The sequence below is a fragment of the Rhinoderma darwinii genome, chromosome 2 (genome assembly GCF_050947455.1).
Source record: "Rhinoderma darwinii isolate aRhiDar2 chromosome 2, aRhiDar2.hap1, whole genome shotgun sequence".
NCBI classification, from domain to species: Eukaryota; Metazoa; Chordata; class Amphibia; order Anura; family Rhinodermatidae; genus Rhinoderma; species Rhinoderma darwinii.
Genome location: NC_134688.1, coordinates 228,336,044 through 228,408,132, shown reverse-complemented (window position 1 = coordinate 228,408,132; position 72,089 = coordinate 228,336,044).

The window sequence follows — 72,089 nt, the reverse complement described above, 5'->3', positions numbered from 1 at the left end:
ACAGGGCAGATCCGGCGGACATCCCATACCAGAGACATCTACAATCATCGACAGTGACAAAGGCCGTGGGTCGGTCGAAACGTCCTATCAAGTCGCTTACTACTACAATACCAACATTTTTTTGCACTAAAACGTAAATATAGTTTGCATCTTGATCTCTTTTGTACTTTTGTGTGTGCTGGGGTTATATTTCTTTGTATAGATGAAATAATCATAAATCTCTACACAAACATTTTATTGGGAAAGACATGTTAGAAAACTGAAAGTCTTTCAAAGTCTTTCATAATTATTGACCATGTTCCACCACTGTGATTGCTATTGTGGCATATTGACTAAATATATGAAAAAAAAAAACTGTACCACAGTACAGATATCATATGTTATTCTTTTTTTAATTCTGCATCTGTTCTTATTACCATGGAGGCCCCACCTCACAATTTACAGGACTTAAAAGTTCTGAATTCTTTTGTGCCAGATACCACGGGACATCTTCAGAGGTCTTGGGGAGTCGATGCCTTGATGGGTTATTGCTGTTTTGGCAGCACGAGGGGAACCTACACAATATTAGGAAGGTAATTTTAATGTTATGGCTGATTAATGTATATTTTCCAGCACATCTCATAGATGCTCGATCGGATTGAGATCCTTCGAATTTTGAGGCTAAGTTAACACCTAGACCTCTTTGTTATGTTCCTCAAACCATTCCTGAACAATTGTGGACGGGCCCATTAAATCTCTAGAAAGTCTTCAAATGAGTAATGGTTTTGCAACTAGGAGAGGCTTAGGCTTTGTTACTAGGTATATATGATTACACTCCAGTTAAGCATCCTACCTGAAGTATTTTATATTTTTTAATATATTTGTTTATTGATATTTCTCTTAACAAAAGAAAAGTAATATCCCCGAGAGAACTCTTATTTTCCTCTTGACAAACAGTAGATTTATACAGCTTATTTGGTATTTGGTAAAGGCAGTAAAAAATAAATACTGCTACAATGCTTCTACCATGGGTCTCTAGAGAGGAAACGAAAAAGATTTTGCAAAGCTGTGTGTTTTTATGTTTATTTTAAAATTCTTTTTGAAGAAAAATGATATATAAATAAGTGAACGGCATAAAAATGGTCAGTGATGGAATTTTGAGATAACCTATAATCCTATATTGTCTCCTTCACACAAGTAATACCTGCTGGGAATTTTAATGTACACAACAAAGTAAATTATTTTTATCTACTTGTTTATCTCACATAGATTAATGAAAAAATGTAGTGGTATCTTATCCTTATCACTTTGAAATACTCCCCACTATAAGTAACTAACAAATGAGCAGTGTCTGGAACTGCCATAACTGTAACCTGATGTGTACAGTATGCCTACTTTCTAGAAGACCCTTTCTCACTTCTTATATTATATTGAGCAATCTCCTACACTGATGTGCTGGTATCCACTTTATAAACCTGTAAACAGCAGTGGCATTTGTGAGGGAGAAAATGGGCACTACTATCTAGCTATTGCACACAATGTTTTTTGTGCTGTTTGACATATTAGCTCAGTGAAGTTGACAGATCCGTTTTAAGGGAATTTAACCGTATAATGTTAAAATTTAACATCGATTCAAAACAGCTGATTTTGCCAGGGAAAGCTTTAGCCAGCCAGACATTAGAAATGTAATAATACATGGCAGCTATTCATGTAATACCTGTATGGCTCGTGTCCACCAGAGCATCTTTCCGTTATAGCTCATAGAGGGGATTCAGAGCAGGGGATCCCCTCTATGATGTCCGTATGTCCTAACAAGGCATATGGACAAGAGTTGTGTTCATGAGACGACATCTTTAATAATAAGCTTACAGAGCTGCAGAAAAATCTAATTTCCCATCACTTACCTGCAGGCACCTTAAGCAGAATATAGACACCATTTATGGCAGCTTGTATTCTGTGAATGAAGTTCTCACAGTGGAGGGTGTAGTAATGTGCTTATTGGCATTATGACAGTCATTCTTATATGTTTAATGCGCATAGAGCTATTCCAAAAGGCTACTCAACGGCTTTAGCATATTAAAGGGGTTTTCCGGTTTCAACAAATTAGTGTTATTAGCCATTTTTCAGCTTTTCATTTTCGTTTTTTTCCTCCCCACTTTCCAAAAGCCATAACTTTTTTAATTGTCCGTCAATACAACCATATAAGGGCTTGTTTTTTTGCGAGATAAGTTGTAGCTTTTCACGTCACCATTTATCATACCATATAATGTACTGGGAAACGTGAAAATAATTATTTGTAGAGCAGAATCGAAAAAACAGTGATTCCTTCATTGTTTTTTTGGGTTTAATTTTTACCATGTGGTAAAAATGTCATGTTAACTTTATTCTGTGGGTCAATACGATTACAGTGATATCAAATTTAAATAGTTTATTTTATGTTTTACTACTTAAAATAAAAAAAACTTGTGTCGCCATATTCTGAGAGCCGTAACTTTGAGGGTATGTTTACTCGGCAGCGTCCAATAGGCCTGAAATCATGGAGCTGCTTTCAGGCGAAAACAGCTCCTGAATTTCAGACCTAATTGCTCGTACTCGCGTTTTTCGCGGCATCAATTACGGGCGTAATTGGAGCTGTTTTTCAATGGAGTCAATGAAAAACTGCTCCAATTATGTGTCAAGAAGTGACATGCACTTCTTTGATGCGGGCGTCTTTTTACGCGCCGTCTTTTGACAGCGGCGCATTAAAAAAAAAGCCTGTGTGCACAGAACATCGTAACCCCATTGATTTCAATGGGCAGATGTTTGCCGGCGGTTTGGAGCCGTATTTTTGGACGTAATTCGAGGCGTAAAACTCCCGAATTTCGTCCGTAAATTGGGCGTGTGAACATACCCTTACATTTTTCCATCGGTTGAGCTGTGTGAGGGCTTTTTTTTTGTGGGGGAAGGTCTAGTTTTTATTGGTACCATTTTGGGGTACATAAGACTTTCTTATCACTTTTTAATCCGTTTTTGTCTGAGATGGGGTGACCAAAAAAACAGAACTCTGGCGTATAAACTCTAGTGGAGTGCTGCCTCTACTTTTTTGCTCTTTACATTTATGGTCTCATAGCCTGAGTCCAGGAATATTTAGTTTCCACCCACACACTGGAGCAATGCTGCTTTCTTTTTGTCTTAGGGTATGTTCACACGGCCTATTTACGGACGTAAATCAGGCGTTTTTGACCCGAATTACGCCCAAAAATAGCGCCTCCATAGCGCTGACAAACATCTGCCCATTGAAAGCAATGGGCAGACGTTTGTCTGTTCACACGAGGCGTATATTTACGCGCCGCTGTCAAATGACGGCGCGTAACTAGACGCCCGCGTCAAAGAAGTGACCTGTCACTTCTTTGGCCGTAATTGGAGCCGCTATTCATTGACTCCAATGAATAGCAGCGCTAAATACGGCCGTAATTGACGCGGCGTTCAAGCGCCTGCACATGCCGGTACGGCTGAAATTACGGGGATTTTTTTTTCAGGCTGAAACATGCCCGTAATTTCAGCCGTTACGGACCCCCGCCGTGTGAACATACCCTTATATTTATATTTATTTATTTATGATATTTATGTATATAAAACTTTATTTAACTGTATTTTTCTTTTTTTATTAGTCCCCCTAGGGATCGCTTGCACGATATACTGCACTACTAATATAGTGCAGTATATTGTGTTTTTTACGGGAACCTATTAGGCCTGGGCTATGAAGGAGCACAAAAATGGCGGACTTGGGGGCCTTCATTGGGCCCCAGGCTGCCAGAAAAACCATCAACACCCAGTGATCACATCACGGTGGGGCGATGGGCCATCAGAGGGGACCACCCTCCACTTTCTAACGGTTTAGATACCGCGGTCGCTATTGACCGCAGCATCTAAGGGGTTAAATGAGCGGGAACATACAGCCAACACCCGCAACTTTTGGCCTCTCCATCCCTCCCTGCCTTCGCCGTATATATATGGCGGATGACAGGAAAGGATTAAAAGTTTTATCATTTTCCAATAAACTTTCTGTATTAATTTCTTATTGTTTTTCAAGATCTCTGCTTGTTGTCAGTCAGTAGGAACATTCATTGATTTCTTCCAGTGGATATAATTCTATCCAAAGTTTTGTTTTATTTTTAGAGTTGCAATTTTTGTGGCGGAATTGCAACTTTTCTGCACCAAAAATAGCAACATTTGCTATTTGTTGCGTGTTTTACCTCCTCATTGAAGTTAATAGAGAAATCCTGTAACAGAAAAGCAGCGATTCAGAAACATATTTGACATTGGATTAAAAAACCGCACTACAGGTCAATTTATGGGCAGTTTTTCAGCAGTTTTTTTTTCATAGCGTGTGAATGAGATATGTTCAAATCTCATCCATTCTGCTGCTACTGTAATACTCTGCAGATTTTCTGCAATTAAATCCTTTGCAGAAAATCTGCAGTGTTTATGCTACATGTGAACTTACCCTATAGGCCCAAATCAGGTTGGCTGCTTCCTCTTTTCTTTTGAATGGTGAGAACCTGCACACGCAATGCAACATTAGCAAATGAAGTTTTAGAGCAAGGCATGGAAATGATTTGGGACAAACAGGGCATAAGCCACGTCAAAAGGGGGCTCCATTTTTATCTTTGTTTTGAGGGTAACCTTTAAGTATGCCCCTGGCTGCCAACTGGCTGCCAACTTCTTATTTGGAGTCCAATTCAAACTTCAAACAGGAGAAATGCAGATAAGTACAAAAAGAAGTACAGCATTGCCTAGGGAGGGGAGATCAAACCTTCACCCTATATATGCCTCTGATCCAGCATTTCTGTTTTCTGTGCAATCGATACAATTTGCTATATTGTAATAAACTGTCAGCAGAAGTTAAACAAATGTTTTTCTTTAAAAATACCTTATAAAGTTTTTGCGGGAGAAAGTGTTGCTGGCACAAAGACATATTTTCATGTTATGTTCTTGTTGCACTGGTAAAGAAACTCTGACCCCGTCAGTCGGTATGAGGAAGATGTATGTTGCTTATTATAAGAAGTCTCAGCATGAATTGTGCCCTACAGTGGTTGCATTGTTGTTCGTACATCTCCTGCAGTCACTCAGAGTGACTTCTCTTGTAAATCCCATTCTGCAACGCAGCACGTCACTTCTTTGTAATGCTCTGCTATTTCTCTCTTATTCCTTTGTTTGTGCAGCTCTATACTTTATGTTGGCAAGAGGGTAAACAACCTCAGATTGATCACTGCGTTACAAAATTCCATTCGGATTAAAGGGGTTGTCCACTTTTTATTTTTCTATTAATTAATTTATAGAATAGGAAATCATACAGATTTCTAATATACATATATTTCAAATTCCGCTCACATACCTTTCTTATATCAGTGTGGTTGTCTCTGCCTAAAAATAAAATATGTATAGCCCACAGATTTGCCTATAAAAAAGCACCCATAGGATAACTGAATGGACAGTCATGTGACCCACATCATGTGACTACTGGCATTCAGATAACACTGTGAATAATAGATTACTAGCTTTTATACCCGGCGTTGCTCGGGAGGTTGACTTGCGGTATAGATAAAGTAAAAGCTCACCATTTAAATACCTCTCAGTATGAATTTAATTGCTACCTCTCGATATGAATTTAATTGCTAGAGAGTGTAAATAATGTTATTGGAAGCATAAAAGAAATGAAATGAAGCAATATACAGATTTAGGACTGCATTTTTCTATTCCAATGCTTTCTTGTAAACAATGTTTTTTGTCTTTTGATCTGGTTCCAAGATGTAGAGATTCTTTCCAGTGCCAACTCTGGAACAAGCAACATATAGTTGCCCGTGGGAAAAACAAGGATTTTGAAGGTGTATTCCTGACACTTTCAGGGATTGACCTTGTGCCTTGTTAATTGTCATTGCAAAGGCTAGGCGTACTGGGAACTGTTGCCGCTTGAACTCGAAAGGAACATCATTTGGAGCAACGGGAATGCGAGGAATAAAGACAACATCCCCCTTGGCACATCCTGTTAGTATGGTGGCCTCGATGACGTGATCCATCAAATTTTTGACACACAGCCTCGTCCCGTTGCAAAGTTTCGGAGTGTCAATGTTTCTCAACAGCATGATAGGTGAGCCAACCTTAAACATCAATCGATGGGCAGGTAAGCCAGGCGGCTCGAGTTGAGAAATTATGTCGGATAGCACACCGCCTGATCGGGGTCAGTAACTGTGTCGGTGGACTTGTACAGCTTTTCTTGACCTGGCAGAGTCATTTGAATTTGCTGATTGATGGTGTTGGCAGAATCATTCTTTGGAGCCAGTATTGCCTGTTGACATAACCATTCATGATCTCTGTAGTTGAATGCGATGTTAGGAAAGACACTGTTTGTAAGCTCTTCCAAATTTGAAAATCATCATGTTAGCTAATCAGATCCGTCCCATTGTCAACTTGAACATCTCCATTCGCCAGATTGAGTAATCTGCTGGCAAACTCACCAGCTATGGTATCTCCATGCAGATGAACTCGCATATTGGTAGTCAGACTCATCTTCCTCAAATGCCTCCACAACACCCACTGCTTCAAGCAAGCTTTCAATTCGTCTGCTGGTATTCCCTTCGGAACAATAGGCAATGTCTGATGGAAATCACTTGCCAACACCAAGACGACACCTCCCATGACTGTATTGTTTCCACGCAAGTCCTGCAGAGTTCGATCCAGAGCTTCAAGCACCAACTTGTGTGCCATTGTGCATTCATCCCAGACAGTCATCAAACATTCTTGCAGGACATTTGCCACACTAGTACCTTTGCTGATGTTACAAACAGGAGACGGATCTAGAGTCAAGTTGAGCGGTAATTTGAATGATGAATGGGCAGTTCTGCCACCATCAAGCAATGTTGCTGCAATGCCTGAGGAAGGGACATCTAATATTAACTCACCAGCAATATTCTAGCAATGTCATTTATTTCTTCCCAGCTCAGTTGCATCTATATATTTTGAAGCCTTTCATTATGGGTAGCTGTGTCATGTAATCCCAGTCTAACCACCGGAGTTTGTGTGAACGGCTTCCTGTGAACTACAGAATTACATCAGCATCTATCAAATTAACCCTGGAAGCACTCAGACAACACCTCTACCTACCCAGATCCACCCTCCTAGTTCTGCTTTAGCCCCCCCACATGTATATATAGTTCTGCTGAAGAGATTATTTCTGCCCTATCTAAGGGACCAGGTGTGCAGTGATAAAATAAATCCATACAATGATTAGTTGCAAAGTTATAAAACTCCCTTGACTAACACTGTAAAAACTATCTGTTCTGTTTGCAGAGAAGCCAGTGTTTTTATATGAGATGCTGCTTCTCACTGCTCTCCCCTGCCTCATGCTTGTAAGAGCTGACAGGAAGAAACCTATTACAAATAGGAGACAGGCTGAAGCTGCATCTCATAGGATAGAAGACCCTGTAGTGTGAAGGTGTATTTCATAGAATACACAAGAGTGCAGTTAGGGGAGTTTTATTACTAAAGGGTAACAGTTTTATTTCACTGAGCTCTATCACTTGCTGAACTTAGATAAGACTCAGAGCAGAAAACATGCAGGGACTCCGCCCCCTCTGCTTTTAAATAGCCAAAGGCCTAATGGAAAATATAGACTGCACATGAGGCATTAGGAAAACCACATTAGAGGGGAAGAAGGAGCCAAGATGGTGGACAGCTCATATATGGCACATTAACTAAAGTAGTTATACAAAAGGCATGCACCAGAGCCTCTACATTATTATTTAAGAATAGCCCATGCTGCACTATATATGCAAATAATTAAATTCACTGGAGTGTTACTATAAGCAGACATATGCACATACCTGTCACGATGCGGGGTGTGTACCCACTGGGCCGTACCGCGTAGCAGAATGGCAGCTGGCCAAACAGGTATGGTACAGAGTCTATAGTCCAGAAAGGTTACCTGAGGCAATGCAGCACAGCACGACAACAGCTCAGCACGGCAGTAGATCAGGATTGTACTGGAAAGCACGGGATACAGGATACAGGTACGGGGAAAACTGGGAAGCTGGAATACACTTAGGAGACCATTTGCAAGACAGACTTTGGAAACAAAAACAATGCTCAGGCGAGGATCAGAAGGGCGGTGGCCTTCTTATAGTCCAGGAAATCATGTGAGTTGATAATGATGATTTTCGGGAGACAGTCTCGATACCCGGAAGTGAGTGCCGGCGCCTTACAGGGGGACGACGCAGCACAGCATCAGGATGTCCATGGCCGCGCTCGTCGAGGGGTAAGTTAGAACGACGGACTGCGGCCATAGATGTTACAGTATCTCCCCTCTTACGCCCCCAGAGCGGGAGAGAAACTTCCTCATGAGGACAGGGGCATCGATGTTCTCCTCTATTCTCCTCTGGCTCCCAAGACCACTCTTCTGGACCGAATCCCCTCCATTCCACCAAATAAAACGTCCTTCCTCCCACCTTCTTGGTGGCTAGAATCTCCCTTACCTCGAAAGTCCCTGACGAGCTGCCAGGAGCCACTGCGGAACTAGAAGTCCTAGAGTAGCGGTTCAGGACCACGGGTTTCAGCAAGGAGACATGGAAGGAGTTAGGGATCTTGAGGGTAGGAGGCAGCCACAAGTTTGTAAGAGACCGGGTTAATTTGTAGCAGGGTCTCCAAGGGTCCGAGGAACCTGGAAGCAAATTTGTAGGACAGCACCCTCAGCCAGATATTCTTTGAGGACAACCAGACCTTTGTACCTGGAAGAAACTGAGGAGGATCCTGTCATCTAGTATCTACTTTTTCTTCATGAGGTCAACTGCCAGCAGAATAGAAGATCGGGTCTGTTGCCATATTTGCAGAAAGTCCCTGAAGGTCCAGTCAGCTGCAGGCACCTGGGACATAGTAGAGACGGGAAGAAGTATTCGAGGATGTTGAACGTAGACTATGAAGAATGGGCTGGAGGTGGTGGACTCACAACTATGGTTATTATAGGAGAATTCTGCCCAAGGGAGCAGCTGCACCCAGTCATCATGTCACCTGGAAACAAAGTGATGTAGATAGTTCTCCATAATTTGGTTAATCCTCTCGATATGCCCATTGGACTGGGGATGATAAGCCAAAGAGAAGTCCAAATTGACACCGAGGAGGCCGCAGAGTGCTCTCCAAAAATTAGAGGCGAACTGGACCCCTCGATCTGAGACATTATGCAGAGGCAAGCCGTGCAAACAGAAGATGTGTTCTATGAAGAGGTCAGCCTGTCGAGCAGCAGAAGGCAGGCCAGTCAGGGGAACAAAATGAACCATTTTAGAGAATCGATCCACCACCACCCAAATCACACTACATCCCGCAGAGAGAGGCAGATCTGTGACAAAGTCCATATCAACATGCCACCAGGGGGCATCGGGCACAGGCAGTGGTTGGAGCAGACCGGCTGGTCTGGAGTGGGCAACTTTGTTTGCTGCACACACACCGTACAGGAGGAGACAAAGTCCATGACGTCTTTGGGCAGCGTGGGCCACCAGAACTGACGGGTGATTAGGTCTCGGGTCTTACGGGCACCCGCGTGACCTGCCAGCTTGGAACTGTGACCCCAGCGAAGGATTCTTCCTCTATCTGCCAGGCGTACAAAAGTTCATCCTGGAGGAATGTCACTACCCTGCAGAGGGAGAAGATGCAGGAAGGATCAATAATATTCTGTGGAGACTCCACAGTGTCCTCAGTTTCAAACGACCTAGACAAGGCATCGGCCCTCACATTCTTGTCAGTAGTGGAGTTCAAACCGGAACCGAGCAAAGAACAATGACCACCTGGCTTGACGAGGGTTCAACCGTTGAGCCGTCTATAAATAGGACAGATTCTTTTGATCTGTGAAGACCTGGATATGATGGACTTTGCCTTCCAGTAGATGTCTCCACTCCTGCAGGGCCAGCTTTATGGCCAGTAACTCCCGATCCCCAAACGAGTAGTTGCGCTCTGCGGATGAAAACAGTTTGGAATAGTAGCCACATACCACAGTCTTGCCTTTAGAACCTCTCTGGAACAACAGTGCACCTGCACCAACAGAGGTAGCGTCCACCTCTAAAGAAAACTGTAGGGACACATCAGGATGGAGAAGAATAGTGCCTGAAGTAAAGGCTTTTTTTAAGATATCAAATGCGGCTTCTGTCTCCAGAGTCCACATTTTGGCATTCATACCCTTTTTGTGAGGGTAGAGATGGGGGCTGTCAATGACGAGAAGTTGGGAATGAACAGCAGGTAGAAGTTGGCGAATCCAAGGAAGCGTTGTATGGCCCTTAATCCTTGGGGGCGTGGCCACTCCAGGACAGCCTTTACCTTCTCAGGGTCCATGTTGAGGCCCTGATCGGAGATGATATAGCCCAGGAAGGGGCTTGGCATAAAGATGATTCTCCCTTAAATGAAGCAACACCTGGCGGACATGACTCTGATGAGTTACCGGATCTGGTGAAAAAAATCAAAATGTAATCGAGATACACCGCAACACAGATGTAGAGGAGGATCACAAAAAATGTCAATGACAAATTATTGAAACACCGCGGGGGCGTTACACAGGCCGAAGGGCATAACTAGGCATTCATAGTGCCCATCACGTGTATTAAATGTAGTCTTCCCCTCATCACACTGACAAATCCGAATCAAGTTGTAGGCCCCTCGCAAGTCCAGTTTAGAAAAAATGTTGCCCCCCGTATGCGATCAAACAGTTCTGAAATCAAAGGCAATTGGTACCTGTTCTTCACCATGATCCAATTGAGGCCCCTGTAGTCAATGCAGTATTGGAGGGATCCATCCTTCTTCTTGACAAAGAAGAACCCAGCTCTGGTCGGGGATAACGACTTACGAATGAAGCCCCTCTCCAGATTCTCCTTGATGTAGGTCGACATAGACTGAGTCTCTGGCAGGGAGAGAGGGTATACTCTACCGCGAGGAGGAGATGAATCAAGAACCAAGTCGATCGGACAATCATATGCTCGATGTGGCGGCAAGGTCTCCGCTTCCCTTTTATTGAAGACATCAGAGAACATAGAGAAACAAGAAGGCAACCCTGCCAAAGACTGCGGTGGATGGATATGACCCAGACAGCGGTCGAGACACTTGGGACCCCACTGGAGAACCTCTCCAGAGTTCCAATCCAGGACTGGGGCATGTAAACGGAGCCAAGGCAAACCCAGCAGCACGGGGTGGATGCCCTTGGGCAGGACAAACAGGGAGATGAGCTCAGTGTGAAGAGCTCCCACTCAATGGCTTGGTCACAGACAAAACTGGGTCAAGCATCTATCGAAGCGACAATCAACGGCCTTTCAAGACGGGCAGTGGGCAACTGGAGAAGATCTACAGGGTCTTGACAGATGAAATTAGCTGCAGAACCAGAGTCCAGGTAGGCAGAGACCAGATGGGGTTTCTCGCCAACAATGATGGTCACGGGAATAAACAGTTTGGAGGAGAGGTCACGATTAAATGCAGTGGTGCCCAGGGTTGTCTCTCCAACCAAACCTAGGTTTTATTTGGCTTTTGTGGACACAGACGCACGACATGGCCAGCAAGGCCACAATATAGACAGGGTCCAGAGGTGTGCCTGCACTGTTTCTCTTGTACAGAGAATTTTAGGCAATCCACCTACATTGGAACCTCGACCAAGACAGTAGAGGACGGCAAGAGGGGTTGCTGGAAGTTGGGCACCAATCTAGGAAGCCGTATCTCCTGTCGAACCTCATGAGATCTCTACCTCAGAATCAGGTCGTCCAAGGCAGGTGGTAGATCTCGGGCAGCAAGTTCGTCCTTGATCTCGGGGCGATAGGCCATGCCAGAAGGATGCTACCAAGCCCTCATTGTTCCAGAACAGCTCTTCTGCCAGGATTCGCAACTGGATGGTGTCGCGGGTTGAAGATAGCAGTGGCTGCTGACGAGACTCGACCTGGCTCCTCATAAACAGTACGGAACAACTGCACAAACTCCTGGATGTCTTGAGTCTCAGGTCCCTGACGTTCCAAGATTGGGTTCGCCCATGCCAGGGCCTTGCCAGCAAGTAGAGACACGATGAAGGCAATCTTGGTTCTGTCCGACTGAAATGCTCGGGCGTTCAGGGTAAAATGGATTTAGCATTGGATCAGAAATCCCCTGCACGTACTTACGTCTCCATGGAACCGAGAAGGTAATGTCAGCGAGAACCGAGGATCCGAACTGGAACCGCCAGGAGGTGTAGCAGGAGGGTCGGTCGGAGGAGCTTGCATAGAACCAGGAAGGGAAGCAGCTAGCGCCCCTAGCTGCTGCGCCATGGAGTCCACTGCCACAAGAAGTTGATCCTGTCTTGCTTGGAGATCCTGCAGATCCGCTTGCATGGCTTGGGAGGGTGATATGCCCTTAAATTGACCAGCGGGGTCCGGGGCCTGAGCGTACTGTCAAGATGCGGGGTGTGGACCTACTAGGCTGTACCGCGTAGCGGGATGGCAGCTGGCCAAACAGGTATGGTACAGGGTCTATAGTCCAGAAAGGTTACCTGAGGCAATGTAGACAGTAGCAAGGCAGGCTCGGCTGGGACCAGGCGGCAGGTAGACGTCAGGCGTGGAGTAGCAGAACAGGTGTGGAAATTCAGCACAGCACGACAACAGCTCAGCACGGCAGTAGATCAGGATAGTACTGGATAGCACAGTATACAGGATACAGGTACAGGGAACATTGGGAAGCTGGAAGACGCTTAGGAGACCATTTGCAAGATAGATTTTGGGAAACAACAACAACACTCAGGCGAGAATCAGAAGGGCGGTGGCCTTCTTATAGTCCAGGAAATCATGTGAGTTGATGATGATGATTTTCATGCGCACGCGCTAGCCCTTTAAGAGTGGGCACAAGCGTGCGCACGGACCACGGCCATGGACGTTACAATAGCAAACCTCATTCCGAAAACAATCTATTGACTTCTTTGAATATTTTAAGACTTTTTCACAATAACTTATTTTCAGTGTTTTAACCCTTTCCCGCACCTTGACGTAACCGTACGTCAAGGTAAGCAGTAAATTTGCGCACCATGACGTGCAGTTACATCTGTAGTTTGACAGTTAACCACAGCGCGGCGCTACTCCGCAGCGGCGGTTAACTGTGCAGGGTGTCTGCCCTGCATTTCCTGTTGCCGATCAGCGACCCATCGCCGCTGATTTCGGCAGTTAACCCCTTAGATGCGGCGGTCGCCTCATTTAAAGAGTTCAGAGCCGATCGCCAGCACATTGGCCTCCGGGCTGCCATGTATAAAAGCCTATGAGGACCAGCCGGAGGCTTCCTGTCAGAGTAACTGCCACGTCGCAATGACAGTTAGAATACATTACACTACGTACAGTGGCGTAGCTATGCCCTTGCGACAGGGACCCTAAGCCACACTAATGCTGACTGGGCTGCTACTAAGGAGGAGGAGCCAGGATAATTACACTGCCACACTCCGCGCTGTGTTAGGGTATGTTCACACGCAGTGGTTTCAGACGTAATTCGGTCTGTTTTTGTCTCGAATTATGGCTGAAACACGGCACCATTACGCCTCCAAACATCTGCCCATTGCTTGCAATGGGATTTACGGTGTTCTGTTCCCACGAGGCTTAATTTTACACGTCACTGTCGCTGCATAAAAAGACGCCCGCGAAAAAGAAGTGCATGTCACTTTTTGGGACGTTTTTGGAGGAGTTTTTCATTGACTCCATTGAAAAACAGCTCTAATAACAGTCGTAAAATACGCCGCAAAAAACGCAAGTTGTTAAAAAACGTCTGAAAATTAGGAGCTGTTTTTGCTTGAAAACAGATCCGTATTTTCAGACGTTTTTTGCTAAGCGTGTGAACATACCCTAAGGCAGCAGTGATGAACTTGCATGCGCTGCTGTGCTCTTACTTCCCCGTCATTAGGATACATTTTCTGTGTGCACTGGTCTCTGTGCCTGCGTGATTCTCCGACTTCCCTCCTGCATAGATTCTCAGGACACTGTAATCTGAGAGCTGAGCTGGTAATTAGCATCAGATAAGACTAGGACTGCTCCGTCTTCCGTCTTCCGCAAGCACCCTGCCTTCCCGTCTTATCTTCTCTGCAACTGCCAGGGAAGGCGAAAATAAAAACTCTGATTTCTTTCTTCTGGAGTGTGCAGAGATATTTAGATCTCTCTATATAATGTGTTCTGCTGTGCATAGTACAGTGCATGCTCACAGTATTGTAGTTATCACTTCAGGGTTCACTGCCCATGAAAGATACAAACAGACAAATCGTAAAATAGTGCCTGTTAAAGGGGCACAGGATATGCCATAAAAGCCCGATAGATGCGGGTCCCACCTCTGAGTAAGTTCTAGCTTACTCGGCTCCGCTGACTCCCGGCCACATCCTGGTTAGGTGGTCGGGAGTTACGGAAACAGCCCAGTGCTCGCTGAACTACGCTGTTTCCGTAACTTCCATAGAAGTAAATGGGAGTTACTGAAACAACGTAGCACGGCGATCTTTGCTATTTTTCGAGAACTCGGTGGCTACGGAAACAGCATAGTTCGCTGTGCAACGCTGTTTCTGTAACTCCCATTCACTTCTATGGAAGTTACAGAAACGCTCTGTGAGCTCGGCTGTTTCCGTAACTCCTGACCACCTAACCAGGATGTGGCCAGGAGAGTTGTGTAAGCTGGAACAGGTGTTTAGGGGGCATCGTTCTAGAGATAGGTGCAGGTCCCAGAGGTAAATATGCCATAATTGTCCAAGATGAGAAAACCTCTTTAAGCTGGTGTAGAAGTACAAACTGTGTTTGCTGTACTGGCCTACAAGGATTGCCTGCCAACCAACTGGGAACAGACAAGGAACTGGAGGAGAAAGCCATAAAAGGGGTCACTGAGTTATTTAAAAAAAAAAATAATCTGCAAATACTTTATATTTAGATATAAATGCAATATAGACACTGCCAATAAAGACTTGTCATGATAAAAGGCAGGCGGCAGCAGACCACTCGGTCTGTCTCAGCAGACTGCAGGGGGTATAATTACTTTATGGCGCATAGAGGGGATTATTACTTTGGGGGCACAAAAAGGAATAATATAAGGGTAAATTCACACGTAGCGTAGATGCTGCAGATTTTCCGTATCTCATCCACACGCTCCGTAAATGACGAGCGGAAAATCTGCTCAGAAATTGACCTGCAGTGCGATTTTTAATCCGCAGCATGTCAATTGTATTTTATTTTTTTTTGCGTGTTTTCCCCCATTAAATTCAATGGGGATGTAAAGCCGCAACAAATAGCAGATGTTGTGTTTTTTTTGCACCGGAAAAGCAGCGATTCAACTCAAAATAGTCTTAAACTTACCCAGAATTCTGTGTTTCTTCATCCAAGCCAGCCTCCATCCCATGTGACCACTGCAGTCAATCAGAGGCTGCACTGGTCATATGGGATAAAACGTCATCCCAGGGGGCGAGCCTGCAGGACGGCAGAGGTAGAAGTATGACTTTTTTATGTGCAATTTTCCGCAGCCGAAATTTCGGCCGAAAAACTGCTAAACAATTTGGTGCGGTTTTTCATCCGGAATTCAATGCACCGCAGCGTATCCGCCCTGTGTGAACATAGCCTAACTCTGTAGAAGCACTGGGGGTAGCAACAGAATAGGAAGTGTGTGCGCAAAAACGAGTCATGACTGGAACTTGGAGGAAGTCGAGAAGAGAAGGGAAAGAGAAGATGTCACTTGTAAGTCATTGGATGTAACTGTACTATGCTCACTATTCACTGTGTAGATCTGGTATTTGACACTTATTGGGGGCTGCATTATTTAGAGGTATGGGGAGCGGTACAAAGTATATGTCTTTGAGTTTGTGCCCATGATCTTTTCTGACCGTAGCAACGCCTCTGGCTGCTAATGCTGCATCAATGTGTCACTTGAGAAACCCAGCAATGCAGTTGTAAATTACAGACATCGGCCAAGGGTGGGCCCAAGCTGAACTTTTGCACCAGGGCCCATGAGCCTGTAGCTACGCCCCTGACTACGTAGGTAGTGTAATGTATTCTAGCAGCGATCAGTGCTGCAAGGCTCGTAGTCCCATAGAGGGACAAGTAAAAAAAAGTATAAATAAGTTAATAAAAATGTTTTATAAAAGTTTAAAAGTAAAAGTTATAAGTTACAAAAAATGCTTTTTTTCATATACTAAGTCTTTTATTATAGGAAAAAAATGAACACGTTAAAAAAGTACACATATTTGGTATCAGGCTGGGTTCACACGACCTATTTTCAGACGTAAACGAGACGTATTATGCCTCGTTTTACGTCTGAAAATACGGCTCCAATACGTCTGCAAACATCTGCCCATTCATTTGAATGGGTTTGCCGACGTACTGTGCCGACGACCTGTCATTTACGCGTCGTCGTTTGACAGCTGTCAAACGACGATGCGTAAAATGACTGCCTCGTCAAAGAAGTGCAGGACACTTGTTTGAAACTTAATTTGAGCCGTTTTTTATTGAATTCAATGAAGAACAGCTCAAGATTACGGGCGTCAATGACGCCTCGCAAAATGCGAGGAGGAGCATTTACGTCTGAAACGACGGAGCCGTTTTCTCCTGAAATTTCAGACGTAAAAGCCAGTTATCGTGTGCACATACCCTCACCGCGTTCCTGAAAGGTGAACACCGCAAAAAAAAACAAGTAAAAAACAATGCCAGAATTACTATTTTTTGGTCACCACCCATCCCAAAATATACAATAAAAAGTGATCAAAAAGTTGCATGTAACCCGAAAATAGTACCAATAAAAACTACAACCCGTCCCACAAAAAAACAAGCCCTTACACTTTTTGGACTGAAAAATAAAAAAGTTATGGCTCTCAGAATATGGTGATACAAAAAATAATAAATTTTTTAGACAAGTGATTTTATTGCGCAAACGCTGCCACACAGAAAAAAAACAATATACATATGGTATCGCCGTAATCGTATCGACCTGCAGAATAAAGTAAAATTGTCATTTATAGCCCAGGGTGAACGGCGTAAAAAAAAAAAGAATAAAAAATATTGTCAGAATTTATGCTTTTTGGTCACCTTGCTTGTCAAAAAAATGAATCAATTGTGATAAAAAAAAACTGCATGTACCCCAAAATGTTACCAATGAAAACTACAGATTTTCCCACAACAAATAAGCCCTCACACAACTCCGGTGGAGAAAAAATTAAGAAGTTATGGCTCCCAAGATCTGGCGATGCAAAATGTGCAGAGTGTTCCAAAAGCGGATAACATCTGCCACCATTTATCAGTGCGACACTGGCCACACATCTGTGGATTATTATTTATTTACCCCATTATTATACCCTCTTATTATGCCTCTGATGTACTCCTCACAGCTTACATATGCCCCCACATTATAAACTGAAATACCAGCAAAACCCCAAGCAGAACTACTACAAATCTAAATCTGTGCTCCAAAAGCCAAATGGCGCTTCCTCTCTTATGAGCCCTACAGCGTGCCCAAACAGCAGTTTACGTCCATAGATATGGCATCGCCATACCTGGGAGAACCCGATTAATATTTTATGAGGTATTTGTCTTCAGTGGCACAAACTGAGCACAGCATATTGTGCACTAAAATGCCATATATGGGGAAAATTTTAATTTTCACTCTATACCATCCATTGTGCATTAACCCCTACGTGCACCACGGCTTAATAGCATGTCGTGTGGGGGAGGGTGTATGGAGCGGGCTCACGTGCTGAGCTCGTGCCATACGTTCCAGGTGTCAACTGTGTATTACAGCTGACACCCGGGGCTAACGAACAGGAACAGCGATTGCGCTATTACAGGAGCCTGTAAAAATGACAATATACTACAATGCTCAAAAAATAAGCCCTCACACCTCTCAATCGACTAAAAAATAAAGTGATGCCTCTCGGATTGTGGTGTAACAAAACAATTTTCTTTTTTTAACAAATTGTTTTTACTTTAAAAGTAGTAAAATATATATCAATTTGGTATCACCGTAATTGTATGGAGTCGCAGAAAAAAATGTAAGTTGTTGGTGAAAAACAAAACCCCCAAAACAATGGAGGAATCACAGTTTATTCCAGTTTCAGCCTGCAAAGAATTTTATTTCAATTTCCCAGTACATTAAATGGTACTTTAAATGGTGTCAATAGAAAATACAACTCCTCCCGCAAAAAATAAGCCCTCACACAACTCTATTGACGGAAAAATAAAAAATGTATGGCTCTTGAAAGGCGGGCAGTGAAAAATTAAAATAAAAAAAGCAAAAAATGGATCAGTCCAGAAAGGGTTAATTAATTTCTAATAATAAACCATTCATGACCACATGTGGGGTATTGCCATACTCATGAGAAATTGCTTTACAGGTGTTGGGGTGCTTTTTCTCCTTTATACTTTGTGAAAATTTATATTCATATTCACGGCCTAATTCTAATAAATTCTGCAAAAGACCTGTGGGGTCAAAGTGCTCACTATACCCCTAGATACATCCCTTAAGTGGTGTAGTTTCCCAAATGGGATCACTTTTGGGGGGTTTCCACTGTTTTGGTCCCTTTGCAAATGCGACATGTCACCCGAAAACCATTTCAGCTAAATTTAATCTCCAAAAGCCAAATAGCGCTCCATCCCTTCTAAGCCCTGCTGTGAGTCCTAACTGCAGTTTATTAACACATATAGGGTATTGCTGTAATCGGGAGAAATTGCTTTACAAATGCTGTGTTTTTTTCCTTTATTCCTTGTAAAAATTAAAAATGTCTATGTTTTTTCAGAACAAAAAGTAGATTTTCATCTTTACAGACTAGTTCAAATAAATTTTGCAAAAAAAACTGTGGGGTCCAAATGCTAACTATACCCCTAGATAAATTCCCTGAGGGTGTAGTTTTCAAAATGGTGTCACTTTTGGGGGGCATCCACTGTTTTGGCACCACAAGACCTCTTCAAAACCTGACATGGTGCCTAAAATATATTTAAAAAAAAGGAGGTCCCAAAATCCACTAGGTGCTCCTTTGCTTCTGAGGCCTGTATTTCAGTCCATTAGGACACTAGAGCCACATGTGGGATATTTCTAAATACTGCAGCATCTGGGCAATATATATTGAGTTGCATTTCTGGTGTAAATTTGTAAATTTCACCTCTACTTTGCTTTAATTCCTGAGAAACGACTATGGGGTAAAAACACTTGTGGAATGCTGTTTTGGATACTTTGAGGGGTGCAGTTTTCAAAATGAGGTGATTTATGGGGACTTTTTAATATATAAGGCTTTCAAAGCCACTTCAGAACTGAACTGGTCCCTGAAAAGTTGTCCTATTGAAATTTTCTTGAAGATATGAGAAATTGCTGCTAGAGTTCTAAGCCTTATAACGTCCTGGAAAAATAAAAGAATGTTCAAAAATTCTGCAAACATAAAGTAGACATATGGGATATATGAAATAGTAACTATTTTGTGTGGTGTTACTGTCTGACTTACAAGCAGATACATTTAAATTTAGAAAAATTTAAATTTTTGCACATTTTCTCAAAATGTTGGTGTTTTTCACACATAAATATTGAATATATCGACCAAATTTTATTACTAACATAAAGTATAATATATCACGAGAAAACAGTCTCAGAATCGCTTGGATAGGTAAAAGCATTCCCAAGTTATTACAACATAAGTTAACACATGTCAGATTTGAAAAAAATCGGCTTCGTCCTCAAGTCCAAAACAGGCTCGGTCCTGAAGGGATTAAAACGCAAGTAAAAATAAAACCCGCTATATTTTAAGTATTTTTTTTCTGGCAAATTTAGTGGCTTTTTTTTTATTCACTGTACGTTTTGACATGTGTCTTTGAAGTTGTTCATAGATGCCTATCTAGAAAAACGGCCGGGAAAAAACCCATACCCCAAATAATGCTGCTTTGATGATAACGCCACTGACTCAAAAAAAAGTACAAAAAATCAAAACGCCGTGTATGTAGGCATTCTTATATTTTACTAAAGACTTTAAACTAACACCTGGCTAAAGCTTTTTTTTTTTTACAAGAAAAGTACAACAAATAGGGTGGGAAAAAAACTGCTTTGTGACTTGTGCAGAGCTCACTGTGCAGGGAAGGGGAAGAGGTGAAATGTGTCCAGAATCTATTGTCAATGGTGTGATATTGTGTTATTTATATATAGCTATACTGCTTGTGATGATAATAATAAGATGATGATTTGGCTGCTTACAAAAAGTGATCTCTACAAAACAGAAAATGTCAGCCTTTTGTGAATGAAAAAAGTTTTAAAAAATAACACATAAACTTAAATTAACCCCTTAATAACCGGGCCTGAAAAGGCCTTAATGACCAGCTACATTTTTCAGTTTTTACCTCTCTGCCTTTCAGCAGCCATAACTGTTTATTTTTTCATTGAAGTGCCATATGAGGCCTTGTTTTAATGCTTGAAAAATTATTTTATTTTTTTCACTGTTTGGGGGTAGAAATAAAATATTTTTATGGCGTAAATATAGGAATAAGAGATTCCCGGAATCGTTTTTCTTGTTTATTTTATATACCGTTCATGTTTCATGCTAAATAACCTATAAGGTTAATTCTTCAGGTTATTACGGCCGTTTAGATGCCTAATATGTGTAGGTTTTTTGTTTTTATTTAATGTAGGGGCAATAAAATATATTTTATACAAGATAATGACTTTATTTTTGGGACTTTTTTTTTTTTGTTAGTATTTTTTTGATCCCATTAAGGGATAACTTTATTTACAAATCTATTTTTTACTTATAATGTAATAGCATACTCCTGTATGCTAATACATTACACTGTGTCACTATGACACAGGCTGCTGTTAGGGAAGCACATAGTGCGCCCTAACAGCAGGCAAACTGAACAGACAGCCCTTTGTAGGTACCCAGGGCAGACTGCAGAGGGATTCCCTGCTCTTTGATCACGTCACCGGGTTTCCAGTGACGCGGTCAAAGAGGGCATTTCCCTTTGTTCATGCTGCGGTCACGGACCGCGGTGATCAAAGGGTTAAACAGCTGGTGTCCGAATGTTTCCCGACCCCAGCTGTATTTAGCAGGCTGCTCTAAGATCAGGAGCTGTAAGTTACAGGAGCGCTCATCAGCCCCTTCTACAGCGATGTTGCTGTAGACTAAGCACCTGCACCGACTGCCGTCAAAAGACGGTGGGCGGTGATTAGGGGTTTAAATAATAGGTAAATTTCTGATGATACATTTCCATTAAAGACTGTCTGTGAAGTGAAAAGAAATGCACCATGACATGGAGGTAGAGGATGAATTATAGACCGGAAAGTCAATCTCATTATTTATTTGTTGAAGTACAAAAACGTCTAGAAATCCTTTCTAGTACTTTGTCTCCGACTAGTGCCTCATCTCCATCTAGTACCTCGCCTCCATCTACTACTATTCAGGTTCCTCAAATGACTGGCTATCAAAATCTTCCTAAATTTGAAGTTGACTTCATGCATATTAATTATCTGAAATGTAATGCTCTGCTATTTCTACCATCTGTGGAAGATAGCAGTTTAAATTAGAGCTCAGTCTGGAGTCCAGAACAGAAGAGATTTGTTCTCGGCTTGTTTTTTTTTTCTTCTGCTCTTAGGGGATCGTCTACAAAGGTGTAAACAACAAATAGTGAACAAGTTTATCGTTTTAAAAGTGACTCTAGGCCGTGTTCAAATTTACGTTGCAGCCTCTTTCTCAAATTCCATCAGATTTGATGGGACTATAAGCGCTGCAACGCGACAGATACCACTATGCAACCCCAACAATTCTTCCATTATAAGCTAAAATAAGATCAGGGACATTAGTCGTCAAGAAATAAAGGTATTTTGGACATATAATAAGGAGGAATGAGTGTAGAGATTGCAGGGGCTTGGATTTCTGAAACGCAGGCTCAATAGCAGATGCATAGCTAGAATTCATATGGTCCAAAGTCAAGTATGGATACCTCACCTTATTAACAACATTAATAAGAAAGAACAGTATGTGTGCACCTATGCATGTAGCCTGTGCAGCCTATTCATCTGCACAGGGGCCTAGAGGGGGGTCACTCTGGCCACAGGTGGTTTAAAACAAGCATCCTGTCAGTCAGCCTAGTCCAGTCAACCAATCACAGAGACTCTACATTTTCCGTAGCTGCTCTGTGACTGTCTGATCGCTGGTGATGCCGTATCTGAGTGTCTGAGCAGTCAACGGCACAGATGGAGAAGCAAGAGGCAGCCTTCAGCACAGATAATCTCTTCCCAAAGAATAAACCATCACCGCCCTAGCCCACTCGGGATGTTATCATTAACCCCATTCACAGCACTTGTTCTCCAGGTGTGTTACCAGTAACGCTTTCATTGCCCTAGACCACCATGAACATTATCATTAATACCTTCACTGCTGTAGACACAGAAGTTATCATTAGTTTTAATAATTTATAATTTTGCAGTCATTACTCATTTTAAATTTGCGAAGATGTAAACCATAGTTATGCTGGTGGAAGAGGCCCTGTAAAGGATCTGCCAGGCACAGCTTCGGGGTTAACGCCCATAGATAATCAGTCTGCACCTGCTTCTGTGTCTGTGAGACTGACTGACTCAGGGTGGCAGGCTTAGGAGTGGGAGAACCTATCACAGCCTGGCCAGACGGAGCTAGCTCCCGCCCTCTGTCTATTTATACCTGCCTTTCCTGTTCCTCCTTTGCTTGTGATTCTTCTCGTTTGGTTTCCTGGCCCTGCTGCAGCTTCTTGTACCATTGTCCTTGCTTCATATTGACCCCGGCTTGCTGACTACTCTCCTGCTCTGCGTTTGGTACCTCGTACACTCCTGGTTTGACTCGGCTTGTTTACTACTCTTCTGCTCTGCGTTTGGCACCTCGTACTCTCCTGGTTTGACTCGGCTTGTTCACTTCTCTTGTTGCTCACGGTGTTGTCGTGGGAAACTGCCCCTTCCTCCCCCTAGCTCTGTGTACCCTTGTCTGTTTGTCTGTCGTGCACTTATTGAGCGTAGGGACTGTCACCCAGTTGTACCCCGTCGCCTAGGGCGGGTCGTTGCAAGTAGGCAGGGACTGAGTGGTGGGTAGATTAGGGCTCACTTGTCTGTCTCCCCACCCCCGACATTACAGGCCCACAGACTTTTTCTGCACAGGGGCCCTCCTTGTCTGTGTGTCCCTCCACCTGACCCAATAGCAGCTGATATGGCTGCACAGTAGCCATCCTTATAGAGGTTGTCTGTTTTCAGCAAATTAAAGTTATCTTTTGTATAATTAAAAGTTTTTCAATTTTCCAATATACTTTCTGTATTCATTCCTCACGATTTTCAGGATCTCTGCTTGTTGTTATTTAGTAGGAACACTCTCTGATTACTCCCAGTAGATAAAATTATGTCCATGATCATGTGATGATCACACAGGTGCAGGGCTCGTTACAATTGCAGTATGTGTAGGGCCCCTTGCACAGGACCGTAAAAATCTCCATAATTGCGGGCCGTAATACGGTCCGCAATTACGGACCCATTCAGTTCTATTGGCCGCGGACACCTTTCCGTATCGCTACGGATAGCTGTCCGTGCCGTAGAACCGTGCCGGGAATTATAGAGCATGTCCTACTTTTAGATTTTACGGGCAGGGCTCCCATACTTTGTATTGGAGCACGGCCCGAAAATGCGGCCCACGGCGGTTGGCCGTGTTCGCAAACGCAGACCGTGATTACGGGCACGGCCATGTGCACGAGGCCTATCAGAGCTGTGTCTTCTAATTATCCCATCACCTCTGCATCCATCACATGACCATGGACAAAATTGTATCTATAAACAATTAATTAATTTCCTACTGAATAACAGCAAGCAGAGATTCTGACAATCTTAAAGAATTAATATAGAAAGTATATTTTAAAATGATATAACTTTTAATATTAAAAAAACATGAATTTGCATAAATCGGACAATCCCTTTAAACTACTATACACAAATGTTACTTTATTGACTGCCCAGCTCTTCAGGACCACCAACATACTGAAAGAAGTTTAAGAAGGAATTGCAGTGCTGGAATCCGCTACATATTAAAAACTAGGTGAACCAGATAATACTGATTAAAGTCAAGTGCTGTCACCTTCACATTCTATCACTACGAAACATAAAGGATTTTTATTATTATTATTATTATTTATTGGGAAACATTAATCAATGCAAGTATTACAGTTTTATGTCAGAATTGCACAAAAAAATATTTTTCCAACAATTATGACAATTTTCTTTTGCAAAAATGGGTGTTATCTTCAAGTCACATACCTATCATTGTCCAGACATGTGCCATGTTGGGGAATGCATTGCATATTAAAGGGTAACTATCATTTAATTATTTATTTTTTTAATAATGTATAGGGCGGGTAATTCAGGAATTCCAATATACTAAATCAACCAATTCAGCCTCCTTTCATTGTAAAGCTGTTCCTGAACTGCTGCCCCTATCGTCCGCTACGTCGGGGTTGACGCCAGAGACGGTGACCTGTTCTAATGGGTATGAACTTGGTTTTCAGCTATGCACTTTGTTCAGCAAAAGATCTTCTTTAGATCAAACCTATTTTGCATTGAGTGTCTGCGCCTATGGCTGACAACACAGCCACTGCCCTGACTTTGCTTTGTTGATTTTTTACGAGGTCAAACTGAGCCATGTATTTGGTTCATGTATAGTACTAATACTGATTTTTCCATTTGGCTTTAATCAGGGGTATGTACACTGGTGTACACTTATTAACTTATATTTACTCTAATCATACTTCAAATGTGAATAAATATATAAATAATTTGTCTTGTTGCGGACTAGTTTGTTCTATTGATGTATGCATCAGAATATGTACATTATAATAATTGTAATATACCGTTGATATAATCCTATATTTGAACAGTGTCACCCATTACCCATATATTTGGATATACTATATACAATTTATCTGGTTGTCTTTCTACACTGTGGAAATCATCTCTGTTTTATTTATGTTGTTTTTAAGATGTATTCAATAAAGAAATCTTTGTTTTAAATCATTTTGGTGTGTCAGACTCCGAACTTTAGGTTTTTGCTATTAATCAGCGGGTTCACCGTTACGACCATGCTTCATTCCCCATAAGCTATTACGCAATAAGTCAGATTGTTGACTACAATAAATGTATCTGGGGAATATTTTTCGTGGTGTTCTTCATGTAGGCATAACATTCAACAACAAGGCAAGTGCAGTGTTGATAAATGTGGCGCACAAGGGAGAGATACAGTCACACTGCTCGTACGTTGCACCAGAATTAATAAATCTTCTCTTTCTATCCCTTTAGTGGGTATAATTTTTTTTATTTCAGTACTGATTTACCACTGTCAGATTTTGTTGGGACATGTGCCATTGACAAGGGGAATTGGAGTACCCATTTATCAATTTATTCATACATTTCCAGGAAGAATAACAAAGTAACGGCACATCATAGAGTTCTAAGAAAAGATGCTCCAGCAATGTTATTTTAATGTCAGGAGAGTTGACAGGTTCTCTCTAAATAAACATTTTGTACATAGAGAATGCAGTCTGATCAAACTTATAGTGTGTTGTCTCATGCATAAAAATGCATATATTGGCTATTCCTTACTCACACCATTTCCCACACATATAACAACAAGGACAAAATATATTTGTATAATACAGCACAGCAAAATCTACAATGTATTTCTGGAGGATGGTGTGATGATATACATCGACATTTATTTACTTATTATTTTTATTCTTTTTTAATTAATTTTTCTCGGTAATGGGGAGTGCTATGCTTCTCTGCACTACCAAAAACGTGGGTAGCGCTATTTGATAGTGACTATGATCTGTATCTTATGAACACTTAGCTAAGCTGGGGCGGGGCAATGACTGAAGAGGGAGCTTATAACTGGCACTGATCAGAAGGTCACACAATCATGAAAAGCTTATCCTGACTGTCAATAATCTCATAAGCAGCTAAGGTTTGGTTTAAGCCCCTACTACACCGGTCGATAATCGGCCAGTGCAGCGAGCGCCAGTCAACGAGACATCGTTGATCGGCGCTCATTTGCTTCTGTTACAAAGAGCTACGTATGGGGACAAGCGGCCGTAACTCTGATCACTCTTCCCCATACATTATTCTTATGTCGGCAGCGAGTCTCCCCGTTTACACAGGGAGATCCGCTGCCTATAATGAAAATATTTGACTTTTTAAAACGATCCGATCAGTAGATGAATGAGCGTTTGCTCAGTAATGTTAAAAAGTGAGCTTCCCAAGACATCCGAGCAGCAAATTTACCCATTTCCGCAGAAATGGGTCATGGCCAGGAGGCATCATAGAGCTCTGGACCAGATGGAAAAGTAAAGAGAACGACTAGAAACTGAGAAGTCACTAAATGTAAATGTTTATTCTCCCTGTGACTGCTCAGTACTGTAGTCACTGTATGATCTGCGGTGAGATGATGTGTGTATCATTCTTTTTTTGTGAAACAGCAACTCCCAGCATATCCTTGCCATCGTTCTGGTTATACTGGGAGCTGTAGTTTTATGCCGTACAAACGCATATGGCAGGGGTTAAACTAAATTTGCAAATTATCTCTGTACCGAGCTGTATTTGTACTGATGCTGTATATATGTACTGAGCTTGGTTCTGGTGCTGTGTGTATATATATATATATATATATATATATATATATACAGTGAAGGAAATAAGTATTTGATCCCTTGCTGATTTTGTTAGTTTGCCCACTGTCAAAGACATGAACAGTCTAGAACTTTTAGGCTAGGTTAATTTTACCAGTGAGAGATAGATTATATATAAAAAAAAAAAAGAAAATCACATTGTCAAAATTATATATATTTATTTGCATTGTGCACAGAGAAATAAGTATTTGATCCCTTTGGCAAACCAGACTTAATACTTGGTGGCAAAACCCTTGTTGGCAAGCACAGCAGTCAGACATTTTTTGTAGTTGATGATGATGTTTGCACACATGTTAGATGGAATTTTGGCCCACTCCTCTTTGCAGATCATCTGTAAATCATTAAGATTTCGAGGCTGTCGCTTGGCAACTTGGATCTTCAGCTCCCTCCATAAGTTTTCGATGGGATTAAGGTCTGGAGACTGGCTAGGCCACTCCATGACCTTAATGTGCTTCTCTTTGAGCCACTCCTTTGTTGCCTTGGCTGTATGTTTCGGGTCATTGTCGTGCTGGAAGACCCAGCCACGAGCCATTTTTAATGTCCTGGTGGAGGGAAGGAGGTTGTCACTCAGGATTTGACGGTACATGGCTCTATCCATTCTCCCATTGATGCGGTGAAGTAATCCTGTGCCCTTAGCAGAGAAACACCCCCAAAACATAATGTTTCCACCTCCATGCTTGACAGTGGGGATGGTGTTCTTTGGGTCATAGGCAGCATTTCTCTTCCTCCAAACACGGCGAGTTGAGTTAATGCCAAAGAGCTCAATTTTAGTCTCATCTGACCACAGCACCTTCTCCCAATCACTCTCAGAATCATCCAGATGTTCATTTGCAAACTTCAGACGGGCCTGTACATGTGCCTTCTTGAGCAGGGGGACCTTGCGGGCACTGCAGGATTTTAATCCATTACGGCGTAATGTGTTACCAATGGTTTTCTTTGTGACTGTGGCCCCAGCTGCCTTGAGATCATTAACAAGTTCCCCCCATGTAGTTTTCGGCTGAGCTCTCACCTTCCTCAGGATCAAGGATACCCCACGAGGTGAGATTTTGCATGGAGCCCCAGATCGATGTCGATAGACAGTCATTTTGTATGTCTTCCATTTTCTTACTATTGCACCAACAGTTGTCTCCTTCTCACCCAACGTCTTACTTATGGTTTTGTAGCCCATTCCAGCCTTGTGCAGGTCTATGATCTTGTCCCTGACATCCTTAGAAAGCTCTTTGGTCTTGCCCATGTTGTAGAGGTTAGAGTCAGACTGATTAATTGAGTCTGTGGACAGGAGTCTTTTATACAGGTGACCATTTAAGACTGCTGTCTTTAATGCAGGCACCAAGTTGATTTGGAGCGTCTAACTGGTCCGGAGGAGGCTGAACTCATAATGGTTGGTAGGGGATCAAATACTTATTTCTCTGTGCACAATGCAAATAAATATATATAATTTTGACAATGTGATCTTCTGTTTTTTTTAAAATATAATCTATCTCTCACTGGTAAAATTAACCTAGCCTAAAAATTCTAGACTGTTCATGTCTTTGACAGTGGGCAAACTTACAAAATCAGCAAGAGATCAAATACTTATTTCCTTCACTGTATATATATATATATATATATATATATATATATATATATATATTATATATATATATATATGTACTGAGCTTGGTTCTGGAGTTATATTCATCATAACAACCAAGCTCAATACATATATACAGCACCAAAGGGAAGCTCAAAACATATATACAACTTCAGAACTAAGCTCTGCATATACATACGGCACTACATCAAAGCTTAGTACATATATACAGCAACAGAACCAAGCTCAGTACATATATATACAACACCAGAACCAAGCTTAGAACATATATACAACTCCAGAACTAAGCTCCACATATATACTAAGCTCAGTATATATATACAGCAAAACAACAAAGCTTAGTACATATATACAGCACCAGAACAAAGCTCAGTACATAAATACAGCCCCAGAACAAAGCTCAGTACATATATACAGCACCAGAACCAAGCTCAGTACATATTTACAACGCTAAAACAAAGCTCAGTAGATATATATATATAAGTTTTGAGCTTAATTTATATGTACTGAGCTATGTTCAGGTGCTGTATATATGTACTGAGCTTGGTTCTGGTGCTGTATTTATGTACTGAGCTTGGTTCTGTGGCTGTATATATGTACTGAGCTTGGTTCTGGTGTTTTATATATGTACTGAGGTTTGTTCTGGTGCTGTATATATGTACTGAGCTTTGCTCTGGTGCTGTATATATGTACTATACATATATACTGTACACATATATTGTACTGTACTGTATATATGGTGCTGTATATATGTACTGAGCTTTGCTCTGGTGTTGTATATATGTACTGAGCCTTGTTCTGGTGTTGTATTTATGTACTGAGCTTGGTTCTGGTGTTGTATTTATGTACTGAACTTTGTTCTGGTGCAGCATATATATATTGAGCTTGGTCCTGGCACCATATCTGTGCATTAGCTGCCAGATCCGTCATGGCTCCACCCTTCTCATGTGCACAGCCTAACTAAATGGGCTGAGCACGCTTAGGATATTGAATGTGCGCATATAGGTCTATTCGTAATGGGCGAGTTTAATATAATGTGTGGGTAGGTATGTACGCTTATGTAATTATATTCATAGCGTGGCAATCCACACTAAAACATTCTGGACAGGGAATTCCTTTATCTTAGAGTCCAATTTAACGTAGGGGGTATTTGAAATATCGTAATTGATTTATTTTATTATTAGAATAATTTTCGCAAAACACTGTGAACCCCCCCCCCCCCTCTGCGTGGCGCGTATGTCTTTGTCCACAAAACAGGGAACCTGTTGTTAAAAATTTGAATCCCACCCCTGTATTAGCCTGATTAGCCTGATTAGAAGTAAGACATTATTGGCATATGTTGTTTTGTTGCATATCAGTTGTATTCTGCTCGTAGTATAATATGCTTTTGGTTTTAATTCTTATTTCTTGTGCATCTACACTCAGACTCTATGACCAGTACCTGCCTTTACTGTTCCCGAAAAAGAATTGGCTATAAACAGATGTGAATGCAATGGTTACAAACATATAGAATATGCACCTCAAAAACCTTTTAAAAAACATTAGCTGCACTTGTTTTAGAAGAAAAACAGGATAAAAATCCTACTTTAGAGGCATTTTATGTGTGAGGGGTTTAGGCACTTAGAGAAGATAAAGTAGCTAGCATGCAATTATTAGAATTCAAGCAAACGTTCATCATTATCAATGAAATCTATTATTTAGAATTGTCTCGTCAGTAGAAGTTCACCCATAATGGCATTGAAGTAGAAGAGAACGACTAAGAGTCACCAACATATGAGGCTGTTTTTTTCGATAAGTGAAAATGCTAAACAGCCCTGAAGTATAAATTCTCTAAATGTGTACTGTGTTACAATGTCTACAATGTTTATGTAACTGTTTTCCACAAAATATTAAACCACAAAACCAAGGATTATATTTTACAATTTGAAACATAAAATATGAACAATTTATAATGAGATAAAATGATCATTATGTGAAAATGTTTAGCCGTTTGAAGGGTATTAAAGTTACAATAGATCACTATTCTAACCTTTAAAGGGTTTGTCTAGTTAAGAAAACCTTTTTACGTAATTCTGAATTGATATATGGGGGCCATATATTCGGAATACTCATCGATAAGTCAGAGCATATAGAGCAGGGGTCTCAAGCATGCGGCTGCGGGCCGCATGCGGCCCCTGGGGCTGTCATCTGCGGCCCACGGAACACAGAGCCGCTAGACTCTGGAATTCCCTGACATCGCTGTCCACATATGAACAGCGATGTCTGGGTCTTCCCCAGAGCCGGAGTCCCGTGCAGAGCGCTAGTATTGGCTCCTCTCCGGGACTCTGTGGAATTCCCTGACATCGCTGTCCATATATGGACAGTGTGTCAGGGTCTTCCCCAGAGCGGAGTCCCGTGCAGAGCGCTAGTACAGGATCTGCTCCGGGACTCTGTGGAATTCCCCAGAGCAGGAGTCCCAGTGATGTCAGGACCACAGCTGGAGTCCCAGGAAGAGCCTACTAGTGCTCTGCCCGGGACTCCAGCTCTGGGGTTGCCCCTGACATCTCTGTCCATATATGGACAGTGATGTCAGGAGCAGAGCTGGAATCAAAGGCAGATTGGAAAACTGGATTGTTGAAATAAGCACGTGGAGAAATATCTCAAATTTTAAATCTAGCGGTATTATTATAGTAATGTAGTATTAATTTTATAGTAATGTAGTATTATTATTATTATAGTAATATAGTGTTATAGTACAGGGTGGGCCATTTATATGGATACACCTAAATAAAATGGGAATGGTTGGTGATATTAACTTCCTGTTTGTGGCACATTAGTATATGGGAGGGGGGAAACTTTTCAAGCTGGGTGTTAGTTTTTTCAATGGGAAGAGGGTCATGTGACACATCAAACTTATCGAGAATTTCACAAGAAAAACAATGGTGTGCTTGGTTTTAACGTTACTTTATTCTTTCATGAGTTATTTACAAGTTATGGGTGACATTATGGGTGTCAGATAAGAGCATTCCTAGATGAACAGTTTCCTGGAAAGTGGATTGGTCATCGTCGGCCAGTTGAATGGCCCCCTAGGTCTCCCGATCTTACACTTTTATCTTTGGGGTCATCTAAACGCAATTGTCTATGCTGTGAAGATACAAGATGTGCAACAACTGAAACTACGGATACTGGAAGCCTGTGCTAGCATTTCTTCTGCGGTGTTGCTATCAGTGTGTGAAGAGTGGGAGAAGAGGGTTGCATTGACAATCCAACACAATGGGCAGTACTTTGAACACATTTTATAAGTGGTCAGAAACTTGTAAATAACTCATGAAAGAATAAAGTAACGTTAAAACCAAGCACACCATTGTTTTTCTTGTGAAATTATCGATAAGTTTGATGTGTCACATGACCGTCTTCCCATTGAAAAAACTAAAGTTGGATACAAAATGGCCGACTTCAAAATGGCCGCCATGGTCAACACCCAGCTTGAAAAGTTTCCCCCCTCCCATATACTAATGTGCCACAAACAGGAAGTTAATATCACCAACTATTCCCATTTTATTTAGGTGTATCCATATAAATGGCCCACCCTGTAGTTCAAACAAGTAATTTATTAACAATAATTTTGTGTTGTATCAAATTTGAAAGTAATGCGGCCCGTTAACTTCCCATTTTTTCTATATGCGGCCCACTTACCCTGCCGAGTTTGAGACCCCTGATATAGAGGCTACAAGGATGGTCTCTCGCTCTAGAGTAGCCGACATGTCAATAAATAACATATATTGCCCATTTATTTCAATGTGAACTGTGTAATGCTTCATTTTCTCTGTGGTGGCACTGCAGGGGAATTGAACCCATTTTTAAGCTTATCATTGAATGACCCTTTTTGTAAAAAGTGTATTGTCTAAAGTGGACAACCCCTTTAAACATATCATACTCTATCGTATTGTTCAATAATTAAAGAGGACCTTTTTATCTTTATGTTATTCATCTACTTGTTGTCATCTTATAAGTGAGGTTTTGTATGGCTACATGTAGGAATAGTCAGTCTACAGTTCTGATGAAGGATTATACTTTCACTTAAAAAGTTACTCCCTTCTCAGACATTTATTAATGGATCATGCCATAGATGTATAATAGATGCTGGTCCATACTATGTCTAGATCAGAGGTCCCCTGACCAGCACCCCACCTGGTGAGGTGGAGAAGCTGTTGTGAGCACAGAGATAGGTGCGCATATGTACGACTCTCTTCATTCTGTTCTTTGGGAGTTATGGAAACAGCTGAGATTCAATATTATATTGACAAAACGGGGAAAGGGAATTGACATTATTTGAACAATTGTAAAAGAGAAAAACATGATCTTCTATGCCTGATCTTATTTTTATTATAAAATGGAAGGTAACCATCTATCTTAGTTGCAAACTTTACTATATTTCCCTATTAGAATTATTTAAAAAATATATCAATTGTCAATTTTTACACTCATCCACCCCCTCCCCCATTCAAAATAAAGAAAGATTCAGAAGAAACCAGTGTTGCACCTTTATTTTATAATGCACCATGCTAGACAATAAGAATAACTTATGGGTGGAAACTTTAGTTTCCCATTGACCTTACTCTTAGTCACTTCCCTTAATAGTCACCTGTTTTGCTATGGTACTACTATTACTTTTGCAGAAAAATAGCTGTATCTCTGCTGGACTGGGCCATCGAGCTAGCGAGATCCTTAAAGTAGAAATCCTGGTAAAACATGACCTCCTTGCAGGAAAAACACTATAGTTTCATGTAGCATTGCCAATAGTGAAGATACAGTAAGCTCTGTCCCACTTTTCCTTTAGCTTTCAGCTTAGCTTTAATTGTAGGGAATATAAGGTTATAAAGGGTTGATTCTTTTATTAGTGGTGTTCTGATCTTTGAAACATTTGTTGTGTTAAAATTTAGACTGAAAAATTTTATGAAAATTGAAACTTTCCTAAATGCCTTCATTTTTACATCTATAAAAGGTGAGAAGTTGCTATTAAAATTACCCAGAAAACACAGTGCCATGCTGCCTTAATAGGTCCCTGCTCAATGGGCAACACAATGCCGACATTGTCTACCCTTAAGAAAGACAAGTTTATTAGTTAAGACCCATTTGTTTCATAAGAGCAGCCACCCTCTTAATGTCACAATAACCATTGTCATGTTGTATAATTGAACTCAGTGTGAAGGGAGAATTAAGTTCATAGTCTGTAATTTGGAACAGAATGGTTTTCAACTATTCTGTTTTTTATTAAATATTCTAGTGCCTTCTTTTAGGAAAAATATAAGACATATTTAAAATATCCTTTACAGATTTCACATGTGTTCAGTGAATAATTTAGTATTATAATAAGTACCACAAGGTTCCCCTTGGTTAAAATAAACCCATAAGTCTATGTTTTTACCAGGGCGATAGCTACTGCCATGCACTAAATCCGTGAAGTCAAGTACCTGAATTGGCCGCTTCAGCTCTGGGGTGCTAATATTGCTCTATTTAATAAAGCCGTGTTAAAGAGAACCGGTTAGCTCTAATGACATGTCTTTTTTTTTTTTAGTAAATACTTGTATTCCCTATGAAATAAGAGTTCTGGAGCATTTCTGCTTAGAACTCTGCACTGTGATATATCCCTGTTATTCATCCCGGAAAGGTTTGAATGAATTGACAACTGGGTGTTACCATTCCCCTTGTCAATAGGGTGTGTCTCTACATAGTCTGACTCTGTCAGCACTGATTAGAATTACAATTTCCTGCACGCTTTGGTGCAAGCCTTGCTACTCCCAATAGGAAGGAGAAAGGGTATGATAAGGGGCATGAAGTGAGATGGGAGAAGGGAAGACTAATCACGTTTATGCCAGAAGTGTATTATGGAGCTTCTGGGAGCCCAATGCAATATTTGCAACAGAGCACCCCCCCACCCACCTACCATGTGCCATTTATTATACTGGTATTTAATTTTATGAGTGCTACATCTGCTACGCCACTGAGTTTAGCACAGGCTTCCTGGTCATGAATGAGTAGATATTGATCGGACTAAAGGAAAAACCACTGAACTTTAGAGAAAGATTGAACACACTTAAACTGGAACTTTTGGATTCTGGAACGATGTGAAATTTTGACTTGTGGCTAGAGCTACGCTTTAGGCATTGCTGTTTCCTTTATGGCTAAATTGCATTTTTATTTGCAGCAACTCTACATTTACAGTTTTATATAAATCCAAAAGGTGTATGGAGTATTCTGTTGGTTTTCTTTAAAAAAAAATCTTAAAATTTTTTTGTTTTACAAAGTCTTAAAATCTAGGGGGGGATATTATTATTATTTATACGCCAGTTTTCAGCTCTAAGAAAAGTCGCAAACGGCACAAAAGTCGCAATTTTTGCAAAAGAATGCAGCTTTTGTACCATTTGCTCATAGCTGGTGTAGATTTGACTTTCTGCTGAATGGACGGCCAGAGCTGCGCTTGATTTATCAAGAGGCGTGCGCATCTTAACAAAGTAGGCGCATCTTACTCCAGCGTGCTTTAGATTAAAAGTGGCACATGAAATACCATAGAGTCTCTTAGGACTGGGACTTTTAGAAGCCCGGAAGCCTGATATTTTCAATTATACATTGTGTTTTGTTTGTTTTGGTAGATAAACTTCCTTGTCTCTCAATGGGGGCTCATCAACCAACACAAAGAAATGCATTCTAACACGCTACAAAAACGCAGTGTGAACCCAGTCTAATTACCCAGCTAAAGCTTCAATCCAGAGAAATACTATCAGTTGCCTGCAGCACAATGCTCTCCTGTGGAATGCAGCTGTCACTTCATCAAATTTTTATAAACCGTTGTAAACCTGTTTCCATAAATGCTGACTTATTGGAAGTATGGTAATATTCACGTGTATTTCCTGGAAAAATAAAGCATATAGTAGCTCTACCATATTTTAACAAACTTATTAAAATAAGCAAAAATACAGGATCATTGCAGTAATAAACAAAGGTAATTTGCTTATAATATCAACTTACAAAGTGGCAATAATAAACAGAACAAAGTCATTAGAACCCGATTTTTTCGTTTTAACCAAATAATCATCTGAAATGCTATAGTGTGACAAGAAAAAAAAGAACCCATCTAAGTTTTGTGTAACTCTTTTCCCTTAGCTGCTCAAAGCTTCCAAGGTGCTGTTTACACTGTAGGTCCTTAAAACCACATGCAAAACAAAATCGCTGCACGTACTGGACTGTACATTAGAAGTTGCCAAAATGATGCCCTCTTCTCTTACATTATTCAGCTGTTGACTAAAGCTGAAGCTGTTGACTGAAGTTGTACCTCATAGACTTCCTGCTCTGCCTGAACCCTGCATGCACAATGTACATAATACTAGTAATACTAGGAGCTCTCTGCTCCATTTTAGCTGCTTTCTTCTGCACTTGTATCACAAATCAGGAGCAGAGAGCACGCAGTATTACTAGTATTATGAACAGAGTGTATGCAAGGGTCGGGCAGAGCAGGAAGTCAGAAAAGTGCACCCTCTGCCAATAGCTGCAGAGTAGGAATGAATGTCAAAGATGGAGGCATCGTTTTAGGGCGCTGTCCCGCTGTGTAGCACTTGGAACCAGAGAGAGAGAATTAATGGCCATGGTATGGTAAGTTTGCCTAGTAGGTCCATTTTACTAATATTTCAGTTTTCTGTCACAGTACAGGATTGGGTTGTCAGAGTGACAACCCGAATTAGTTGAAGGCCCCATGTGCAGGAGCGTCATTAAACGGAGAACAAAAAGTGGCAGGTAGCTCGTTAATTTATGTGAGATCGGCAGGAAAGGGTTAATTTGAATTATTTCCACCCAACATAATGTCTATACTATGCAATAGCTTCTTCCTCTCCAATGATCTTACTCAGGAGATAACTGTGTGGTATAAATAACATTTTAATTTTATTCTATGGGTTGGGATGATTATGGTGCTACCAAGTATTTATAGTTTATTTATGTTTTACAAAAAAACAAAACACTTTTCATGTAAAAATAACTGTCTTGATGTAGTTGCTTTCTATCAGACATAACTTTTGTATTTTTCAATCTGTATGAGGGCTTGTTTTTTTAACGTGTCATTTTTTAAATGTCACCATTTTGGGGTACAAATAACCTATTTCTAAACTTTTTTATTTTTTTGAAATATTGAAGGAATTTTTTAATAATTTTTTTTTAAAAAAACCTGTTTTGCATTTTATTTGACATTGTTCACCGTGCTGTATAAGTAACCTCTTAACTTTATTACTCTGGTCGGTACGATTGTGGAAATAATAAATATAACACTTTTTAACACTTTAGCACAATAAAACCTTTTTATTTTTGTTTTATTTTTTTATTTTTTTTAAAAGAACATTTTATAAATTTATTTCCTTAGTGTCACTAGGGGACTTCAGAAGGTACTGGAGCTCCTGTACTTTTACATCCTATTGCAGTAAGAACATCACAAATAGTATGTAATAGTACGTCTAAATGTGGGAATGGGTTAAGATATTTCCATATTTAGATATTTACATATTTAGATATTTAGAATAAATGTCTTCAGAATATTAGTAATGTATTGATACAATGTTACATATAATTAGTTGAATTGTCAATGTGAAAAATACTAGCTGCAGGGAAAATCAAGTTTAAGTGTCTTTCCCTTTCCATCAACAAACTAGCCTTATTTTATCTGGACATTTTTTTTTAGAGGTTAGCATCACTGACCTTCTTTACAGGGGTTTTCCCACTATTGACAATTATCACCTATTCCCAGGATAGGTGAAAAATGTATGATCACTGGGGGCCCCACCACTGGGTCCCTCGCCAATTACTAGAACCAGTGGAGGGGCCCCCAGCGATCATGTATTTATTACTTGCTCTGTGGATAGGTGATAAATGATTGTAGTGGGAAAACCCCTTTAACTAAAGATAGCCATTCCAGTATCAACATGAGTTATTGATCCAGGGATTTATTCTGAAAGACCTACCAGAAGGTCATAATAGAAGTGGTGTACATAAAAAAATATCTCACTTCTATGCTAAGATATGTCTCCTTAAAGTTAAAGGAAGGGTGTCGCGAAAAAAAATATTTTTAGATCAATTTGCTTTTAGTGTTTTATTAAAAAAAAAAATATTTATTTGTGTGTTTGTGTTTTACTTTTTTTTTTTCTAACTTTTTCTTCACTATGGGGGCTGCCATTTTTTTTTTCATCTCTGTATGTGTCTTCGGCCGAGCGGCATCCGGCACCATTTTCTTGTGGACCGGAATCCGCGGCCGGACAGTAAGATGACTACTTCCGGTCGCGGCTTCCGGACATGTGTTCTGAAGCAAGCACTAGGAGCTGAGGGAGCAGAAGGAGCGGACGGACCAGAGGGAGCGGCGGCGGCAGAAGCAGTTAAGTTATGTCTGTGTATGTTCGTGTTTTAGTGTGTGATTACCACTGTATGTAAGCCTACTACACTGTGTATTCGCTCAAAAAATGGCGGCACACAGTGTAGGAGGTTTGAACATTCAATCCCCTCCTTTCTCCTGGCACTAGCCAGGATTAGGGAGGGGAGATTCTGTGAGCTCACTAGACCGTGTGTGTTTACACCAAATTTGCAGCATAAAGCAATGTGGTTGCTTTACCACATGCCAATGCTGCAATTTTGGTAATTGCTCCCTCTAGTGACCAGAAAGGGAAATGTTATAAATTAGAATCTAATTTATAATATTTCCTGACTTGTCAAAAATTGAAAAAAATATAACAATGTCTAATCATGTATACACTAACTGTTTAACAAAAAAACAAAAAAAAGAATTTCTAGCGACACATTCCCTTTAAAGGCTCAAATTCTACGGCTGCACCACTGAAAAATAATATTTTAATGTCATTTCCTGTTCTAACTAGGTGCAATGATGTAATTAAAGTGGTATTTCAACCTAAATAATTTCTCACCTACCAACTGGATAGGTGATAAATGCTAGATCTGTTTCCGTCATCTCCATAGACTTTAATGGAACTACTCCATGGATGCCTGGTAACCGCTCCATTCAAACTCCTCCTAGCAGCCGTCTTGCAGCCAGGGGTAATGGGGACCCCGTTCTGGCGATCAATGGGGGTCACAGTGAATAGATGAAAAATGCTTTAGGCTCAAACACCCCTTTAAGGGGAAATTCTCATTGAGCAGAAATAATGCAAATTGTCCATCTGGATTTGCGCACGGAAAATGCAGAGCGTAATATTTTAACAGGCAAGTAGATGAGATTTAACCCATGTCAATTTCTGTTGTGGAATGAGCATAGATTTATTGTGGTTTTTCCCGCTTTGGCTTCAATAGGTAAGTTAAAATACACAATAAAATCCTAATGTTACGTATTTTGCTGCAGATTACCTCCATATTCGCAACAAAAACCACAAGTGCCGATTTTAAATAAATGTTTTTTACATTTTTTTGCTTCTTAGGAAATCCACAGAAAAATTTACAGAGGGATTTTCAGCCACGGATTTCTCTACATATTTTTGTGGATTTTCTGTGAAACTTATGTTTCTTTACTCTGAAATGATAGAATTAAAATCTCCAAATACATTCCCACATATACATTACATAAGTCATCAGAATCTATCAGTAGGCTTTGGGCCTGTAACGTTGAGTGTATGTCTATGCATAGAAGTAACTTATTGGAAAAAGTATTTTACCTGCTTCATATATTTTGAAGTTTTCAATGCGTAGATTACTCAATTGTATTCTGTACTGCTAAAATAAAATTGCCTTAGAGCCAATCTGAATATTTTTTCTAGAATCTAGTTTTTCAAATGTTCAAATCTAGTCGGCCTGATTAATTAACACCTTGGACATGACCATTAAGTGGGCTTTGAAGCGAATTGAGGCTTTATCACAATATGATTTATTACCTATGAATTGTTTGATTAATTGATTAATTTTTCTTTTGTGTTGATTAACTCATTTCTTCATTAATTTTTAATTTATATGAGTGATTCATAATCCAACAGAATATAAAAATATACTTTTAACCACTGGATGGTCGACCAAGTAGATAATGTTATCACAAAAAGGGACAAAAAAAGAACAAGCAATTGGTACAAAATTGTGATTTAAGTTTAGCAAAGGACATCAAATATTTCATACTGTAAGTACATGATGCATTGTATTTGTAATAGAAATACATTTCATACCCGGGAAGTAATATATTTATAAGTGCTGTAAATTGCTATTTGCAATGCAACTGACCTTGAAACTAAATTAAGGTGTTTAAAATACATTTTAATATATTTTTTAACTTACCCCAAATTACTGAATTTAACTTTCCGCTATACCTGTAAAATACCCTAAATCAGATAACTACATAATGATTTATTTTTCACAGACGAATAAATATCATATTCTGGTTAAACAATAAACTTCATGTGCAATCATATGGTGCCTATGTAAGGCACCATATAACGAGAATATCTCCATAATATAGCGTTCCGATCAAGCATGCCACAATTCTTTTTCTTTTGGATACATGCAGGATCTAACAGAAAAAAAAAACTTTATTAAATCAGATGTATACAGAGGTGCAGTAGGGCAAAATAGACTACTATACATGGTGTCACGATCCGTGGGAATGTGGACCCACTAGGCCGCACCGCCGTAGCGGAAGCAGCTGGCCAAACAAAAGTCTATACAAAGTCCGAGTACAAGAGTACTTGTGATAGTCCAGACAGTAGCAGAGGCTTAGGCACAGATGAAACTTGAAAGTAGATGATGCCACACGTGGCGGATGATATCAGACGTGACAGATAACAACAGGCGTGACAGGTGGCACAACACGACTTCCAAAACTCTAAAGGCCCAGGAACAAACATAGCATGGGATACAGGATTCAGGTAGCAGGACACGGGAAAAACGGGAACAGGATACGACTAAGGCCTCGTTTACACGAGCGTGATATACGTGCGTGCGACGCGCGTGCTTTCACGCATGTCGTACGCACCTATATTAGTCTATGGGGGCATGCAGACAGTCCGTGAGTTTTGCTCAGCGTGAGTCCGCTGAAAAAAACTCACGACATGTCCTATATTTGTGCGCTGTTCGCGCATCACGCACCCATTGAAGTCAATGGGTGCGTGAAAACCACGGATGCCGCACGGAAGCACTTCCGTGCGAACTGCGTGATTCGCGCAACAGCTGTCAAACTCTGAATGTAAACAGAAAAACACCACGTGCTTTTCTGTTTACAAACATCCAAACGGAGTGTCATAATGATGGCGGCTGCAAGAAAATCTCGCAGCCGCGCTTCATACGCTGATGACACACGGAGCTGTTAAGTGCCGTTTGCGCACGCAAAACGCAGCGTTTTTTGCGTGCGCAAAACACACACGCTCGTGTAAATGAGGCCTAAGTGAGCATTTGCTAAGACTAACATGGGAATACACAACAGCGCTCAGGCAAGGAGTGAAAGGGCAGAGCCCTTTTTCTAGTCCAGGGTGATCATGGGCTAAATAGTAATATTATACATGTGCGCGGCAACGAGCGTGCGCACACCCAACTGGACACAGCAGAGCGGAGCCAAAATCAGTGCTGGCGTCTCCTAGGAAGGAGATGCCGGCCAGAACTCACAAGTCAATGGCCGTGGCCATCGAGGGGTGAGTAGGAACGATGGTCCGCGGCCATGAACGTTACACATTGTATATTATGGCTTTGCGCCATGTGTGCATGAGCCCATATAGCAGTTATGATAGCCTACTGTATATGCTCATGGCCTGTTCACTCCTGAATATTTATACCTGAATACTGTCGCAAAATAGAAAATAATCTTCCGTACAATGCACATGCAATGCCGCCATTCTGTGACTGGTGACTGCTGGGGTGCAGTTGCTGTTGCAATCTAAGGCCGTGTTCACACAGAGTTATTTTGTAGGCAGAAAAATATGCCTCAGAATTCCTTCAGGAATTTTTTTGGCAGATTTTGGACTGCCTATGCTTTTTTTCCATGTGTTTCGCAGCGTTGTTCGCCCACGGCCATTGAATCAGGCAAAAAACGCCACGAAAAACACTCGGAAATAAGCGCTGCTGTTTTTTTTCCTCCTTTTGATTTTAATGAGAGGTCAGAGGCAGAAACCGCAGCATGAAAGGACATGGCGCTTTTTTTTCACGCGAGCGGCAAATGCCGCCGGGTAAAAACACCCCTGCCTCCCATTGAGTGGGGGGCGATTTCGGCAGTTTATTGGCGCTGAATCCGACACGGTTTCCATGTCAAAGTCAGCGTCAAAATAGTTCTGTGTGTGCAGAGCCTTAGTCTTTTACTCAGGCTTGGAATTTGGTTTTAACCCCTTAAGGACACAACCTGTTTTAACCTAATGCACCAGGCCATTTTTTTTTAAATCTGACATGTGTTACTTTATGTGGTAATAACTTTGGAATGCTTATTTTTTCAAGCGATTCTGGGATTGTTTACTTGTGAAACATCGTACTTTACGTTAGTAGTAAAATTTGGTCAATACAGTCAGTGTTTATTTGTGAAAAACACCAACATTTTGAGAAAATTTGAAATTTTATAAATGTAAATGTATCTGCTTGTAAGACAGATAGTAATACCACACAAAATAGTTGCTAATTAACATTTCCCCTATGTCTACTTTAGATTGGCATCGCTGTTTGAACATTCTTTTATTTTTATGGGAAGCTACAAGGCTTAGAACTTTAGCAGCAATTTCTCACTTCAAGAAAAATTCAAAAGCCTTTTTTTTTTGTATGGACCAGTTCAGTTTTGATGGCCTTATATATTAGAAAACCCCTATAAATCACCCCAATTCAAAAACAACAGCATTTAGAAAGTTTCTTAACCCTTTAGACGTTTCACAGGAATTAAAGCAAAGTGGAGGTGGAATTTAAAAATTAAAAAATTTTTCTCCAGAAAATCAGTTTTAAGCAATTTTTTTCTGTAACACAGATAGTTTTACCGGAGAAACGCAACTTAATATTTATTGCCCAGATTTTTCAGTTCTGAAGCACCGGCCTCAGAAGCAAAGGAGCAACTAGTGGATTTTAGGGCCTCCTTTTTATTAGAAAATATTTTAGGCACCATGTCAGGTTTGAAGGGCTGTGCCAAAACAATGGAAATCCCCAAAAAGTGACCCAATTTGAGAAACTAGACCCCTCAAGGAAATTATCTATGGGGTATAGTGAGCATTTTGACCCCACAGGTTTATTGCAGAAATTATTGGAAGAAGGCCGTGAAAATTAAAATCTACATTCTTTCAAGGAAAATGTAGGTTTAGCTATTTTTTTTCTCATTTCCACTAAAGGAGAAAAAGCACCACCACATTTGTAAAGCAATTTCTCCAACAATACCCCACATGTGGTAATAAACGGCTGTTTGGACACATGGCAGGGCTTAAAAGTGATGGAGTGCCATTTGGCATTTATAGGGTTCACATTTAGCAGGAATGGTTTGCGGAGGCCATGTCGCATTTGCAAAGCCCCCAAAGGGACAAAACAGTGAAAACCTCCCACACGTGACCCCATTTTGGAAACTGCACCCCTCGCGGAATTCATCTACGGGTGTAGTGAGCATTTTTGACCCCACAGGGCAGTGAAAATAAAAACAATCCTTTTTCTTCAGTAAGACATAGTTTTAGCTGAGAATTTTTCATTTTCTCAAGAAATGAAGGAAAAAATTAACCCCAACATTTCTAAAGCAACTTCTCTGGAGTATGGCAATACCCCATATGTGGTCATAAACTGCTGTTTGGGCACACAGCAAGGATCAGAAGAGAAGGGGCGCCATTTGGCTTTTGGATTTCAGATTTTGCTGGATTGATTTCTTGGAACCATGTCGCTTTTGCAAAGCCCTAAGGAACCAGTACAGTGGAAACCTCCCACAAGTGAACTACACCCCTCGAGGAATTAATCTACGGGTGTAGTGAGCATTTTTGACCCCACAGGGGTTTTATAGATTTTATTAGATTTGGGCAGTGAAAATAAAAACAATCCTTTTTTCTTCAATAAGAAATAGCTTTAGCTCAAAATTTTTCATTTTCTCAATAAATAAAGGAAAAAAAGAATCACAATGTTTGTAAAGCAATTTCTCCTGAGTAAGGCAATACCCGATATGTGGTCATAAACTGCTGTTTGGGCACACAGTAGTGCTCAGAAGGGAAGGAGTGCCATTTGCTTTTGGAGTACAGATTTTGCTGGATTGGTTTCTGGTTGCTATGTCACATTTGCAAAGCCCCTTGCTTTGGATCGTTGTATGTAAGGGGTTAATGGCAGGAATCTGAGCTAGCTTCGGTTCCTGCCATTACAGTGGTCTGTCCGCTCTAACAACAGACACCCACTGCTGATGACGCCGGAAGCTGAGCCGGTGCCATCTTGCAGATGGTACCGGAAGCATTTTAGGCCCCGCCGGTGAGCGGGGCATAGGAGGCGTCCATTGCTGGCAGATCGGGAGGTAAGTATTAGGCCTCCGATTGCCATTGCAGCCACCGGCAACCCAGCAATCACGTTGCTGGAGTGCCAGTGGCTAAAAACTCCTCACATACTGCGATCTCTATTGAATGCAGTATCTGAGAGGTTAATCGGCCGGATCGGATGCTAGCTCCGGTCCTGACCATTACATCAGGGTGCCAGCTGTAACATACAGCTGGCACCTGGTGGTGATGGTGCAGGCTCAGCTCCTGAGCCCGCAATATCACCACGACGTAACTGTACTGCACTTTGCGTTAACCCCTGCCCGACTGCGCCGTATATATACGGCGGATGTTGGGAAGGGGTTAAAGGCATAGTCTGTAGTATCTATTTAAAATATACCCTGTGACCTAGCTTCCTTTTCTCCTGAGACCGCCAATAAGGCACATGGCTCGTTGGAGGGACGCATCATTATCAGCAGAGGAAGCACAGCCTCTTTCCTCTTATGATGTGGAGCACCATTAACAGTGCCCAAAAAAGATTGCTACCTGAAGTTCTAGTACAAGGAGTTGACAATAAGGTCACTGATGGTCTATGGCCATAAATGGGTTTTTAGTAAAGATTAACGAATTTCTCAAAATTCGTTTCAGGGATGATTCGTCAAATCGACCATCCAATTCGATTCAGTCCGAATAAATTTGTTGTCAATCAAAAGTGCGTGATTGCCCAGAAAACACATGTCTGACACTCTTATATCTTCTAGAACTGTACACAACCCCTTTCAAGCCGCCAAGCCAGCGTGTAATGTAAAAGTGACAACAACACATATAGGTAGAGGGAGGGTTAACTACTGTGCATTTCAGGAAGGCTTTCTGAAAGATGTTAGTGGTCTGAGGTCATGTGATCCTTTATCACTTCTGGCCATTTTGCTACGATGTGTGTGCCAAAAAGCCCAAAACTTTTGAAATTTGACAAATCCGAATCTTTACAAAAATTCAGACAGAATTCAATCTACAGTATGTACAGGGTGGGCCATTTATATGGATACACCTAAATAAAATGGGAATGGTTGGTGATATTAACTTCCTGTTTGTGGCACATTAGTATATGGGAGGGGGGAAACTTTGTGTTCAAAGTGCTGCCCATTGTGTTGGATTGTCAATGCAACCCTCTTCTCCCACTTTTCACACACTGATAGCAACATCAGAGAAGAAATGCTAGCACAGGCTTCCAGTATCCGTAGTTTCAGTTGCTGCACATCTCGTATCTTCACAGCATAGACAATTGCCTTCAGATGACCCCAAAGATAAAAGTCTAAGGGGGTAAATAACTCATGAAAGAATAAAGTAACGTTAAAACCAAGCACACCATTGTTTTTCTTGTGAAATTCTCGATAAGTTTGATGTGTCACATGACCCTCTTCCCATTGAAAAAACTAAAGTTGGATACAAAATGGCCAACTTCAAAATGGCCACCATGGTCAACACCCAGCTTGAAAAGTTTTCCCCCTCCCATATACTAATGTGCCACAAACAGGAAGTTAATATCACCAACTATTCCCATATTATTTAGGTGTATCCTTATAAATGGCCCACCCTGTAGAATCGATTAGATCATTTCTAGTTATTGGTAATATCCCTGGAAGCCTAGGACAATAAAAGAGTTAATGATAAAGTCCCTGCTATAATAGGGCAGTGAAGTGGCTCATTGTAACTCATCTCCCTAGGCTCCAGTAATGTTGTCTCAAGCTGATCACATTCAGGTTCCTCTTCCTGCTCTGAACTAATCATTCAGATTAGTGAAGAGCAGGAGACAGAAAGGTCAGTGCAGATGTAATAAACACCCTCACTGTTCCCTCTATTTTTGGGCAAAGTGCCTGAGTATAAATAACAGCTCTGCCCAACGGTTGGAACTAACAATGAAGTGGAGTGTCTTACTGTTCCACATTACGGCCGCTTCTTGGGGTCTTGTCCTTGGAAGCCCGAGGAAATGAGGTTCTGGGCAATTGCCCTGTTTGCCAACCTCTAAACCAGTCCTGTATATACTATACTTCATTCTGAGAAACCTATAACACAGGAGAGTCACATTGATTTATCTGCCTTACATGTTTCCGCCTATTATCTGGACAATGCAGAATTTTTACTCCTCAGACCACTAAAATCAAAATAGACCACAAATGTGTCTGCTGCCATCCTGATATTTATTTTCCTATAATGGTTTCTAAATATTTTACACTAAAAAGCATTACCAAGGAGGACTTACTGACTTCTTTACCACTAAAATGCATCAGACAGCCATTTCAAATACCACAACATTGCCTACAAATAGCTTAAATCTATTTCCCGGCAATGTCAGCAGCTGACCATAATTCAATGTATAAACTGGTATGGCAAATACGATTCTGAAACAGAAGAGAACTGCTGACAAATATTCATTATCTAAGTTAAAGGTATTAATATGTTTATATATTTTAGAACTTTCTTACTTTTACAATAGTTGTGAATGTGGTTCTATGTTTTCAGCATTAAATAGTGTTCATTGAACTGAACAACAAAGTTGTCGATGAGTCCGAACAAGCATTAAAACAGGTTCTTATACTAAAATACAAATAATATGAGACTTTATATGCTATATGGTCAAAACTATGTCTACATCCCTCCTAGTTATTGAGTTCAGGTGCTTCTGCCACACCTACTGCAAACAGTTGCATGAAACCAAACACACAGCCATGCAATGTCCATAGATAAACATTATAGTACTATGGGTCATACTGATGAGCTCAGTGACTTTCAAAGTGGCACTGTGAGAGGATGCCACCTTTGCCACAAGTCCGTTGATGAAATTTATGATCTGCTAAATCTGCCCTTGTAAAATGCAAGTGCCACAACTCAGCTATGAAGAAGTAGACCACACAACTTCACAGATCAGGGCCACCAAGTGCTAAAGAACGTAGCATATAAAAATTGCCTATCCACTGTTTCATCACTCACTTCAGAGTTGCAAACTACGTGCTCTCTGGAGTGGCATATCGCTATGTGGCAGTCTGATTGGCGAATCTGGGTTTGGCAGATGCCAGGAGAATGTTACCTACCCAAATGCCTTGTGCCTAGTATAAAATTTGCTGGAGGAGCGATAATGATCTTGTGGTGTTTCTCTGGCCTTTGGCCAGGCCCCTTTTTCCAGTGAAGGGTAATGTTAATGCTTTAGAATACAAATACATTTTAGACAATTGTATTCTTTCAACTATGTGGCAACAATTTTGGGAAGACTCTTTCCTGTTCCTGCATGAATGTGTCCCAGTACACAAAGTGAGGTTCATAAAGGCATGGTTTGTTTAGTTTGGTGTGGAGGAACACATACAGAACCCTGACCTTAACCCCGATTGAACAGCTAGGATGAAGTAGGACGCCAATTGAACCAAACCTTCTTGTTCAACATCAGCGCCTGACCTCCAAAATGCTCTTTTGGCTGGCACAAATTCCCACAGACACACTTCAAAATCTTTTGGAAAGACTTCACAGAAGAATGGAGGCTGTTTTACCGTAAAAAGGGGGACAACTCCATATTAACGCCCACGGTTTTGGAATGGTAAGTCCAACTAACTCGTAGCGATGGCTATATAGTGAATGTCCTAGCTTTAACACCCCATGTTAGACTATAAGCCTAAGAGCGTACCTGCATGCCAGTCCTTGGCTAACGTGGGTGACGTCTCAGGGGCGAGGATGCAAAGTAGCACAGTATAGGAGGAATAGATTTCAGTGACACCACGCAGACTTGTCAGAGAAGAAGTTGCCCTCCAGTGCAAGAGAAATTTGACAGCAGGTAAGAACAATGAATAACTGAGACCGCTATTGAGTTGGTGCAGGCTATCCCGGGGAGTAATGTCTAAGGAAGTCCCTGATTTTCACCCTTAAACGCTGCAAGTAGATATAGACAGATCTGTGACAGTAACAGGCAGGCAACGTCAGGTCCAGTAATCAGTTTCATGAAGCATGATCAAGTTCAGGCTTGAGATCGGTACACGGATAAATTAGATCATGCACAGTCAAGATGATAGCTGGTTCACTCAGAGGAAATCACAGGGAACAACAGGAAAAATGCCAGGAAACTCACCACCAGAGCTGAGTAACAAGCAAGTAGCTGTTCCACTTTAAGGTCTTCAACCGATGGCTTCATCCACCGCAACGCCACACACAGTTAAGGTATGTTCACACGCCCTATTTACGGACGTATTTCAGGCGTTTTACGCCTTGAATTACGGCCGAAAAAACGGCTCAAAACCATCTGCAAACATCTGCCCATTGAATTCAATGGTTCTTACGGTGTTCTGTTCAGACGAGGTGTATTTTTACGCGTCGCTGTCAAAAGTGCATGTCACTTCTTGGGACGTAATTGGAGTCGTTTTTCATTGACTCCATTGAAAAACAGCTCCAATTACTTCCGTAATGGACGCCGCTAAAAACGTCTGAAATTCAGGAACAGATTTCGCCTGAAAACAGCTCCGTAATTTCAGACGTATTTGGCGTTGCGGTGTGAACATACCCTAAAGAAAATAAAGCTGTGGTTATGGAACGAGCTGCTGGGAAACTCGCCATACAGATCGAGAACAAAGGTGGGAATCTCTGACAATAGCCATCAGAATGACCAAGCAATAGACCACAATCAAATCTAATGTAATTGTGATTGCATTTATCACCTAATTTAAGCAAGTACTCGTTATTACAAAAAGAAAACCACAATCCCTCTTTAGGCAAAAACACATGTACTCTATATGGACAAAAGTATTGGGACACACTTACAGGAGCTTTTGTGACATACCATTCTAAATCCATACGCATTAATATGGACTTGGTCCCCCTTTGTCGCTAAAACAGCGTACGCTCTACTAGGAAAGTTTTTTTTACAATATTTTGTAGTGTGACTGTGGTAATTTTTGCCATAAGAGCAGTTGTGAGGTCAAACTCTAATGTTGGATGAGACTAAAGATGAAGACAAAGCAAGACGGTTGCCCGGCGCACACAGCACATTAACTGTTGAGATGGGTGAGAGCACAGAGAAAATAAGCAATGGTGCTCATCTGATGGAGTTGTGCCCGGGGCATAACACCCTGGAGTGTGTACCTGTGATGAAGGTAGAGAACTGCTGCTGGTAATCCACTCCAGAGCCTCCAGGCTCAAGGTAGAATAATGCAGAATAGGTGAAGAATATTCAGATATCTGTATTTTCCAGCGCTGTCCTGGGTATCAGAAGATGAAGGTGGCCTGATCAGAGGCGGATAGCATTTTCCAGTAGTAACATACGGTGCTTGTGACCTCAGTCGCTGTTGTGGAATGACGCTGGTCTCTGAACAGGCCACCTTTTCAACAGATACCCAGGACAGTGCTGGAAGATATAGATATCCGAATATTTTTCACCTTTTCTGCATAATGCTGGATGAGAGTGCCTGGCTTGAAATCCCCATTCTAATTCATCCCAAAGTAATGTTCTCCTGGCATTCACCAAACCCAGACTCATCCATCAGACTGCCAGATAAAGAAGAGTGATTCGTCACAGAACACGTTTCCACTGCTCCAGAACCCAGGGGCGAGTACTTTACACCACTTTATCCGATGCTTGGCATTGTGCTTGGTCATGTAAGCCTTGCATGCTGTTGCTTGGCCATGGAAACCCATGTGATACAACAGTTTTTGTGCTGATGTTAATGCCAGAGGAGGTTTGAAACACAGCAGTTATTGAATCAGCAGAGCGTGGGCAACTTTTATGCACTATGCACCTCAACACTCGCCGACCCCACTCTGTTACTTTACGTGGTCTGCCACTTCGTGGCCCTGTTGCTGTGTTACCTATAAAAAAATCCACTTTGCAATTATACCACTCACGGTTGATTGTGGAATATCTAGGAGGTAAGAAATTTCACAAACTGACTTGTTGCAACATTGGCATCCTATTACAGTACAATACTGGAATTCAGTGGGCTCGTTAGAACGACCCATTCTTTCACAAATTTGCATCTTTTCCTCACCTTTTGCCTCATTTCTGTATATGATAATTTTCTCTCTCCATACATGCTGAGTGTATAGGTTTTTATTGGTGTGGAGCAGGAGAGCTGTGCTGTGTGCTCTGACCAATTATACATCTCCCCCATGCTGCTCCCTCTACCCTCCCACAGCACACACACACACACACACACACACACACACACAGAGACTGTAATATGATCCTTTCCTCTCCTCTTCATTGTGTCTTCAGTTACTGAAGCCAAGCTTTTTACTCTCTAAAGAAGATTCTGAACCTTTATATCGATTCACATGAAATTTGTAAGAAAACCATTATTCTAAATATAAATTAAACTTAAAGAAGCACTCTGGCAAATATATTTTTTCACATATAATACTAACTTACCAGCAATATTCTAGCAGTGTTGTTTGTTTCTTTCCAGCACAACTACATCTATACATTTTGAACCTTTTCATTATGGGCAGATGTATCATCTGATTTCAGTCTGACCACAAAAACAGATCACGTTTAACAGGTGGTCAGTCTCTCCTGTGTCCCTGACTTACTGTGAACTACAGGATTATATCATCACCTATCATATCCCTCCTGTCAGCTCTAAAACACCTTCCCTTCCCATCCAGCTTTGCCATCCTTGTTCCTCTGATGTAATAGATGCATTACTACAATGATTGGCTGCAAAGTTATAATACTCCCCTCACTTACACAAACTGGCTATATTATCTATGTGTGCTATGTGCAGAATCTCCAGTGTATTTCTATGAGATGCAGCTTCTCATTGCTTTCCCCTTTCTCTTGATTGCAAGAGCTGACAGAGAGAAACCTATCACTAGCAGGATGCAGGGGAGACAGGCTTAAGCAGCATTACATAGGATACACAGCAGACTTTGCAGTGTGAGTAAGGGGACAGTATGTCACTGATCTATCACAAGCAGGAGGCAGATGAAAAAGGCTAAAGATACATTACAAAGCAATACACTGAGAAACTGCAGTGGGAGTTATGGGACAAAAGTTCTATGTCACTGATCTATCACTTGCTGCACTTAGATAGGACTCAGAGCAGAGCAAGTGCAGTGAGATGAGACTCCGCCCACTCTGCCGACTCAGAGACATGATAAAAAAAATGTAGGCTGCAGTAGGGGAACCATATCAGAGGGGAAGAAGGTACCAAAATCGCAGGCAATCCATAAATGACACATCAAAAAAAAACAGGTATACAAAAGGCATACACAAGAGACTCATTATTCTTTTATAATAGCCTATGCTGCACTATATAGACAAAAAAAGTAGCTTGAGTGCTTCTTTAAATTAAGCAGATAATGTTTAGTAATGTAAGATATACAGTATGTGTTAGTGCTTTCTTGCATTTGCTCAATTGATTTGTATTTAATATAATAGTAAACAATTGGACACTCCATCTTAGGGTTGCAGCTGACTTTCAGTAAGACTTGGTGAGAGATGAAGCATACAGATGTAGCAATCCTTATCTTGACTCTAACTTGCTGCAACATGATAACTTATCACTTAAGCCATCGAAAACCATTTAAAAAGTCAAATTAAAGTTTCTTGCTATTGTTTATTTAACACATTAAAGATCGCTACATCTTTACAAACACTTTATGACTTTTACTTTAATGATCAGCTAATTGCCACTAGGGAAGCACTATTTGGACAGCCCGTTGTGTAGGTGACCCAGCCAGTTAGGAATAGTTAGGAGTAATAACATGTGCTGCATGACAGTGATTGTCGAACAGAGAACTCACCACTGCACCACCCAATGTGGTCACTTTTTTAACTGATAATAGGGTGCCCCTACTCATGTCTGGTGCTTTACGATGCCCTATGCAGGCTCCTAGTCCACCTGCCTGTGCCAAACTTTATACTGTCAAACTATGTATGCATTCAAGAGATTTAATTATTGGTATCACCAAAAGCAGGGGCATAGCTAAAGACTCATTAGCCCTGGTGCAAAAGTTCTTTTTGGGCCCCCTCCCAACTTCTCGTTACTGTCGATGGCCCACAGCTTTCAGATGCATTGCTGGGTCTCTTAAAAGACCCATCAATGCAGCACTAGCAGCCAGGGGTGTTGCAAAGGTCTTAAAATATCAAGGGCGCAAGCCCTGATACAAATGTTTTCCCATATATATATATATATATATATATATATATATATATATATATATATGCATATATACATCGGAGACAGCGTATCTGTAAGGCTACGATCCCTATAGCTCCGCCCCTGGATAGGATTAGATAGAGTGGCTCAGATGACAGTATGACACATGATAGCATTAGATACAGCAGTCCAGCAGACAGCATCACACATGGTAGGCTTAGAGACAGGGCTAAGTAGTTAGTATCACCCATGGCAGGCTTAGATACAGCTCCAGGCGCAGTGTGGGTCCTGACATCATTCAGCATTAGAATGTCGTACACGGCACAAATAATGTTGACGCTGAAAGTGACCAGGACTCAGCACTGCACCCGGACCCAGGAGCCTGGTGGGTACGTTTATTCTTACTGCAGTAACAGGGGCCCATGTATTTTATTACATGGGCCCTAGTTACTACAGTAACTATGGATATACGTGGTTTAACGGGGCTATAGGCTACCCTGGCTTCGGAGCCCGGTCGCGATTGTGACCACTGTGACACTTATACTACTCCAATGACCAAAAGTAAATGTTATTTTTTATTTAATTATTCATTATTACTAAATATCAAGACAGCGGTTGACCAAAAGTTTTATTGGGGGGTTTTGGGCTCTTTTCACACTGGCATTTTTGCCAGCCTGTCAGTGTTTCTAATATTTATTATGGCAAGAATAGCGGAGTCTGTAACGATATTCTTGCTGTCAAAAATGCCTAATCCTGACAGAAACATCGCACATCACAGTATAAGTCAATGGCGTCCTTCAGTTTGCAAGTGGATCTGGCATATTTCTCTTAGCTCAAGAGGAGGGCATGACGTTAGTGTGAACAGAGTCGTTGAGACAAGAATATTTTGAAATTGCATACTTTATTCCATTAAACTGGAACATTTTAAACATTTTCAATAATGCTGGGACATGATACAGACCTTTCTAGATTTAGTTAATTTATGCTAGAAACTGATTAAATGGGCACTAATGATGCTGCATGCCTTTTTTCACTTGTCTCTTTCTTGTTTGAGAGCTGCCATTTGTTGTACTACCCTATTAATTATGTTTTCACAAATAACTTTCAACCTGATCATTTATAATAATGCCCTGGGAATCTAGATATTAAAGGCTTAAAATATGATCAAGCTGAAGAGTCAATTACTCTTATTTGAGCTGAATGTTTAGCTCACAAAAAAATATGGCCACCAATAATTAATACCGTAAACTTATAATTACTGCTTTACTTTCATTTTTATGCACAATTGATCTACAGGTGCAATACATAAAATGATACTGAAAAGTAATTTTATGTTTTATACTCTCCTCAACATTGAAATTGCAACACCAAGAAAGGCAAGTCGTAAGGTATTTCCATTCGAGGAAGTAGCAGGTGTCGCCAGTGACGGACTGGAGTACCTTGGGCCCACCAAAGGATATAATTCTTGGGGCCCACCCGTCAGCTATAGACCAGTGGAGTGAGGGTCCCACGTGCGCGCAGCTCTCTCCATTCTGTTCAATGGGTCCTCCGGTGGGCCAGTCCGACGCTGGGTTTAACTAAGAACTAAAAAGATTATAACATTTTCAAGCACCTAGCTCCAATCTGTGGCATGTGGAAGGGGCATGAATGCCTGATTGAAAGCAAAGTTTTTTAGCCACATGAAACCTCAAAATTGCATCAAGTGGTGTGGGGTGATTGTGCGATTCCTTCTGTTCGGCGATGTGCTAGTTATCGCCACTTGTCGCAAACTGAGAAGGACAGAAGCCTTGAACTGAGAGACCTTGGTTTATTACTTTGGCAGATCGCTACATACCTAGGCTGAGTTCACTGCACTGCACAGCACTGTTCAATGTTGCGAGTCCCGGAAGTTTTGAGAACAACAATGAACGGGAATGACAGCAAGAGGTGTGCAGAGGCTAACCTCTGCATAGACAAAGCATCTGATTGGAAGAGTGGAGCGTAGTGATCCATTCTGTACTGCAAGTGATATTGGACGTCACATCCCAAGCCTAGGGCGGCAATCAGTGTCGACACAAACCATCAAAAGGCATTTGCACGACATTCGGCTCTGAGCCAGGTACAGGTGTCCGATTAACCACACGCCATCGCTCTCAAAGGCTATGATGGTTTACAGCAAGATGGTAATGGAGGCTGGAATGGAGGCTTATCCTCTTCAGCAATGAGTCCCACTTTTGCCTCAGATGCAATGATAGACGGAGATTGGTCTGGAGACCACGTGGGCAATGCCATGAAGAGGCATTCACAAGGGAATGTCACACCGTTCCTACTCTCGGGATTATGGTTTGGGTATGCATAATGTACGGTTGCCGGACCCCTCTAGTTTTCATTTCAGGTAGAATTACAGCTCGGCGTTACATTGATATTGTCATGGAACCAGTGGTACAGCCATTTTTCCTAAGTATCACAGAAGCCGTTTTTCAACAGGACAACGGCAGGCCGCATGTTGCCCATTGTACTGTGTGACCTAAACATGCTACCATGGCCTGCAGCATCTCCAGACTTGTCTCCCATTGAGCACATCTGGGACGTCATTGGTCGGCAATTGCAAAGGGAGCTGCCAGCAGCCAATCTTGATGATTTTCTTGCCCAAGTGCATTCAGCGTGGCATAACTGTTACGTCCATGGCCGGGGGTCGTCGTTCTGACTTAGCCCTTGACGATCCCGGCCATGGACACCTCTCTTCTCGGCGTGTGCTCCCTCCAGGTAGACGCAGGCACTCTCTTCTGGGTCCTCGGACTGTGTCCCGCAGGGCGCGCACCTGCCCCTTGCGTGCACGGCCTTAAAGGGCCAGTACGGGTCCAGCTGCCTTACATCAATTATCAGCCCAAATGGCTGCTGGACTATAATAAGGGGCCCTGCCCACTGGTTCCTTGTCTGAGCGTTGTTGTGTACCCTAGTTTGTCTTGCTAAAGGTCTCCCAGTGTTTTCCAGTTCCCAGTGTTACCCGTTCCTGCTGCCTGTACCCTGCATCCCGTACTATCGTTACCTGTGTTAAATCCAAGTCGTGTCTTCCCGCTGCATCCGCGGCATCACCTGCTGTGAAAGTCAAGTCATGCCCCTGCCACTGTCTATATTGCCTCAGGTACCCGTTAAGAACTATAGACATTGTTTTGTACCTTGTTGGCCAGCTGCTACCCCGCTACGCGGTACGGCCCAGTGGGTCCACACCCTGCGCCGTGACAATAACATTCCTCAGACAACCATCATCATTCTCAGTGATAGCATGCCAAGGCATGTAAGTGTGTGTATTTCTGTGCTCCTACTCGATACTGAATAAATCAAGATGTCTGGAATATTTTGTTTCCAATTTTTTATCATTTGCATATCATTAACATGTCGATTGATCCAGTGATTTACACAATTCCAAAACGTTTCCTTCTTGGTGTTGCAATTTAAATGTTGAGGAGTGTAAGTAAACAAGTTAATCTGTTACTTGTTACAATTTAGTCGATTTTACCCCTAACAACAGTATATAAGATAATGTGGCCTTTACACATGGTGATTTTGTTTTGCACATCAGTTATATTTCTGCCACATTTATTAAAAGTTATTATTCAAACCATGTATATATTTTTTTTATTTATTTTTTTTTACAGAGAAATGTCAGCATGTCAGCATGCAGCCTGCTAGGTATTGTTCTTTCGCCAATTATGGTGCACAAACAATGAGCGTTACTATCCCATCAGGCCACAGACTATTAATTTGTGAAAAACCACATGTTCTCTTGTCTAGTTGTCTTAATTCCTTATATGTAGATGTTGGCAGATATATGATTTCTCAAGGTGTCTTTTGTTCCTAGTGTCAGCATGATATTCTAGTGTAATTATAAGGCTGTCTATAATTTTGTTCCTGCAAAATTTGACTTATAGATAAAAGCTATAATCATACATTAAATATTATAGAAAAAAATACATTCTAAAGTAGAATCTTAGGAGAGCCACAGGGGTTAAATCAGTCTTCTGGCAAAGCTTGTACTGTCTTTAGTGAAGTACTTGTGTTAAAGAGGGACAGCACAGATAAGCCTGAAGAGGATGCAAAATAAGATTTGATGAGTATAATGTACAATGCTGCATGACATGTTGATCTGACACAGGAAATCATGGAAATGTTAGTCCTCACCCAACATCCATTTACTACACTTCACTGAAATCAACACAATTTATTTTTCTACCCATGCAAATAAAATGCAGTAACACTGCTCGCACATGGGTTCCATAGAGCTAGCGTTTACTATGCCAATAGTTTTTAATCTGTAAAAACGGCTCAAATTCTTAGCGGCCATGCATCAAGTTCTCAAAATTAATTTGGTGCATGAACTATAGTACAACCGCCTAAAACAGAAATTCCATGTATGTTATTTCACCCATATCTCATGTAGGTCTGGTCTGATTTGTCATTGAGTGCATTTTTGGATAGAAAATGTTGAGCATGTTTTAGAAGTTTGGTGTCTGAATGTAAGAGGGCTAGTTTTCTGTCACACCTCTTGCACTCAACCGAGTTCGGGCCGTGAAAAATGGTCCGTGTGTCGGCCGGATTTCCCTGGCCTGACCAAGGTGCAGGTGAACGAGACTCCTGCCACCATAGACATTTATGATGCTAGGAGTCTCTGCCTCCCCACGGAACTGCTGTTCCAGACTGTATCATTTTGTTCAGTATGGAATGGCAGTTCCGTGGGGAGGCAGGGACTCCTAGCATCATAAATGTCTATGATGCCAGGAGTTCCATTCACCTGTACCACAGTTGGGCAGGGAAATCCGTCTGACAAATATACCACTTTTTACGTCACGAACTCGGCCGTGTGCAAGAGGTGTTAGGGTAGCCTTAGACCCTGATATGGGATCCCACTAGAGAATGGTGCAGTAATGAAGGCAGGCACAGTTCAGTTCAATGGAACATGAATTTTACTTTGGCTAAGGCACAAAGTGTAATGGTTACAACAGTGGTACTTTGTGAAGTGGTTACAGGGCTCACACAGCTTGGCGGTTACAGTCTCTGAAGGGCACTTAACTTGACAGTGTTGGAGTAACCTGAATTTGGGAGAGCTAATGGTACTCTAAAACTCCAGCCTCTAAGTCCAAATTAGGATAATGATGCACCCGAGAGATGACAAAGACACAGACAAGAGCTTCAGTATCACATGTGGCATTTTCTGCAGGTCGATGCCCTGTGCCGTTTATTTATACAGAACAGAGTACCAAAAAGAGAACATGTATAGATAGGGCATATCTTTGGCTGCTACAGGTGAATGTGTGCATTTCCAACAGACAGTCAAGTTAGTCATTTTTACTATAGCCTGATGATGTTTAAAAAACGTATTGTCCTATTCATCTTTCAAATGCTCATTCAGGGTTGAGGGACAGGGTGTCATCAGATACATGAGGACGATGGCCCAGGCTCCTGCACGTGCTTGCAATGGCTGGCAAGGACCCATGTCAGTTTTCCCTCTGACTTTACTGAAGTGGCCGTAGTAAGTTGGACTCGATAGGGCCCGTCAAACCTAGGCTCGAGGCTTTTCCTCACATGTCTTTTGAGGACGACCCAATCTCCGGGTTGTATTGTGTGCGTACCTTCTGTGGAGTTAGGGTCTGGAATGATAGAAAATATACGTTTATGCACTTGTTGCAGATGCTTTTGCAGAACCCTGACGTACTGGGTAAGGTCCCCATATATTGCCTGCATCTGTTGAGGGAAGTACAAGCCTGTCTTGGGGACACTTCCGAACAATATCTCATAGGGGCTAAGGCTCAACTTCCAGTTAGGTGTTACCCGGACTGAGTACAGAGCAAGGGGTAGACACTCAGTCCAGGGCCTACCTGTTTCCTCCATTGCTTTTTGTACTCTCAGTTTCAGGGTACCATTCAAACTTTCCACCCTACCACTGCTTTTGGGGTCGTAGGGAGTGTAGAAAGACTGTTCTATCCCCACTGATCCCATGACCTCCTTCATAATTTCTCCAGTAAAATGGGTTCCCTGTGACTTTCTATGGTCTCAGGGACCCCATAGCTACACACAACTTCACTGCAAATTTTTTTGGCTGTGTTCTTTGCAGTGGGAGAAGATACTGACCAGGCATCAGGCCAACCTGATAACAGGTCTATGCATACGAGAACATATTTATGCACACCTACCTTGGGTAGTTGTATGTAGTCAATCTACAGTCGATGCAACAGGCAATCTGGCCAGGGTTAACTTTTCATAGGTACCTTTGCTGTTTTACCCATGTTATGCCGTGCACATATCATGCAGGCTGCTACAATCCTAGTGGCAACATTATTGAATCCAAGCAAGCAAGCCAATTTGCTGATACTTGGCTGCACATACTCTCCTTGGAGAAGTGTGTAAACCTGTGCACCAGGTGTGTCATCATTGGGTATAAGAAGTAGAGAAAACCCACAGCACCGAACCGCCAAAAGGGTGCACGCCTCTTCAGAACCCGGTCCATAGTCCCCAATATCAGACAGAAAAATGGACAAGGAGGCAGCACTTCCAAAATTGTGAAAACCTTTAATCACCCATGCAGCGTTTCAATCCCTCGGGATCTTTCTCAAGCATAGTAAAACACATACAAGGAGTATTTAAGGACTCACAGAGTCATTAAGCAATAAAACAGTAATCAAGGAAAAAGTGTTAAATAAATATGGAAATACTAACATATAAAGCAATTTTAAAATTCAAACACGGATAGTTTAATAATTACATGTGTGTGTATAGTTTAATAAGGGACTGATGCAGATGAAAAACAGCCCAAGTGTAAACAATCAATGAATAATAAATATGTCACCCAGGTGTATATGTTAAAAAATAGATTACCTACTATCATTTGCAGAGGGCGGAGGGACCTACTCCTGGTGTGTTTACGGTATCCCAATACAACAGCTGGGTATATCCCACATGTATATGCGGAAGTAAATCACATCTGACGATATGTGACGAAATCCCACGAGATTACGCGTTGTAATTCTCACGCATGCGCAGTTACTTGAAAACTCGCACGGCGGCCATCTTGAAAGATGGCAAAGGGCTAGAATTAGTGCTGGCGAACTGTTAAACCGTGATTGGCCATCAAGCCACATCAGAACAGTGGACTGCCGAGGCCATAATGCCATACAAAGATAAAATTATGGGATATCTATAAGAACAAAAGGGGAAACAATGATATGTCCCTGAAATCCAATACATTAAATTGAAGCCAGTATAGAGAGTCCGGACTCTAGCATGAATTCAATATATAAAAATTAGACACCATCACAGTGTATGTATACCCCCTAAGGGCAAACGAAGACAGCATAATCTTTAGCAATAAAGCGGTATATATCACTGGCACTAAAAAGCAAAAATAGACATATCAGATAAACGGAATACATGTATGCGGCACGAATAGGTGTATGTAGGTTTCAGAAAACTCAGGGAGATGGTCCAATCCGCAAGATTTATCTGCAAATGATATTGAAAAGACAATAAAAGATAAAAATAATATATACTACGAATAAATATAATTTCGCAATAAAACATATACTCAAAATGTGTTCAGCTGATACATACAAAGAAAAATGACACTTATGGATCAAACAAGGTACCGTGAGATGAAAATATAGCAGTCGGAGAAGTGTTGTCAACACCTCATGGCCGCACCAACCTTGAAATCGATGTTCAAACCCTGTGGAGATAGGGAGATTAACTTGAAGATCCATTCAAGCTCCCTACGTTTAAGTCTCAAGACTCGATCTCCACCCCTCCGGTGTATAGGTATGTGGTCAACGATCCAAAACTTTAGATAGCTGACCCCATGTCCTGCTGAAACAAAATGTGAGGACACTGGTAAATCCAATCTTTTGGTTCTAATAGTGGATTTGTGTTTATTTAAACGGACTCGGCATGCTTGAGTTGTTTCTCCAACATAAATTTATTTGCAGGGACACTGAAGTACATATATGACGTGGGACGAGGCACAGGTCAAAAAGTGTTTAAGGTGAAAGACCTTTCCACTAGTAGGGTGACAAAAAGTACTACCCTTGACCATATTATTACAATTAGTGCAATTAAGACAGGGGAAACATCACAATTTTTTAGGAGCCAGGGTTAGCTGGCGATTAGTGCACAAAGGTCCTACGTCAGCATGTACCAGTTGTTTCCGCAAATTTTTTGGGCATCTAAAAGCCATTATTGGGGGCCTGCCAAAGTCTGGGACAGTGTCAGTAAGATTCGCAAGCAAACGCCACTCTTGGCGTATAATGTTAGAGACTCTACTACTGATGTCCGAATATGTAAAAACAAAAGCCAATCTACCAGAGGACTCTCATCTCTGAGGAGTCAATAATTGTTCCCTAGTGACCATCTCCACCCTATCTCGCTGTTTCTGTAGAAGGGAGCGAGGGTATCTACGTTCAACAAATTTGTTACTCATCTCATCAAGGCGTGGGCCAAGACATTGGGGCTCTGTCACTATTCGTTTGACCCTTAGCATTTGGCTAAAGGATAGTGATTCCACCATCCATCAGGGATGTTGACTATCATATCGCAATACACTATTGCGATCAGTATCCTTATAGTATAGGTCAGTGACAATCCTGTCACCCTCTCTATAAACAAGAGTGTCCAAAAAATGTAAACTCCTAATGGAGGACTCCATCATAAACTTAATGTCCTCATCTATAAAATTAAGAAATTCGAAGAAGTCTAAAAGTTGTGTCATAGTGCCAGTCCAGATAACAAATATATCATCTATGTATCTCCACCACCTGAGCACATGGTTAAAGTGGTGGGATGCATAGATGTGTCGCTCCTCGAGGGCCGCCATGAACATGTTGGCATATGTCGGAGCCACATTAGAGCCCATGGCGGTCCCCCTTCTCTGGATGTAGAAGGAATCAGCAAACAAGAAGTAGTACTCAGTGAGAACCACCTCTAACAGGTCCATAAGGAATTGTACGCCTATGTCGGAAAAGTCCGACCCTGCAAGGGCCTCACTGACCATTTCAAGTCCTCTATTGTGGTTAATGGACGTATACAAGCTACAGTCGTCAAAAGACGCTAATATATTGTCACTGGTTAAAATGACACTGGATAATTTTACTATAAAGTCTGTTGTGTCCTGAATGTAGGATAAAGTAGAGATGGCATATACCCTAAGGATTTTATCGAGGTAAACAGCTATAGGGTTAAAAATAGAATCTCTACCCGATATGATGGGGTGTCCTGGAGGTTTATGCAAACACTTGTGTATCTTGGGGAGACAGTAAATAACTGGAGTAACCGGATGTGTAACCGTTAAGAATTCAGACAGATCTTTATCAATGATCCCCGCTGCTAGGGCCTGCTGTATGATGTGTAAAATCCTCTGAGGTATCCTAAATTTAGGGTCTTCATGAACCCTTTCATAGACACTGACATCATTCACTTGACTCGTAATTTCGTCAAGATATAGCGATGTGTCCATGACGACCAAGGTTCCGCCCTTATCAGCTGGCTTGATCGTCAGGGACACATCACCAGACAAATCCCTGAGGGCCCTCAACTCAACACTGGTTAAATTAGGATGTAGTAGTGATGACTCCCCAAATTCCCCCCTAAGTTTTTGGATCTTCTGTTTTACTATGGTAAGAAATGCTTCTGTAATAGGTTCACATACATAAGGCTGCCAATCAGATGTTTTATAAAGCCCGACTTTACCTAAAGCAAATTCACTAGGCAGAAAATTGGAATTATCAAGAGATGCAGCCTTATTACAAAAAAACTTTTTAAGTTTAATCCTACGAAAGAAAGCATAAAGATCTAATTCCAGTTGGAACCAGTCCATTTTGGACGCAGGGGAAAATGACAAGCCCATATTTAATAATCTCAACTCAACATCAGTGAGTGAACGTGAGGAGATATTTACCGCCAGTGTGTCTAGTTGGCCTTCCTCTCCTTGCCTCGCGTTGACTGCCAGTGTCGTCTCGTACGCTCCGATTTTGGGTTTGAACCGCCTCCGGTGTTTGCGGCCCCCTCTCCTTGAACGTCCACAGTCACCCCTAAAAAAGAACTCGGAATGTCCATAGGGCTCTCTGCTGTAGATTGAGGACGTCTCCTGTTCGATGGGACTCCTTTGCCATATGATCCTCTTTTAATGATCCTTGGTTCCTTTTGCCAACCATAGATACGGCCATCAATGTAATCCTCCACATCGCGTACCCACTTCTGGCGCTTAGTATTTTCCAAATGGGACCTGAATTTGTCGAATGATTCCTTTGCACCCTCTTTAAATTTCTGCAGCTCGTCCATAGGTACCAGGGTTGTTCCATTTGCAGGAACTCAATGTAGAGTAGGATGATATCTCTGGCATATCTGTTAGATATCTGGCAAAAACATTGGCAAAACTCGACATTATTAGGAAACAAATTTGGAGTAAGGCTTAATCTCATACCTCTAGGGATACGGTCCACCTTGAAGTATTCCCCCAAGATGACTAGATGTAAATAAATAGTGATAGCTCGCTAGGACTCCATCTCCCATTTCCTCTTGACATGGTCGACTGATGGAACACTTAGGAATGATACATCCCCTGGGATACCTTTCATAACCCTGTCAACGTTATCTTCTGTGTATGAAAACACTGTAGGTGATGAATCCATAGTGCAGGTTTAAAAAGATGCTCAAAAGCACATGCAGTCCATTCTTGTCATTTTGCCCTGCATCCAAAATGGGCTGGTTCCAACTGGAATTAGATCTTTATGCTTTCTTTCGTAGGATTAAACGTAAAAAGTTCTTTTGTAATAACGCTGCATCTCTGAATAATTCCAATTTTCTGCCTAGTGAATTTGCTTTAGGTAAAGTCGGGCTTTATAAAACATCTGATTGGCAGCCTTATGTATGTGAAACTATTATAGAAGCATTTTTTTACCATAGTGAAACAGAAGATCCAAAAACTTAGGGAGGAATTTGGGGAGTCATCACTACTACATCCTAATCATACCAGTGTTGAGTTGAGGGCCCTCAGGGATTTGTCTGGTGATGTGTCCCTGATGATCAAGCCAGCTGATAAGGGCGGAGCCTTGGTCGTCATGGACACATCGCTATATCTTGACGAAATTACGAGTCAAGTGAATGATGTCAGTGTCTATGAAAGGGTTCATGGAGACCCTAAATTTAGGATACAGCAGAGGATTTTACATATCATACAGCAGGCCCTAGCAGCGAGGATCATTGATAAAGATCTGTCTGAATTCTTAACGGTTATACATCCGGTTACTCCAGTTATTTACTGTCTCCCCAAGATACACAATGGTTTGCATAAACTTCCTGTATGCCCCATCATATCGGGTAGAGATTCTATTTTTAACCCTATAGCTGTTTTCCTCGATAAAATCCTTAGGGTATATGCCATCTCTACTTTATCCTACATTCAGGACACGACAGACTTTATAGTAAAATTATCCAGTGTCATTTTAACCAGTGACGTTATATTAGCATCTTTTGACGTCTGTAGCTTGTATATGTCCATTAACCACAATAGAGGACTTGAAATGGTCAGTGAGGCCCTTGCAGGGTCGGACTTTTCCGACATAGGTGTACAATTCCTTATGGACCTGTTAGAGGTGGTTCTCACTGAGAACTACCTCTTGTTTGCTGATTCCTTCTACATCCAGAGAAGGGGGACCGCCATGGGCTCTAATGTGGCTCCGACATATGCCAACATGTTCATGGCGGCCCTCGAGGAGCGACACATCTATGCATCCCACCACTTTAACCATGTGCTCAGGTGGTGGAGATACATAGATGATATATTTGTTATCTGGACTGGCACTATGACACAACTTTTAGACTTCTTCGAATTTCTTAATTCTATAGATGAGGACATTAAATTTATGATGGAGTCCTCCATTAGGAGTTTACATTTTTTGAACACTCTTGTTTATAGGGAGGGTGACAGGCTTGTCACTGACCTATACTATAAGGATACTGATCGCAATAGTGTATTGCGATATGATAGTCAACATCCCCGACGGATGGTTGAATCACTACCCTTTAGCCAAATGCTAAGGGTCAAACGAATAGTAACAGAGCCCCAATGTCTTGGCCCACGCCTTGATGAGATGAGTAACAAATTTGTTGAGCGTAGATACCCTCGCTCCCTTCTACAGAAACAGCGAGATAGGGTGGAGATGGTCACTAAGGAACAATTATTGACTCCTCAGAGACGAGAGTCCTCTGGTAGATTGGCTTTTGATTCTACATATTGGGACATCAGTAGTAGAGTCTCTAACAAGAGTGGCGTTTGCTTGCGAATCTAACTGACACTGTCCCAGACTTTGGCAGGCCCCCAATAATGGCTTTTAGACGCCAAAAACATTTGCGGGATCAACTGGTACATGCTGACGTGGGACTTTTGTGTACTAATCGCCAGCTAACCCTGGCTCCTAAAAAATTGGGATGTTTCCCCTGTCTTAATTGCACTAATTGTAATAATATGGTTAGGACTTTTTGTCACCCTACTAGTGGAAAGGTTTTTCACCTTAAACACTTTTTGACCTGTGCCTCGTCCCACGTCATATATGTACTTCAGTGTCCCTGCAAATTAATTTATGTTGGAGAAACAACTCAAGCATGCCGAGTCCGTTTAAAAAAACACAAATCCACTATTAGAACCAAAAGATTGGATTTACCAGTGTCATCACATTTTGTTTCAGCAGGACATGTGGTCAGCGATCTAAAGTTTTGGATCAATGACAACATACCTATACACCGGAGGGGTGGAGATCGAGTCTTGAGACTTAAACGTAGTGAGCTTGAATGGATCTTCAAGTTAAACGCCCTATCTCCACAGGGTTTGAACATCGATTTCAAGGTTGGTGCGGCCATGAGGTGTTGACAACACTTCTCCGACTGCTATATTTTCATCTCACGGTACTTTGTTTGATCCATAAGTGTCATTTTTCTTTGTATGTATCAGCTGAACACATTTTGAGTATATGTTTTATTGCAAAATTATATTTATTCGTAGTATATATTATTTTTTGCTTTTATTGTCTTTTCAATATCATTTGCAGATATATCTTGCGGATTGGACCATCTCCCTGAGTTTTCGGAAACCTACATACACCTATTCGTGCCGCATACATGTATTCCGTTTATCTAATATGTCTATTTTTGCTTTTTAGTGCCAGTGATATATACCGCTTTATTGCTAAAGATTATGCTGTCTTCGTTTGCCCTTGGGTGGTATACATACACTGTGATGGTGTCTAATTTTTATATATTGAATTCATGCTAGTGTCCGGACTCTCTATACCGGCTTCAATTTAATGTATTGGATTTCAGGGACATATCATTGTTTCCCCTTTTGTTCTTATAGATATCCAATAATTTTCTCTTTGTATGGCATTATGGCCTCGGCAGTCCCCTGTTCTGATGTGGCTTGACGGCCAATCACGGTTTAACAATTCGCCAGCACTAATTCTAGCCCTTTGCCATCTTTCAAGATGGCCGCCGTGCGAGTTTTCGAGTAACTGCGCATGCGTGAGAATTACAACGCGTAATCTCGTGGGATTTCGGCACATATCGTCAGATGTGATTTACTTCCGCATATACACATGGGATATACCCAGCTGTTGTATTGGGATACCGTAAACACACCAGGAGCAGGTCCCTCCGCCCTCTGCAAATGATAGTAGGTAATCTATTTTTTAAAATGTACACCTGGGTGACATATTTATTATTCATTGATTGTTTACACTTGGGCTGTTTTTCATCTGCATCAGTCCCTTATTAAACTATATACACACATGTAATTATCACCCCTATCCATGTTTGTATTTTAAAATAGCTTTATATGTTAGTATTTCCATGTTTATTTAACACTTTTTACTTTATTTACTGTTTTATTGCTTAATGACTCTGTGAGTCCTTAAATACTCCTGAGGGATTGAAACGCTGCATGGGTGATTAAAGGTTTTCACAATTTTGGAAGTGTTGCCTCCTTGTCCATTTTTCTGTCCATCATTGGGTATAGAGACCTGGGAAGACATTACTTACTCCCCACAGCCCAGAGGCCATCCTCTTTCAGGGCAACCCCATTATCTTGCCATTGGTGCTTTTCCACCTTGTCTGCTTGTGCCTGGAGACCCTTCAACACCTGGATATCTACTCCTGCCTCTGGCAGGTGGGTGAGCATGCATACCCCTACCCCACCATCCAAGGGCTTCTATTGCCAACTATAACCTATATATATATTTGCTTAGCCAAAATATCATGCTCAAGAAATCACATATCCATATTCATTAAACCAAAGAAGAAATCTTGATATAATAATATTTAATCAAAATAATTTTATTTAATCAAAACAATTAATTTAATACACATAAATACAAAAATAAATAAATAGAGATACAATAATTGAACCCCCCTCCCAAGTATATACTATAGACAATTAAAATAACATAAAATATATGCCAGGTATATAATAATGAATAAAGATGGTAGGTATGGTAAGTATAATGGTATCAAGTCCTCATGCAGAAAGGCATGTACCCTTAAGGAAGGAAAGAGCACTTATATGTATATCTACATGTATATCTATATGCAAGACCAGCATCAGAGCACCAGGGAACTGATATGGATAGTGCTGCAATAACAAGTCGCTCCAGTGCCAATGATGCAATGATGTGAGTAAAGCAAAAAGCACTGAGTCAAAAAAGGGAAGGAATATCAACTACAATGAGTAGACTATACCTGCAGAGGACATGATGGAAGAAATGATACACCTGGACACCGAGCACCTCGACGCGCGTTTCGCAACCTTCGTCAGGAGGTGTGCTACTACACTGACAGCTGGAGTTTAAATCCTATGAACACGGAGGCAAGTAACCAATGATGTGCGGCAGGGAAAAACCACTCCCAATGAAGTAACCAGCATCGCGCCATCACTTCATGACCCACACCGATGCGTGTCAACCATGGGAGTGATGCGGTTCACCCATGAGAACGGAGCGGGTTACGCCCCTCAGCCCATTAGTGACCGTGCAGTTTATCCTGATAAACGGCGGGTAACAATGACAACGCCATAACACATCAAAACGGCATGAATTAACATCTAGATTTAGTCAGTTAGACAAATCCCTGAATCAATCCGGAACCCCCATGTCATACATGGAATCAAAAAGAATCGCTACAAGCAGAACATTAGTATATGTTAATCAATGCTATTGAAAGAATATTATAAAATAAATAAATAGCATTATTCATTCCAATAAGAGTACACAAAAGAACAACAATCAAACAGGATATGTGAGAGGATGGTACTAAATAACAATCAAAAATAGATTAAATTAATGTCTATACTTATTACACCAACTCATAAAGTGATAATTCCATGACGAAACATAAATATAAATATGTGTAAAAACATAAATTATTTATATAATTATATATCTATTATTATATATATGTATATATAGAAAAATATATACAAATGAACAATTATAATGCAAAATATATACATATATATATATACATACGTGTGTACTAAACAGTGTAAATAATAAATGAATGTATATAAATAAATACAAGAAAAATTATAAAAATATAAATAAAAAACAAAAATCATACAAATTAGTATATAAAAGAATATATCTAGAAAATATATATCTAAAAAACATATAAACACACATATAAACATATATATGTATACACTGTACACTTATTGATAATTCATCAAGACAAAAGAGTATATCTGTGTATTAAAAATAATGAATGTGTGTTAAATGTGTATTAAATGTGTATGGAAAATAATAATAAACAAGTGAATGTCAAGGACCAAGCCAGCAAAGACCAAACATGGGGCGGACACCAGATGCACCAAACGAGCGGGGGCCCTCCACTCAGGACAGTACATCGGGTCCAACCCACACGCCAGACCAATCCTGCAATCGCCCAAACAATAACCCACAAACACAAAAGTAGTACTAAGTGAAATTAATCGTGAATGGTGTATAATAAAAATAATAAAACACTATTAAGTAAGGATCAGTAAAATAACTTTATACTGTATCAGTTGTGTTATCAAATTATATTCCAATAAAAATAGAATATACAAAAATGAATGCATATCAACAAAACGTGAAAATAATATAAATAATCTCAAAACAAAAAATATATATATAAAAATATTATTCAAATGTATATCCATAAACGTCCACATATATGCATGATCAAACTAAAATATAAAACATACATAGATCATATAAATAATTACATAACCATAAAGATAACTGGTTTATCAAATTATCACCAAGGCGGGTATTGGCCCACAATTAAACAATAATTAATATTACACATAAGAACTCATTATTGTAATTCTTCTCATCATCTTCATTATCCCGGGACGTGTAGTCACTTGATCATTCAATTCATCAAAACTCAATTCAGATCAGAAGTAGTCATATTGGATCTAGTCAAAGTAGTAAATTTGGCTAGATCTAACCGATTTGGCTAGATCATACAATATAGTACATTTTGTAAATTGCAATGTGCGTAATGTGATCTATCACGCACAATGTCCCTGTAACAAAATTTATGTGGGAATGACCACACGGGAGTTGAAAGTACGCGTGATGGAGCACATTCGCGACATTAAAGGGATTGCATATGGGGAATTTGACGATAATTTTGGGGATCGAAACAAACCACTGGCCAGACACTTTAGGGACCACCACGACAGGAACTGGAGGTTGCTTAAAGTTAAGGGGATTGACAGGATCTATTAGGGGAATCGTGGCGGTGATACCTTTAGGGAGCTTCTACGGAAGGAAACTAAATGGATTGTTATTTTAGACACTATGTCTCCAAGAGGTTTGAACGAATCTCAAAGCTTTGCATCCTTCTTGTAAGTATTATTCTATGTTTTTAATTTGTTTTATTTTTGCTACTACTTTGACTAGATCCAATATGACTACTTCTGATCTGAATTGAGTTTTGATGAATTGAATGATCAAGTGACTACACGTCCCGGGATAATGAAGATGATGAGAAGAATTACAATAATGAGTTCTTATGTGTAATATTAATTATTGTTTTGAAAAAATTTACTACTTTGGCTAGATCTAGTCAAAATTAAAAAAAAAACAAAAAAAAAAAACTTCTATTGCCAACTGCCTCGGGTGTGGTTGTTTTTGGTGTATGCTTACACCTTTATTACGCCTATTTAGCTGGGTTCTAACAGGTCGTGTAATACTTTGGCTACTGTTCTTGCGTTCTTAATTGGCTTACCCACTGATCCAACACAATTCCTACTATGCCAGATGGGCCCAAAATCGTGGCCGATGGAAAAGCGTACCTAGAGTCAAAGTAAATGTTGGCCGTCTTACCTTTTTCCAGGTTACAATCCTCAGCGAGTGCCTCCAGCTCCGCTTCTTTGAGAACAAGAAGGTGGGAGTGGTCTATGGATGATTACCTTATGCATCGTGACTACTGCGTATCCTGTCTTGTAGGTGCCCTCATGGTGATATCTGGAACCATCAACAAAAAGCTCAAAATCTGAGTTACTTATTGGTGTCTCAATGTAGACCTCCTAGCTCTCAGTTCATTAATTCAACACAATTGTGCGGTGTCTATCTGAGATGTAACTGATCAGTCTCGTCACTACTCTCTTTGTAATACGGAATTTCCATTGAATGATATATGGTTAGCAATTCAAATTAACTGTTACTCTCATACAAGTTACAGTCGTTGGTCCTCGGTCACATTTGTGACAGGAGTGAAAAGGCCTTCCCATGCCCACACTACAGGATTCATGCTGAAAGTGGTCCGCAACCTTTTCTAATCAAGGAGCATTTTCCACGGTAGACCTAAGTTACACAGCAGTCTGGTTAGGGTCAAGACACTGGAAGCAGTACGAAACCACTCAACAGGACACACAGGGTTTGCCTTTTGAGCGAGGAACGCTGGCACGACCCAATCCTCCTCACAGGCCTTCTCCGATTATCTGCTACTCTGTCAGTCCTATGTGTTACTTCACTTGCACCTGACAGGCTTTCTCTGTAGGCTCTCAAATGACACTGGACACATTGACTGACTCTAACCACAAGGTGAGTAAAAATGCCTCCTAATCTGGCTCCACACTACTGTGTTCCCACACCTGACCATAGACCTCGCCAGCCTGCCGGTAAACAGAATAAACATCACAACATATCGTAAAGGCCCATCACCTGAGTACAAAAAGATTTTAGAGTATGGCAAGATTCAACATGACAGTCCAGTTAACGTTACTGAGACATTAAAGGTACATGTGTACAGCAATAGGAGAACAGTTCAGGTGCTCTACTGTGTAAGGGGTGCGGAACAATGTTCAAGTCTATTTTTGCGGGAGTACATCCAAACATCATTATAATCAATTCAGACACTTCCCTTAACAAGTAAATATTGGCAGCCAGATTCTGTACTAACTTTCGTGCACTGCATGCACCATTTTCTGGTCAGGTCTTCTCCAAAACTATATCTGGATGAGTTTTTATAGATATTATTCGAAGATCATTTGTATTTACTTTATCTTCAAGATGGAAATAGACCCCTTGACGTTTATTATAAGGAAAAACTTTTTATTTAAGGAAATTGTAGCGTCCATGGCCGTGGGCCGTCGGGGTTACTCACCACCCGACGCCCGCAGCCATGGATCTGGGAGCGCTGGTCCCCATCTCCTTCCTAGGAGACGCCAGCGCTCACTTCCGCTCCGTTCTGCTGTGTCCCGTAGGGTGCGAGCGCATGCTCGTGCCCGAAATTAAAGGGCCAGCGTGCGCACAAAGGAAATTTTCATCATCATTAACTGCCATGATTTCCTGGTCTATAAGAAGGCTCCAGGCCTTCTGATCCTTGCCTGAGTGTTGTTAGTCTATCCCAGTCTGTCTTGCAAATGGTCCCTTAGTGTTTCCCCGTTCCAGTTGTTACCCGTGCCCTGTTACCCATTCCTGTATCCCGTATTGTTCTTGTTCCTGTGCCTACCAGTGTTGGAATCGTGTCTACTGCACCTGCTGTCGTTTGCCATGTCCAGTGTCTTCTGCCACGTCCAGTGTCTTCTGCCATGTCCAGTGTCTTCTGCCCCGTCCAGTGTCTTCTGCTACATCGGATACTGCCTGCCACGTCTGGCGCTACCTGCCGCACCGGCCTCCATCCGTGCTGAAGCCACAGCCACCGTCTGGACTAGTTCAGGTACCTAAGCATTGCTATCTGCTATTGACTTTCGTGTAGACTGTGACCTGGTCAGCTGCCTCCCCGCTACGGCGGAGCGGCCTAGTTGGTCCACATACCTTGTGACCGTGACAGAAATACACCGCATTCCAAATTATTATGCAAATGTTATTTTTTGCTGATTTTCCTAAATAGTCGATGCAAATGACAGTCAGTATAATCTTCAAGCCATCAACTGTTAGAGTATAATGCAAATTTTATTGAACAAATATCCTAATGTTAACAGATTTTTTTTTAGAAGCAAAAAACTCAAAATGCACTGTTTCACATTATTATGCACAACAGAGATCAAAACATTTTAAAGGTTGTAAACTTTTAACTAAAATGGTAATTTGTTGAATTTGCAGCATCAGGAGGTCATATTTACAGAAATCAAAAGCTCTTTCAATAAAAAAAAACTTAGCAGGCCAAGTTACATGTTAACATAGGACCCCTTCTTTGATATCACCTTCACAATTCTTGCATCCATTGAATTTGTGAGTATTTGGACAGTTTCTGCTTGAATATCTTTGCAGGATGTCAGAACAGCCTCCCAGAGCTTCTGTTTTGATGTGAACTGCCTCCCACCCTCATAGATATTTTGCTTGAGGATGCTCCAAAGGTTCTCGATAGGGTTGAGGTCAGGGAAACATGGGGGCCACACCATGAGTTTCTCTCCTTTTATGCCCATAGCAGCCAATGACACAGAGGTATTCTTTGCAGCATGAGATGGTGCATTGTCATGCATGAAGATAATTCTTCTTTTTGTACCACGGAAGAAAGTGGTCAGTCATAAACTCTACGTACTTTGCAGAGGTCATTTTCACACCGTCAGGGACCCTAAAGGGGCCTACCAGCTCTCTCCCCATGATTCCAGCCCAAAACATGACTCCGCCACCTCCTTGCTGACGTCGCAGCCTTGTTGGGACATGGTGGCCATTCACCAACCATCCACTACTTCATCCATCTGGACCATCCAGGGTTGCACGGCACTCATCAGTAAACAACACGGTTTGAAAATTAGTCTTCATGTATTTCTGAGCCCACTGCAACCGTTTCTGCTTGTGAGCATTGTTTAGGG